This window comes from Typopeltis vanoorti, chromosome 21 (assembly GCF_054136105.1).
Source record: "Typopeltis vanoorti isolate ZY-2024b chromosome 21, IOZ_Tvanoo_1.0, whole genome shotgun sequence".
Lineage (NCBI taxonomy): Eukaryota > Metazoa > Arthropoda > Arachnida > Uropygi > Thelyphonidae > Typopeltis > Typopeltis vanoorti.
Window position 1 is genome coordinate 11,190,387 of NC_143569.1, and position 72,089 is coordinate 11,262,475.

Below are 72,089 nucleotides of genomic sequence, written 5' to 3' on the forward strand. Positions count from 1 at the left end.
GTATCTTTAAACATGACAAACTATATGACATGTAAAAAAATCGAAAAAAAAATACACACCTCGGAAGAACGTCATTACCATTAACATAATTTTTATGTAAAATCAAAGTTTCTTTTTGCTTACAGGACTGTTTTTTACATCGGTTCCTGTTGTCAGATCCTGTATTATATAGAACTAAAAATATTTTTTTCTCAAGAGTAATATAACCTGATGCTGACATAATAAACTGCATGTTTAACAAAATGATAATTTTTCCGCAATATTTTAATATCCCATTCCGTTTATCTAGGAAAAACTATGAAATCTCGACTAGAACGTGGTTTTTTTTTTAGTTTTTTTTTTTAAATGAGAGTACTTGATTGCAATAAATTTTCCATATTTCATCTAAGTAAATTTCAGATTTCAACTTTTTGGAAATTTAGATCTGGGGAGTTTAACCTTGATTGAAATTTTCATTGACAAAAGTGAATCTCTTGCGAGAAGGTACTCTTTCAGCGCAGTAATTCATGTCGATGGTAGGTGTTATGAGTATTATATTTTTTAGTTTGGCAAAAAACTGATAAAAGTGTTCACTAATATTTCGTTTAACTTAAATTGCATTTAAACTTATTTTTAAAGAAATGTTAAAATGACTTAAAGGAAGATCGCAATGCACTTTTTTTTTTTACTGGGCTTGCATAAACCGTCAACATTATTAAAAAATTGAATGAAGTGAATCCTGTAGTAATCTCACAGGACAAAGGAACATTTGAAGAAAGACTGACCGAAAAACGATAGCAACCTAATCCACATCGTTGAAGGGAATGATTATCGCTTCTATCTATATAAGCTATTTCAAACCTCTCAGATGGGTTCTGTAATAGGGTTCTAATTTTGTCTGGTTTTAAAACACGTTATTAGAAGTTGATGGGTTGCATGATGCTGGCTTTTCATATGTCAAACACTTTGTATCCAATATACGGAGAGCCAAAAAGCCTATGCATTACTTTTTTGCAAGTGACGCTGCCCAGTTGTACTTTTTAGACCTGTAACCTCGATAAACGCCGATTAACTGTAATTATCTCTCCTCGAATCCCTGCTTTGTGGGATGAAAAACTCGGCTACTCCCATATGAGAACGGTAACTTACCTTCAGCTGAAAAGCCCTTATAAACTTCCTTGAGTCCTAGACAGGATTCGAACCCCCAGGTCTTTCTAGCCGAAGGCAAACGCCTTGACGACCTCACAACTGCATTATGGAGGAGTAACAGCAGAGAGAGAGAGAGAGAGAGAGAGACCTAGATGACGTTCTAGATATGAAACGAGAACTTCCTGTACTCACTCTTATCACACAAGCATCAAGAAAGTGAGGGAGGAAGAACGTCCCACTTTGGAAGTAATAAAATCACGTCAGTATAATTATTCATGCTGCCAAAAAGCATAATTATATACCTTGGGGTGGGCGGGAAGATAGGTGACATAAAATAAAATTCCCAACAGTGTTTTAAGTCGTTAACGCTATGTCTGGATTTTAATTATCAGTAATTATTACGGAACAAGAATTAATTAATTTAATGAAAAAAACTTTTGGAAAAGACTAGTGTTGATATGACAAAGCAAAAAAGCACTCTGAAACAAGGTGGTTTGAACTTTGAATGCATAGGTACCTATACAGTATATTTAAATATTAATATAAAATGTCTCTTTTTCTGTACTTTCGCATAAAGGTATCGTCCGTCCATTTATCATTGTGTTAGGCTGTAAGCTTTCCCTCTTTTTTTTCCCCCATACCAAGAAGAGAGAGAAAAAAAATGTTAAATCACCACTGATTCTCTGTGTCTGCCTCGATCTTAAAAGAGCTCTTCGAAGAATGGCATGCCGTGAAGTCACACTAGAAACGTTCATAAGTAACGGAAATAGATCACACAATCCCCCAAGAGTCACCTCATCTTGACGTACGAAACCGTTGCCGTAACATGGTTGCCTCCCAGACTGTCGTGATGTCTAGACTAGAGCAGTGATATTTTAAGAGCAAAAACGATGCACTTAGCTTCATATAATACTTGCTTAACCTTTAAAAATTACAACATTCGTACGCAAATAAAAAAAAAAATGAACGGAAACGCATTAAAATTAAAAGCGACAGTGAATATTCTGATGAAGCAACCTTTTAGCGAAGTGATGAATATGCATCTCGTTTTATCATGCGCACGTGCCAACGAATCTTCGGAATGTCCTATTGTCGCCCGATGAGCAATGGTAGCGGGGGTTTCTTGACACTTTATGTTCATGGCACAATGTTCACGGAGAAATATTAAGAAATGCAACCTTTAAAAATGAAGGAATGTGGGTACAGCAAAACAGTACTCATAAGCCGATATTTCTAAGGACCAAATATAGATTTAGGCAAATATGTAAGGGCTATATTCCATCGTTGTCCTCATTCGATTAATGTTTCTGTTCATGTCCTTTTTTGCCTTTTAATATTAGTAATTTAACATTTCGGAAATAAAGATTTTCTTTCTATGAAATAAAAAAATAGAAGATTTTCAGTACACCTAATTTAATGATACTTTTATATCCATAAGAATATGTCACTTTCATCTACAGTTATGAAGGATTAATTTCATAGTTTTTTCGCCAAAAAAATAATAATAAATAAGAATAAAATAATAATAATAATAAATAAATAAATAAATTTCTAAAAATTCTCGGTACAATACAAGTTTCTCACAAGGAAAAAAATGGGAAAAATAATTTTTCGTAGTGTTTTATTCGTTTTTTATATTTATAACTGTCTTGTTAACTCTTTGATATCCAAATGAATATCATATATGGATAATTATTTATGTTCCAATTGATCAATATTCAAATTTAAATTTATCAGATCGGCTCAATAGCATGCGCAAGCGCTCTTTATCGCTTTATGTTAATTTTATCTATTTTTGACAGTATGTGTGTTAGTTGAGGCTAAAATGTATTACGAATGTTACTCAATTAAAGGTTAAAGGTTCTCATATCAGTCAAAAATGTATATATTTATACTGCATATAAAAGCAATAAATGATTGTGAAAGTAAAATTTTATTTATATTTTTCAAATTTGAGTATACCTAAATAAAATATATAAATTCCTACATAAAAGTAAAATAACACCAAATAAAATCCAATTATATTTTTGCATGAAGAAAAAGAAGAAGGCTATGAAAAAGGCGAACTGAAGAGGAGGGCGTTGGTAGCCAATGAATCTATACGTAGATTATGCAGAAGGAATAATGTACGATTTGTAGATCTGTGGTCTGTGTTTGACTGAAGGAAGGATTTGTGCAATGCTGATGGACTGCATCTAAATGATTTTGGTGTTAGGTGTCTGGGAGAGCTTTGTTCACCAAGCATGCTGAAGCGCGCAAATTCAGGAAAACTTAAACAATTACGGTGAAGCATCTGAGTTTGTGTGAAAGCACCCATGAGGCGAGTGAGTGTGAGAATGACCAAGTGAGAAATCTAGTCTCTCAAACAAAAATGTTAAGGTAGTCAATTTAGGAAGTAAAGGTGATGCTAATGGGACGCTGCAGTTTCTAAATATTAATGCTAAAATTATCAGTAACAAGAGGGAGGAGTTTTTGGCATTGGTCAGTGCAACCTCGCCAAAAGTTATAAGTATCAGTGAGACTTGGCTAACAGCAGATGATGTTACAGGGATGGAATGCGAATGGTTTCGTATTTTTAGGGAAGATAGGATGGGGAGAGGAGTACTACTGATGATAGCAGATGAATTGCAACCAAAAGGAAGTGGAGACAGGCGGGAGGGTGGCTGTTCATTTGAAACAATCTGGCGTGAGATTAAGGCTAGTAAGACAAAATATACAGTTGTTGTTGCTATAGGCCAGGGAAGTCCACAGATGATCTGCATCCCCAAATTAGTACAATGAATACAGGTCGAGTGATTTATTATGGGGGACTTCAACTATACAGGTATACATGGAAAGAAGAAAGATCACATGGCAGGAAGGAAATGTAATTTATATACCTGCTAAAAGAGATAATTACTTAAGACAGCATGTGAAGATGGGGACTAGGGGTAGGGGAGTACTGGACCTGGTCATAGGATCAGAAGAGCTATCCATAACCAAGGTGACCACATTGTCTCCAATTGGTGAAAGTGACCATGCGGTTTTGACTTGGAAGATTGAAAAACATGAATAATATTCTATCAAGAAGGGCTGGATGTGGAACTACAAGGCACGTGATTATGACAAACTATGGAGGACACTTAAATCTGTGCCACGGCATAAAACACTGCAGGATAAGGATGTTATTAGTGCATGGGATATAGTTAAGGGTCATCTAGAGGAAGCAGTATTAAATTGTATACCTAGGGTAAGGAGGGTTAATCAAGTAGCAGTTAGATGGATGAGAAATAGCATTCATTTGTACATAAGTGATATAGGAAATAACCTGAAAGGAAATATTCAGTTGTTTGCTGATGATGCGAAATTAGGTAGAGCAATAGGTATTTAATCAAGGCGATGTAGAGAGCTTTCAAGACGATTTAAATAGCCTGTCAGTATAAGCAAAATATAATGGATGTCAGTTTAATATCGAGAAATTTAAAGTTATGCATTTTGAGATAAATGGATTACAAGCCGTGTATCACATTGATGGCGCTGTACTCCAGGAAATAGATAAAGTTAGAGATTTAGTGGTGGTGGTAGACAGAGAGTTAAAATATACAGGACATATTGCTAAGGTGGCCTATAAGATTACTTGGCTATTGAAGAACACATTAACAAGTAGAGATAAGAAAGTTGGTATTCCTCTTTATAAGGCCTTGATACACACACACACACATCTAGATTACAGTGCTCAAGTCTGGTCCCTGGGTTTCTTGGGGGATGAGGGAGCGGTGGAGAGAATTTAGAGGCGAGTGACCAAGATGGTGAGTGACCTGTGGAATGTTCCCTATGAGAATAGATTGAAGGTGTGTGAATTGCAGAAGTTGGCTGAGAGGAGAAAAAGAGGTGATATGACAGAAACGCTTAAGTTGCTTAAAGAGTATTATAGGTTGCTAAGGATAGACGCAAGGTAAATGCTTCAGCACTTGACTAGAGTGAGGGACCCATCCCTGTTCTGGTCCCTCAGTTGAATAAAATTGAATAAAGGTGTGGTTAGTAGAGGTGTGATGACTAGATTTTTTTCGCTTCGAGAGTTGTGAATGAGTGGAATAGGTTTGCCAGAATGAGTGTGGGTGCTTTGTCTGTTAATGGGTTCAAAGAGAGGTTGATAGATTGTGTGGATGTGGATAGATTAGGTCTCGGGCGATGAGTCTTCGAACTCCATGGGGTGCCCGTATAATAATAATAATAATAATAATAATAATAATAATAATAATAATAATAATAATTTTTTTTTTAATTTTGAGAAAGAGTGATTATTCATACAAATTTCTGCATCTGCTTATAAGGATTACTTGTAGATGAGTGAGGCAAGTTAATCCCACCTACTTCGAAGCTTGGGTTAGCTTTTATGAAGAGAGTGGGATTTAGCCTTCACTATTTGTGTTGCTGCTACTGTTTATGTATGGGATGTAGGCAATGGATGCTAGTGATTCATAATGTGTATATTAGTGTTAATGGTTTCTTAACTTTGTTGGTATATTTTCCAGAGTTCGTTTTTTAATGTTCTGTAGTTATCTACGTGTTTTAACTTTCTTGGTAGGTTGTTGAGTTGCGTGGGTATCTGATGTGATCTCACAAAAGAACCGTATGAGTTGTTGAAGGGTGTGGGGATATAGAGAGTTGTTGTAGGTCGTGTTATACGATATGTGTCTCTGTTGTTTCGGTAGGTGATGTTGAAATAATTCCTTGTTAATGTCATGTAGTGTTTCAGGTTTTTAATGCGCAGAATTTTGTGTATCGCCATGTGCTTGTCAGATATTGGTTGTTGCATGTAAGGTGTCCAGATCACTGTTGACACGATTTTCCTGTGTAGTGTTTCTAATTTTGTTAGGTGGCTGTTTGATGTATTTGCATAGACTGTTATTCCGTATCTGAGTAGGGATTCGCAGATACCGTGATATAGGAGTTTTTTTTTTTATGTTGGGTGGAATAATATCTTTAACTTGGAAGAGTTTTGCTGCGATGATCCGGAGTTTAGTGTGTAGGTATTCTATATGTTTTGTCCATTTAAGGTGGAATCTATATAGAGACCGAGGTATTTTGCGTGTGTTACAGGTTTGATTTCGGAACATTGGCAGGTATTTTTGCTGTTGATGCAGCAGTATGTGTGACAATGTATCGATAGTGATGTAGGGCGTATGATTCTTGGGTTGTGTATTATCAACATCTGTGTTTTGGTGCCGTTGATTAGAATTGTGTTTTGGTGGAAGTATGTTGTGATTTCGTTTAGGTCTTGTTGTGCTTTGCAAAGAGCTGTGTTAATGTCTGTGTGGATTGCTAGTAGTGCAGTGTCATCTGCGTATTGAAATATTTGACTTCTTATGGATATGTTATGAACATCGTTAATGTATATGTTGAATAGAGTGGGTGATAATATGGCACCTTGAGGTACACCGTGTTTTACTTGTATACTCCGACTGTGACATGTACCTATTTTTGTTACTTGTATTCTGTTTGAGAGGTAGTTCTTGAACCATGTATGCAGTGTTCTTCTTATACCTATTGAGTATAGTTTGGTGAGTAGTATGTCATGTTCAAGTGTGTCAAATGCTTTGGTTAGGTCCAGCAGTATGAGGACGGCGTACTTGTTTTTGTCGAGAGCTTTGTTTATTGTGTCGGCGATGTCTTCTAATAAAGTAATGGTGCTTTTTGTTTTCTGAAATCCGTATTGGATTTGTGAGATGATGTTGTACTTCTGTAAATAGTTCTGTAGTCTGGTGTGTGTTATTTTTTCTAGAATTTTTGAGATGACTGGTAGTGTAGCTATTGGTCTGTAGTTCTGAGTATCGTTTCTTTTGCCGTGTTTGTATATTGGCGTAATTACTGCAGTTTTTAGTTGTTGTGGAATAATGCCTGTGTCGAATATTATGTTCACGAGTTTCAAAAGTATTGGATTTATTTGTTCAAAATGTGTTATAAGGTCTGTGAGTCTTATTTTGTCTATTCCTGGAGTGGTCTTTGGTTTTAGTTGTAGGATTGCTTCTTTCGGTTCTTGTTTTGTTATGGGTGATAAATACATCGTTTGTTGTTGACTTTGTGTCGATAGTTTTTTGTTGATTGTTAGTAGTTTGTCTTTTGAGTTGTGTGATGTTGTTTGTGAAAGCATGGTTGAATGAGTCTGCAAGTTCCTCTTGGTTTGTGTCATGACCGAAGCTTTTTGCAATAAAATCTTGTGCTGAAGTTTTCTTTTTTCGGGTTATTAATTCGTTGAGTGTTGCCCATGTTTGCTTAATGTTGTTGTTAAATTCCATGAATTTTTGGAAGTAGTATCGTCTTTTTGCCCTACGAATTTTTGTTGTTAGTTTATTTCTTGTGTTTTTGTATAAGGTTTGTAAATGTGTGTTACTGGGTGACTTTTTAAGTTTTTTCCATAGATTTTCTTTTTCAGTAATAGTATTTAGTATGTCGTCATTTATCCATGGGTTGCTGTCTGTTTGTCGCCTCGTTGGTGTAGGTTTTGTTGCTTTTTTGTATATTTCTGTGAACATTAGTTGAAAATTCTCGTATAATGTTACAGGATCGTTTATTTTAAGTAGGAAATTCCAGTCTGTATTTTTTACTTGGTTATCGACAATGCTCTTTAGTATGATCAAGTTTTGTCGACTTTTGTGGTGGTGGGAGGGGGGGGAGGTAAAAATTGCCGATCACTTTTACCCCCCCCCCCGATCACTACTTTGTCTCAACGAAGTTGAGACAAAGTAGTGATCGGCAATTTTTACGTTAATTACTGATGATGTATATGTATAGATGGGAGCCCGTATGTTAATATGATCAATGCATGATTGTGTTAGTGAGTTATTGAGTATTTCTTCTCTTGTTGGTGTGTTAATGGTAGGGTTTATGTTGTACTGACTTAGTATATCAAGATATGTGTTAGTGGTTGAAGAAGCGTGGTCTAGAGTATTTATGTTAATGTCTCCTATTAGGATGAGCCTGTGTGTTGTGCGCGGTTCGATGCCGCTTAGCCATGTTTCTAACTCGTGAAGAAAACTGAGTGGATTATTATCTGGGGGTCTGTATATTGTGTTTATTGTGTATTTGATACTATCGTGGCTATTTGTGAGTTCTAAAATTAGTGTTTCCTCATGTTCGAAGTGAGTTTGTTTTTCTATCACATTGTATTTTTCTTTGATAAATGCCACAATTCCACCCCCTCTTTTGTCTGGTCTACATAAGTTGTAGGTTTGATAATTATTTATGTTGTATGCGTAAATTTCTGTGTCATTTATTGCAACTTCGGTCAGTATTAGCGCATCTATGTTTATCATGGTATAATTGAGCTGTGTTATCAATGTTAGCCAGTGTTTTTTTATACTTCTTATGTTTGTGTGTATGATAGTGAAGTTGGTGTTGGTGGAAATGTTGTCTGACCATTTCTTCAAAGAGTCAAAGACCTTGAAGTTTATGCTGTCTGACTGGATATGTTCGCCTATGTTTGAGATCTCCATTATATAGTTTTTAAATGAGTTCTAATCTTATTCTTAAGGATGTAAAGAGTTAGTGTTTTATATTGGTAGGCTGTGTAAGTCGGATTCACTTGTAATTATGTATACTCGAGTGTTTTCACTCTTTCTCAAAAATATCTGGGAATTCTTTGTCCACAGGAACTTGTAGTTTTTCTCTGTTTTTGTCTTCCTTGCTTGGTATAGAAGATTTTTGAAGTATGGAGTCCAGTGTTCCGTTATACAGATTGGTGTTGGGAGTTTCTTATCAGTTAGGATCGCTGTTGTCGGCCTTGTTTTCTTGCTTGCTGTAAGAATGGAGTCTCTCAGATTTCTGTTGGTGAAACGAGCGATGATTGGTGGCGGTCTCTCTTTATTTTTTTGTGGGCCTCGGTTGATATAGGTGATATCTGTGGTTGCGATTTGAATTCCAATTTTGCTGCCAATGAGTTGCATTATGTTGCTTAAGTCTTCTGTATTTTCTTTCGTTATTCCCTCAATTTGAAGTTCTTTTTTTCTTTCTTTTTGTAGCATGTGTTCCATTTGACTCTTGAGTGTGTTTACTTCTTTCCGCAATTCTTGATTTTCGCGTTGGAGTGTTTCTTGCGTTTCTATCGCTACCGTTAATTTCGTCTTTATTTCTCGCACGGTTCCTAACATTTGTTCAGAGGTCTCGTTATTAAACTGTATGTAATTTTCATACTCATCGAATTTTTTGTTAATTTTATCCATGTGTGCATTTAATAAGTCTTTCACCATGAGTTTAAATGAATCAAAGTTATCTATAATTTTAGGATCCGGAAGCGGCTTACTTTGATGTGCGTCGTTACTTTTCCTTGGTGTCTGGTCTTTGTTCTTCGTTTTCTCATGGCACTGTTGATATCGCCATTCGGTCCGTTTCACAGTTCCTTTTGCTTTCCACGTGCTTTCTGAGATCCCTGAACAGTGGAAGTGTTGTTTTTTGTTACATCCGGAACAATGCGGCCCGTCCCCTTCATCGCTTAATGGCTTATTGCATTTGTTACAACTCATTTTGTTTTACTACACTGTCTCCGTCACCTTTAGCCTTTCTTCCCGTTAGCGACTGGTAGTAGAGCAGTAGATAGTAAGTAGGTAGTAAGAGCAGTAGAATTTTGTAGCGCAGGGTTTGATTTTTTCCACACTACCGAGTGTGGAAAATAATAATAATAATAATAATAATTTTTAATTTTTTTTTTTATTTTTTTTATTGTTCTTTCAAATATTTACATATGTACAATGATCATCTATTCAGTATATTATTTTACAACGTTCAGCACTTTGTGCTACATATAATGAGATTTATATATAACAATCATAATAATAATTTACAATTATATTGTTCAGAGTTACATAAGTTGTATAATATTACATGTTGTGGTTTACTATTTTTTTTTTTCAAATTTGAAAAGGTGTGATTATACAACAGTATTTACACATATGCAATCTGAATATTATGTGTCCTTATTTTCACAAACATACGGTGTAAACTCATGATTTACTTTTAAAATATTTTTTTTTTTACATTGCATACATTTGTTACAGTTATTATATACATTACATACATTTGTTACAATTATTATATACATTACATTCATTTGTTTACATATGATACATTACTTACATTTGTTTACATGTGATATTTACATTACGTACATTGGTTTACATATAATACATACATTGGTTTTCTTGTGATACGTACATTACATGCATTTGGTTACATATGATATATCTTGGATGAGAACTAATTTTTTTTTTTCCTTTCATCCTCGAAGCTTAAATGTAAGCTTATCTGAGGATGACACCAGTTGGTTATTATGTATTTTTTTTTTTGCTGTGTTAGGATGCTACGGAATCTATGATTGAGAAATTCGCGCGCGCGCGCACGCACGCACACACACACACACACACACACACACACACACACACACACACACACACACACACACACACACACACACACACACACACACACACACACACACACACACACACACACACACACACACACACACACACACACACACAGACACACACACACACACACACACACACACACACACACACACACACACACACACACACACACACACACACACACACACACACACACACACACACACACACACACACACACACACAATAAATTGGAATGTACTGATGCGTCGCTGAACTGGAAGCCTGAGCGAATATATTGTGTTTCATTAAGTTTGTATGGTATTTTGGGTGCGGGTTTCTTGTTCGTAGTATGTCCTTAGAGCTCTTTTCAGGCTATTGTAGTTTGTAAGGTTTCTGTATTCAAAAGGTAATTTGTTTATCATGTCTGGGATGTAGAAGTTTCGCGTGGCCTTTCCGTAGTGATTATTGTATTTATATGTGATATAATTAGTAGTCTGAGGTCTTGCTATACGGTATGTATTTCTAACTGTCCTGTAGTTGGCATCGAAATAATGTTTTAGCAAGGCTGCATAGTGACATAAATGTTTTGCTGTCAGTATTTTGTGTTCTGCCATTGCAATGTTTATAAGGTCGTGATTTTCTCTTTGTTCCCAAAAGATCAGTTTTGTCATTTTGTACTGTAGCGACATTAATCTATTTAATTTGTAGGGTGCACAGAAAGCATACGTTGTTATAGCGTATCTTAGTATATTTTGGCATAGTGCTTTGTATATTAGTGTTTTTAGGCGTATGGGAACTATGTCTTTTAATCAGTAGAGTTTGCCATTTATTGTTCGGAGTTTGTTGTGTAGATGTTTTATATGGCTATTCCAGTTCATATCTGCATTGAGGTAAATTCCAAGGTATCGTATTGTTTCAACCTGAGTGATTGTAGTGGTTTTGCTGTTTTGTGTGTTTTTTGTGTTGGAAAGTGGATGTTGGATGGTTATATATTTGTTATCAACTGGTCGAGTCAGTGGATTTCTGAATATCATTAATTTTGTCTTCTCTGAGTTTAAGTGTATGGAGTTTTTCGTGAGCCAGTCTATGATCAGATTTATATCATGTTGCATATTTGTTTGGGCTATGCTGGCGTTATTATGGATGGATATTATTGCTGTATCGTCTGCGTACTAGAATATCTTACCTTTGAGTGGTAACTGATTAATATCGTGCGTGTAAATGTTGAATACAGTTGGGGAGAGTACAGCTCCCTGTGGCGCTCCACAGGTTACTGGTAGCTCTCTACTTCGGTTTGATCCGATACGTGTGATATGCTTTCTATTTTGGAGGTAGTTTGTAAACCACCTGTGAAGAGGCCCGTCTATTCCAACATGCCTCAGCTTTTCTAACAAGGTTTGATGTGTAAGTGTATCGAATGCTTTGGTTAGATCTATAAAGACTACCATGGTTATTTTGTTTTTGTCTAAGGCGGTATTAATTACGTCTGTAAAGTCTTCCAAGAGAGATGTTGTTCCCTTATTTTTCTGAAAACCATATTGTGTTTTGGGGATAATATTAATGATCTCAGTGTATGCTGTGAGTTTCTTCAGTATGATCCGCTCCATAATTTGATTGATAATTGGTAATGTTGCTATGGGTCTGTAATTGCTGATTAAATTTCTTTTTCCTTGTTTGCATATGGGTGTAATTATGGCGGTCTTTAGCATACTTGGTATCTGTCCTGTTTTAAATATTTTATTTATTAGTTTTAGTAAGATAGGACTTAAACTGGTTGCATGTTGTTTTGTATCTTTAGGTCTGATACCATCTATTCCTGGGCCTTTGTTTGGTTTGATTTAATGTATTGCTGAGAGAAGTTCTGCTTCTTTTATGGTTGGGAACCATAATGTCTGTTTTGATCGCGGTCCAAGTGGAGGGTCTCGTTTTGTGATTGGGGGAATATTTCTGTGAAGTTCTTTCTGTGAATACTCATCGAATTTTTTGTTAATTTTATCCATGTGTGCATTTAATAAGTCTTTCACCATGAGTTTAAATGAATCAAAGTTATCTATAATTTTAGGATCCGGAAGCGGCTTACCTTGATGTGCGTCGTTACTTTTCCTTTGTGTCTGGTCTTTGTTCTTCGTTTTCTCATGGCACTGTTGACATCGCCATTCGGTCCGTTTCACAGCTCCTTTTGCTTTCCACGTACTTTCTGAGATCCCTGAACAGTGGAAGTGTTGTTTTTTGTTATAATAATAATAATAATATATATATATATATAATATATAATAATATATGTTATAATAATAATATATATATTTGTTATAATAATAATAATAATAATAAAATCGATGCATAATCTGAAATCGCCCCTGCCTCAATTTATTTTCGATAATCAGATTCTATTGGACTTTAAAAATATGAAGGTTTAGCTTTCATAAAAAGTCAAGGGTTCGATAGTCATATTAATTATATCGGTGATTTATGTTATTTTTACATTCATTTTTATAGTGAATAGAAAGATTAAATTAGGAACATGTTAACTTAAAACAAAAGAAACTATAAAAATACGAGCAATACAATTCGTTCTTACATGATGATTTTATTATGGACATAAGAAAAGCGAAGCACTAAAAAATTTGGTGGGAGACTGAATGCAGATGTCGAAATCGGCTGTTCTTCAAAAATCAAACTTTTAACTACTTATTAGATCTAAAAACAAGAGCAGTAGAATTTTGTAGCGCAGGGTTTGATTTTTTCCACACTACCGAGTGTGGAAAAAATATAGGAGACTAAAATAATGATATAGGAGACTAAAATAATGATATAGGAGACTAAAAACTTTACGAGATTCTAAGAAGACACACATGGCAATATCGAACCCAGCCAAAACATTTATTGTTTGAAAGATGCCACATTTTAGCAGCAGCATCTTGAAGAATTATTATTATTATTATTATTATTATTATTATTATTATTATTTCAGGATGAGTTTCCATTTTTATTTTCTGATCTGGTATCTGGTCCATTTCTGTTAAGTGAACTTTGAGTAAATGCATATTAACAAATCATTTGATTAAGGCAAATGAAGGTAGTAATTGAAATTCCCTGCTTGAAAATATTTCTGAACTAGTTGAAATATTATTGTTATTAGCTCTCAGATGAAAAACAGGATAAATGCATAAATATTTAAAGTTTTAGCAAAAAGTAGTCAAACATTACAAGAAATTAGTAAAAATTTATTTCGGCTAAATTGCACTGAAAGGAGCATAATTTCATCGTCATCCAAAATAGCAAGTAATATCATTAGAAGAAAACATTTATAACTAATTTATGTATTTATAACTAATTTATAACTAATTAATTACTTTATTTCTGTATCCAACATGAATTATGTAGAAATTAATTACTACGTAATTCATGTTGTGCAGTTCGATCGTAGTATATCTCCGATAGTATAAAATATTTTGGAATTGCAAATGGAATTAAATTTAAAAACAATGGATTTTTGGATAATCTGTATTTGCATTGAATGGTTTTATTGGAGTCTACCTCACTTAATACCTAAATATGATTAGCACATTTACTCCTGTGTGAATTACGCACGTGGTCGTTTCACAGCTTAGAATAAATCAATAAAAATTGTTTAACGTGTAGCTAAAATCACAAGGGATTCGGAATAGCAAGTTAAAGATTCGCGCCAATGCTGTTCCTCACTCAACAATTTCAGTGAAGCAAGCGCATGTGTTGATTATCAGAAAAGGTGCATGTTTTCTTCGCGAGATGTTTACCTATCTCTAGAACATCCAGCGTTCACCCACTTCGATAACAAGTAATGCAACTACGATTCTCGTCTTCGTAAAATGTTTCCCCTCTCATTTTTATTTACGGTCCCTGTTGTGTTCATTATTTAATATTGCTCGGTAGCTACGAAGCTACTTCCTCACGCTTCTTAGTAGGGATGTTCCTTTGCTAAATAAAAAAACACCCTCCGAGACTCTGGCAGCTAAATGAGAAGGAAACACTGCAAGTGGATATTGAAAACATCTCTGTGATGTCCTGTGTGCATACTTTGAAACAAAATACACATGGGAAATTCACAGGATAGAGAAGCAAACAAGTGAAATAAACAGGAAAAAAGTCCACAGACAGCGCTATGTCGTTCACAAATTTTCTAAAAAGGATGAAATTTAATAAATCAGTCTGAATAAGGATACATCGTCATCTAGATCTGTTATCGATATTACAGTGCATTTACGGCCCATATACCAAATCGTATTCCGCCATTTTTCACATGTCCAAATTCAGAACTGAAATGAACTGATGGATGAATAGCCAAAGAAACTGCTCCAGTTCAATCTTCGATTAAATGTGGGCCAAATACAGAAAAAGACGTTTCGGTTTTGAAGACTCTTGGAGAATGATTTAGAACTAGAGCATAGTGAAGTTCCATTCCTGTCCATAATAACTTTGGAACAATAAATAAATGTTATAGTTTCAAAATTACAATGAAAAAGCTGCATATATTAAAAACAAAAACAAATGACAAAGATAGGTTTCTGGATCTGCTATCAACGAATGGAATTTTAAAGTGATCCATGAATTATGTAGTGCTATTTAGCAAAATTTTCACCCACTCAATTAAGCAGAGTTCAATTATTTCATTAATTACTGATTATAGACTGCATCAATCGTTATATTTAGTTTCTTGTTGTTTTCTTCTGATATGTGTATCACACTAATTCCGGATATAAAGAAATATAAGAAATAATGTTTACTTCGAAAATTTACTTCTCTGTGGCACAGGCAGGAGGACTCAAGGTGAGAATGACCTAGAACAGAAAACCATCTCATGAAAATTTTTAGACATTTTACCGAGAAGGAACCTATGGGTATCAAAGAGCTAAACAGCCATGATTTTGTGAAGTTACAGATATAAGAGCAGAATTCTAAATCTTGTAGCAGGGAGAGTGTCACACACACACACACACACACACACACACACACACACACACACACACACACACACACACACACACACACACACACACACACACACACACACACACACACACACACACACAGAGAGAGAGAGAGAGAGTAGTCAAACCGTATGCATGCATCAATACGATTGTTGAACTGCATCCACTGAACGCACAGGAATATTTTTTTGAATTAATAATTTTTCCGTTATGTCATAACAGAACAGATCTGAGATTTGTAAACGGTAAGTGTCCTAGTGAAATGTGAGGATGGTATAAGAAAATAAAGCGCAGTTTCTTGATATTGAGGTATATACGTGATATGCTCATGCCATGACATAATGCATATACTGAGCAATTTCGAGACTGGTTTCTCTTGATTAATTCCCACATAGTGAATGACTTAAACCTAGTAAACAGAACTTGGTGATACCACTTCAGAGAGCGGTGTGAGCAAGTTGTATATAGATGAACAGTGTCTTAGAGTATAATGGTCATGATTTCCGGCGAGAGCTCTCTTTAGGCTAATATCGTCAAATTTACCCTCTGTATTACTGATTACTGTGAATGATCTGGAAGGAGACATCAATTATTGCAGTTGATGCAAAAATAGAAGTCAAGTGAATGGTGTGAATAATGTGGTTATGAGGATCGAGAAGTGGGTAGCTCAATCTGAAGATTTGGATTCTGGAATTCAGAAGTTTAACGCTGTATATGAGACTTGGGATTTTTCAGTGAAAATTAGACAGCTGATTGAAGTTAACGGTGACACACAAAAGTGGTAAGGCTGTCAGAGAATTGGTGCGATGATGAAAAGAATATTGACAAGTAGAAGCGAAGAAATAGTTCGTTTTTTATAGGCTTGGTCAGGTTACCTGGCTAACATATACGAATTTGGTCACGTGGATTTCGAGATGTAGATACTACATAAAAAGTGGATAACAATGATAAATATCGAAGGTTTGAAATGTTAATCATGAGAACAAATTGAGGGAATATAATCTCGGGACTGGTAAGCAGCTGAAGCTTCTGGATTATTAGTATATTATTATGATTGAGATATAGAGGTTGTGGAGAGATATCCGAGATATTTAAAATATTATATTTTAAGAGAGCACATACCTTTGAACTTTCTTAAGCATGTGGTGAGAAATTGATTTTTTTTTCTTGCATGGAAAGTAGAGGATTGGTGCAACATATTGCGTAATGTTGAGCGTGCAATTAGTGTATGAACTATAGATATAGATATTGTGATAGCTAAATTACATAAGTTATACACATCGCACGCTGAGTCTTGTAAAATTATGAAAATTATTATTTTTTTTACATATAATATATTTAGCAGCAATCACACGTTTAACCTGATTAAGAACAATGACCAATGAAACAGGTATGAAATGCGAAATTGGCAAAACAAATATAAATAGAAACAAATTAAAATGTATTAATATAAAATAAATTAAACAGAACAAAATTAAGAATAAAATTAAATATTAATAAAGAAAAATAAGAAGGGAAAAAAAGAGGAAAAAAGGAACTAAACTATATAATCGAAGAATTTAGTCTCTGAAGAAAAAGGTTGATTTTCATGGTCAATACTTCCTTTCACTTTCTTACATAGAAAACTAAATTTCAAAATTCCAGAAATTGGTCAAATAATTTTTATTTCATGTCCTGTACAGAGAGAATATCGCATCTACACCACAGAAGAAACACTGTTTAGTTTCCACTTCTTCGCGATCTATAAATACATTATACATCTATAGTTTTTCATTACCAAAGAATATTTAAAGTTGAACACACTTTCAATTACATTAATAAAAAAAGTTCCTTATAAACTAGAAAAACTACACTTAATTAATCAAAATTAAATAAATCACATTCTACATTCCTTTTCGAAAAAATAATGTAAAGTTTAGCACACTTCAGTTCAGTTCATTTTCACTTCGGCTCACTTTCAGTTAACTTATTTCGATTAAGTGACTCTTCCACATGAAGACTTTGAGCTTTAAGTAGACATTGAAATAATCAGTGGAATACCGCTCCTCCTGTTTTAGAATGAAATGTTGGTATGTCTTCACGTGTAGTCCATGCTGCTATATTAAGCAAACAGGTACTTCTAGGCAACTGGTGTATTTGTATATTGTCGATGGACAAGTACAGATCGGTTCGTTCTGGTAAAATTTTGCAAAGGTAAATAAAATTTACCTTTAAGTACTTTAGAATATTAGAGTTTTAATACTTTCAAACTTAATCACTCTCAAGAAGAATGTTTTTTTTTTTAAAAAAAAAGTATGCCTTTAGTACTCGTATAATCCCGATACTGACAGTATTATATCACTATTAAGCAACTATTAAATAAATGTGGTGATGAAATTCAGAGAAACCTTCAATGGTATCAATTAACTCTCTCCAAATAAATAAATAAAATAAAATGATAATAAAGGATTTTAAAAAAAAATAAGTCAAAATATGCTCGATAAATAAAAACAATAAATACTCGTAGAACTTTAACCTATATATGGTTAAAATATATGTCATGAAACTTATACGATCTCATTAAAAATTGTTCGCACCTGCTCATATTAAGCAACAGTCTCACAAAAAGCAATCGTCATTTGCATAGCGTTTTAAGGTAACCAAACATTATCTTCGTGTCGGCCTTCCCATTCTGCTAAGGAGTGCTAAATTTCAAAGATTACCATCACAGAAATTAACAGCAAAATGGGTAAAAAGACAGGATATATCCACTTCCAACAGACGTGAGGCAAAAGAATATACTACTAGAGAGAAATCAGAGAGCTTCGAAGAAAACTTTGAATTTGAATTTGAATTTGAATCGTTGTTATCCTTGTTTCACCGCCATTACTTCATGTGGTTCAGCACATCTCGGAATGATTGTCACAAATGGAGGTTGTTGTTGTTTTTTCCCCAGAAATCATGGATTCCTTTCCGTGCAGATCGGATCATTTGGCTGGAGAATACTCGTATTTGAATTACTCTTATGGTCTTCGCTGCCTCGGAGTAATACAATGAGCAGAGAATAATAAGAAAATACAAGACCTTATATTATTCACAAAAGCGAACTGTTTTTGTAGGATCAGTAGTGATTGAACTATGTATATGATTGAAAAGAAAAAAGATACTACCATCAGATGAACTCAACTTTATCCTTTAAATATGTGTGTGTGTGTGTGTGTGTGTGTGTGTGTGTGTGTGTGTGTGTGTGTGTGTGTGTGTGTGTGTGTGTGTGTGTGTGTGTGTGTGTGTGTGTGTGTGTGTGTGTGTGTGTACTACAGATCAAATTAAAACAGTTATTTTCATAATTTCTCAGTTTAAAACGCATTTGCAATAAATTTGCTAAAATTTAACAAAATTATGAATTATATATGTGGTTTAATTCTTTATCCAAGTGTAAGCAGAGTTTGCGCCTGAAATAATTTCAGGACTGGAGAAATTCGTGGCAAAGGTGGTATGACTTCACATCTGCACATCTTGCAGACATGTATAATATATAAGGAGACACTAAGTCCATGTACACTTTTTGAAACATTTCAAGAAAAATGTTCTTTTTACAAGAGGAATCCGACTGTCTAGCAGTAATTAGGTATACTCCATATTACATTTTATGTGACATGTTTAGTGTTAGTATTTTGAATACATGACGAGGAATCAATCAAATCTTCTGGCTATCAGCGTGTAGATCTCTCAGCCACGTTGAGGAATCATATCAAAACTTGGTATCAAGAACAGCGTTCATTGCGAACGCCAAATTACATAAGGACATTATTACTATGTATATTCCAAATTATACCACGGCACATTTTACAAATTAGCACAAATGCATGCGATGATGAATTTAACATATTATTAAGATATTATTTATCGTAATGGAGCAGATTTTCTAATTTTCCGGCAAGACAGTGCAAGAAAGGACAGGTTTTCCATTGATTCGAAACCTCTTTCATACGTTGATTACTAAGTTCAACCAAGTTCTTCTATTTCAACGTCATCAAGAAATTGACTTTTAAAACATGTAATCGCATCACCTCGTACTTTGTACGAGTACACAGCGCATTTTGTACTCGTACAAAGTGCGCTGTTCATTGAGAACGTTCAGCACTGAATAAACGGGAAATCGGGTTAAGGTTATAAGTTACGCATTCGAGACGTAAACAATTAGTAGCAGAAATAATGGCACGGTTTACTGTCTTGCCTCAAATTTTCGAAAACAATGCGCTTTCTGTACAGTCATGAGCATGTTTTAATAAAAAAAACACTAAAATTGAAGGTGAAAACTAATGACAATAGCAAGGAAATGCCACTTAAAGGCGGTGCTTGAAAGGAGTTAATCTCATTACAGTTCAAAAAGAATATGAAATGAAGTACAGTTTAAAGTATAACACCACTCCCTTTCACTTGCAAAACCACTCATAAAACCGAGTCTTAGAAAAATTGTACGATTTCCTCTGTCTGAAGATAAGAAAAGTTTAAAATATATATATATATATATATATATATATATATATTAAAGTGAAAAGATTGCAGGCAGACCGATAATGGACAAGTTCTTTGTCATGAATAAATTAATACGCTTGTAGCGTTTCAGTAGAAACTAGACCACCCTAAGAGATGGTCAGATCGCAGGTATATATTATTGAGCTATGACTGACGGAGAATGCAAATTAGTATCCAGTAGAAAACGCAGATGAGATGGACTTAATGAAAAATGCAGAAAAATTTCTTCTTTCTCTGTATTCAGATAGTTCTTGGGTAATTGTACTGTTTTACTCTCTACTCAACAGATTTAAAGTCTGAAACCACTGCACATGAGACATTTCTGACAACTATAATTAACACGCATAGAAAAGGGAAAGTAAAACGTCCACTGTTTCTTATTTACATAACGTTAGTGTCAAAAAGAAGGTATTTTTTAAGACTGTTTCGGTTATATTAAAAAAATGTCGGAAAACTCGGGCAAGAACTATTAAAGTTTGGAAATATATAATATTTGTGATATTGGGATAGACGACTCTGTACCTCTGCGACACTTTGTGACAAAGTGAGGAATGATCCAAAAAGTACCTTAAAAAAAGAAAACGTGTGCCATCGTTTGAGAATGAGCACTTACCTAAGTGTCCTAAAATCCTTCTAAAAGCAATTTCCCATGCGTAAATCAATGGTTTCCAGGATTATTTAATTCACGGCACAACAAGCTAGCCAAACATGACTTCGCTACCAGCCAATATTTGTGTATCTCATCATTTCCATGTTCTCTATCTCTCTCTCGCGACAATTTCTTTATTAAAACATTGAGAGCTATCAAGGAAGGTGCAGTTGCAAGACACTCCTATAACTGCTTAAACAGGTGTCCATTAGCTCATATAATAATGCGTTAAAAGCTTTGCAGATAAATCAAAGATCGAGAAAGTGGCTATCGGCTCGTCTTCGCTAGACAAATTGTGACATAGGTGACAAGTCCAGTTATGTCTTAATCCATCTTCAGAAGCGAAGAGAAACTCTCATAATAGCAGTGGCTTGATTACATTACTCAGAGCCATTTGGCATTACTTTATCTGCTTCGCCACCGGTGTAGCAAAAGTATCGATTCTGAATTTGAAAAAAAAAAAAAAAAAAAAAAAAAACAAGAAAGAAAGAGATTTCATTAAGTCTTTACAGTTTATCCTTTAAAATCTCCATATAAATTTCTGTTTCTTAATTTTACTAATTACAGCTAATAATATCAAGAAGAATAATTTGATAAAATCATGAGATAAATCAAGAAGTGAATTCTCTTTGCATTTCTGAGTTGCTTTTATTTATTTATTTTGGAACTATTTTTATCTAGCTATTTTTATCAAAAGTCTGCAAAATTCAATTTTCTCTAAGAATCTGGATAATTCTTTATATTTTTTTAAAAAAATACACATCTTCTAGATCCTGCTCCACCTCCAAAAATTCTCTGGCATTGTTACGCCTTAAAGAGTATTTTAAGAAGATTAATAAATAAAGGAAAGAGCGCATTGGTTTTTAGGTTGTTAAATGAGCCAAGACAAAATTTATATAAAATGTCACCTACTGAAAATTGGTTATAAATCTCAATTTTCTAAAATTGCCATTTCTAACCAATTTTAGAAATGCGATGCTTTTCTGTTTCTTGCAACTCGAACATACTTTACACATTTCAATGGAATTCCAGAATGTGTGAAGCTAGGCAAACACAGTTTTTGAGTCGTTAATTCATTGTTGTTGTTGTGTGGAGATCGTTAAAACAGTATAGCACTTCTCTATCACTAAAAAAAAGCGAGCCGTATATTAATGTAAACCGTTCCACTTATCCAATGGCTATGGATATACAGCTAAAACAGCTGCACTGCATGCCAACAAAAATCGTTCTCGTGTTATCTAGCTTTTCAGCTGCTGCTAAAGACAGGGAGATGTAGAGCAGATAGATGTGAAGGAAGAAGAGAAACTCTTACAGTCAACGATCGATAGAAGCTTAGAAGTTGTATGTCTAAGTTTCTTTACTCGATGATGTGAAGTTTTTATTCGTATACTTTGTTTATATACCAGTTTCATATGTTACAAACATAATTTACGTCAATTTCTGGGAGATTATACATTGCAGAATGCATTTTTTCATTTATTTTTATTAAATCTCTTTGTTCAGTACACTAGTTTTAAAAAATGAGAAAATAACTTGTTTTGATTAAATTCTTATTTAAACCCCTTTTTATAATTGTTCAAGAGTAATATCTTTGCTTCATACAATCTCTATATTCCAAGCTTCTTTAATATAATTTTAAAAAATGTAAATCTTACTGTGATATAAAGCTCAACAATAAATTATAAAAACTCCCTCAGTAAATATATGATGTCAAAATAAAATTATCTTTAATCACGGTGATCACTTAGCCAATAGTCCCTTTCCAGCATGAATTTAATCTCCTTTTCGAACTTTCGAAATATGCATAGAAATCGTTTTCTACTGAAGAAGAGAAAAGTACCATCATTAAAATGACATTTTCGATAAATTTAATTTGAATATAAGCGTGAATATTCAGGTAGGATTTTTCAGATGAAAAAGAGATTGAGTTTCTTTACGATGATGTGAAGTTTTCTTCATATCTGTTGAACGAATTTTTGGAACAACCTGTGTACAATTTCCTTTATTATCCACTCTGTCAAAATGACTCTTACGGTCATAGTAAATTGTGATCATGCTATATATCATCACATATCATTGTGATGAAACCCTCTAGACGAGTAGGAAGAACAGTATTTTAATTAGAAAGCCTTGCATTTGAAGCGCGTCTAGGTGATAATATATTTATAATGAACTTCTAAAAATCTTTGAAAAATCTTTAAAGATCTTTCAAAACAACAAGTGGGTTAGCCATCTTATACTGTGGCGGCATGCCTCTCCTTTCCGCAAAAACGACAATCTGAGCTAAAACCCAAAATTAAGAAAACACACATACTTGCAAAATGGTTTAATTACCTCTCATAACTCTTATCAATCAGTCCCAATGCAAATGCAGCACTTAAGACTATGGTATTATTTAGTTTTTATATCTTTTTAACAATAAAACACGTATCGTTTTCGTCCAATTTGTTGTTGGACGTCCGGATTATATGAAGAATAAAAAAAATACATTAAACACTAGTTGAATCGTGATCATGCAATTTTTCATGGATAAGGGAAATAGCCGAATTCATAAGTTTTGGTGGTTTAGCAGTTCTTTAGAAAGTTCAGGTATTGAGACCATATTTTTTTAGATAATGAGTTCAATTTAAAAAAATAAATAAACAAATATCATTGTTGGTGACTTTAATTTTGTAGATAATTATCATTGTCTTACTACTTATGTATCAAATTCAATTTATATACATTATTATTTTCAAACAAAAAACATGAAAAGTTAGCGGTATGCAGAATTCATCTTTTTGGGAAGATGTTTACAAATTTCCTTCTTGTCAAATCAGCTCCCAGTGGTCTGCGCGGTTAGCCTAGTGGTTTTGCGCTTCGCAACCATATGACTGGGGAAGGGGTGTCCCGGATTCGATTCCAGTCGAAGACGTCAGGAATTTGAGGATCGTCCTCAGCCATAGCCAAATTAGCCGGTCTTGGGCGCGGGCAGTGGGGTTTTTTCCGCCAGTTTATCTGGCGATTTTCATCCCGCAAGCAGGCAAACCGGCCACGTGAACACACACGGATCTACAGCCATAAATACTTAATCCCCCGTGAGGGGGCTCAACTCACCCCAATAGGGACGGGGGAGAAAAAGGGAGGGAACTCCATTCGAATAAATAAATAAATAAATAGCTCCCAGTGGATCTATTTTCACAGAGGTTAATAAATAAAATATAAAACTGAATAAAAGCTTTCTTTCTTAAAAATATCTTCAAAGTTATTTTTATAGATATGCATGCCTTCAAGATTTTCCGTTTAGGAGGATTTCCGAAAGCTTCTTTATAGGACATTGTATGATTAAAATTTTGCACTTCATTTAATGCAATCAAATAATTTATTCTACATGAGCAACTCCAAATGAAATGTTTATTGCAAAGTAAAATTCAGTGAAGTCTAAAAATATGGAAATGCGCATGTTATTTTGTAGCATGTGCATTTCTAAATATAAGTTAAGATAAATAACTATACTATGGAAGCATCCTATAAATTAAAATTTTAGCGAAAAAAAAGGATGTAATTGGCGCAAAAATAATATTTAAACTATTCAAATTTGCTTTCTCCTGGCATTTGAACACAGTATTAGATTCCGCGCACTTACTGCTGAAATTGGAAAAAATATTTTCCCAGATAAAACGAGAGAATAGAAGAAACTTTGATTTATTCCAGCAATTCTTCAGGTTTGCAATCGGAATATAGATACATTAAGTGAGCAAATTTAAGTGCATCGCATCTTCTTCCTGTCTGGCTCTCTTAGACAGGAGTCATCCTGAAGGGTACTGAAACTGGGGATTTTAGGACCTCTTGGAAGGTTTGATTTCTTTTCACACAGTTCATCAACTGCGCAAAAGCGTATAGTGTATTCTCAGGATCGCCCAGTGACTTAGAATATACAGTACTTTGCTTGATTTGTGCAATAAAGTTTTGCTATTTGATAGGAAAGAGAGAGAGAGAGAGAGAGAGAATAATAAAATATAAATAAATAAATAAAACAAAAGTTTCAAGAGAGTAAGACAACAGATAATGGCCTTTGAAATGTGGTGCTATAGGAGAGCTCTGAAAATCTGATAGACAAAACATGTGACAAATACAGATCTCCTACAGAGAATGAGAACACAGGCCTTATCATAATGAAGGCAACCAGTACATTGACAAAAATCAGAAACGCCACAAACCTAACATAACTATTTTGCCAGAAAATTTAAAGAAGCTTCTAAAATGCTACACGCTCCCACTCAATGCAAAAAGAACTAAGGCATGATCTTGCATCAATTTTAGCCTTCATTCATCAGAAATCTACATTTACAACACCTTAGCTATGACATGCCTCACGTTGTAATGCGTGACAACACCTGTTTTACGGGTTCGTTGTTTATTTTAAATAGCTATTTACTCTTATAAGCACGCCCGACGGTGTACAGGTCTATTTTAGATTAATGGAGTTTTTTTAAGGTTCTTGTCATGTGGGAATTATACCGTAATTCTGAAGAAAATTTTTAGATTTGGCTACAAATCTAAAGAATTGGCTACAAATTTTCAACTTTATGAGGGCATAAATAACAAATGCAAGGTGCATATTTAATATATAATTGGATTACAACCTAAAATATGTATTATGCCACAGTTATCTGCCCGTTTAATCCAGAAAATTAAAAACACAGAAACAAACGATTTAATTTCTCACATTAGTAATGATAGCATGGTGGAATAATAATTACGATTTCGACTCAAACAGCAATCGAATCCATCCGTGACGTTTTTTACAAGGACTCTTCAAGTAAAATTAAGCTAACCGGCGTCATACGGGTGTAGCAAAGACTTTCTCTCGGAAATTCCCGCAAACAAGCACACTAGCTGGAGAACATAATTTACAGACAACACACACAGTGCACATATACACTGACCTCCGAGACAGTTGATTCCGCCATAATACCAATTAACACATTCCAAACCAACTACCCAAAATATTGCCAGCGCACTATGGGAACTTATTATATACGGAACATATATATATATATATATATATCTGAGTAGAAGATCCTATAGCTTTTAGATATATTTCTACGTACTTAAAATTAATTATCAATTGTCAAAAACTTACAAGACCTCTGTTTCGATATTGTGTGACATTATCAGGATTATATATATATATATATATATGGCGATCAGCTTTTACTCGGTTGTTATACATTTGAAAAAAATAGATTTAATGACTCCAAGACCGAGATAACATATAAAGATTTTAATGATAAATACTACTAGTTTCGGCATATAGCAGCCTTCTTCAGGTATTTATAAAGGAAAGGAATACTAATAAACATTGAATTATTTAAACAAACTGGAAATTACAGGTACAAATTGCCTCACATAATCGATACATAAAAACGTTGTATTTTTTCAAGTTGTTCCAACTGGCGTGCCATTGTTTGTTGCAATTTTGCGTGCAGGTTCACGTGAACGCCAATATTGAATAACTGCAGCATGGCTATCTGGGATGTTATAACTTAAATTGTTGTTTAAGTGGACCGGGTTCAGTAGGATTTCCCTTGATTCTACGATTTTCCTTTCAAACTCATCTTCACAGCGAAAGATATTTTCTGATCTATTCCAGCATACAGAGTGGCTTTGTTGGTCATCATTAGGATTATTTGAAAAAAGAACATGACTGGATAACGCAGTTGCATGAGATCTTTTGTAAGGGATGTCTCTCTTATGCTCTTCTATGCGTTGTTCAATAGATTTGTTAGTTTGACCAAAGTATGGGATATTGCAATCACACCACAATTTATATACTCCAGGGTACTTAAGGTTGTGATGAGTAGGTTTTGGATGGCTGATTAGAGAACGGATTTTTGGAAGTGTGGTGAAGAAGGTCCTGATATTATATTTTTTAAGGACTTTAGCTATTTTCTTAGAGACTGTGCTAATGTATGGAATAGAGATGCTACCTTTAAAATTAATAGTCTCTGTTGTGCACTGCTTAGGAGGGTTCAGAAGAAATTTCTTAATTGTTTTTTCAGAGTATCCATTTTGTTTAAAAATAAGAGTGAGGTGATTCATTTCTTTTTGTAGTTCATCTTGTTCATTTAAGAGAGAACGTGCTCTGTGTCCTAAGGTAGATATAATTCCAAGTTTTTGTGGTGGAAAATGATGAGAAAGATTATGCAGATATCTATTGGTATGCGTAGGTTTTCTGTACATAGAGAGTTTTAATCTTTCAGAGCATCGTGTAAGCATAACATCCAAGAAAGGTAAAGAGTTATTATTTTCTATATCAGCAGTAAATTTTATATTAGGATGTTGGATGTTTAGATGACGAAGAAAATCTGTGAGAGATGTGTGCCCGTGATTCCAAATAATGAATATATCATCAACATATCTTTTCCAAACTTTTGGTTTAAATGAGAAGGAAGATATGGCTTTCTTTTCAAAGTCTTCAAGGAAGATGTTAGCTAGCACTGGGGACAAAGGGTTGCCCATTGCCAGGCCTTGTTTTTGTTGGTAAATGGAGTCCTTATATCTGAAGTAACCAGAATGAATGTAATGCTTTAATAAAGTGAACATTTTTTTGGATAATTTGTCCTGTAATAATCTAAGTACCTCGTCCGTAGGAACGTTAGTAAATAAGGATATAATGTCAAAACTAGCTAGAATATCATTATCATCGATGGGAATATCTTTAATATGAGAAACAAAATCTGTGGTGTTTTTGATGAAAGATGAAGATTTATTGGAGAAACACTTGAGATACTTTGCTAAATATTTTGAAAGTTTATATGTAGGTGAATCAATTCCTTCCACAATTGGGCGAAGAGGGATGTTTTCTTTATGAATTTTTGGAACTCCATAGATACGTGGGATAAGAGGATGTAGAGAGCGTAATGAGAGGCGAATATTATGAGGAAGTTCACTCGCAGTCTTTAACAAGTTGTTTGTACGGTTTTGTAATTCTCTTGTAGGATCTTCCTGAAGAATTGAATATATTGAACTATCTTCAAGTAATTGAAGCATTTTGTTGTGGTAATCTTCAGAGTTGAGGATGACCGTAGAGTTGCCTATATCTGCAGGTAAAATAATAATGTTATTGGTCTGTTTTAGATTTTTTAGGGCTTTTCTTTCAGCCACTGAAATATTTTCTGTTGGAGGTTTGGCATTATTTATAATAAAAATCGATTCAATACGAAGAAGTTTCGCCAAATGATTAGGAATGAGTGAACTTGCTTTTTCTATTTTTGTAAGAAGAGATTCTTTAGGGATAAATTTTGGTGAGGGAATAAAATTGAGACCTTTGCTAAGAATATTCGTTTCTGCATCCTTTAACATATGAGAAGATTTGTTCACTACAACCTTTTCAGGATTAATACGGGTATCACTATGACCAGATCTGTTTTGTGTCCTTATTAGATTATTAAATTTCTTGATAAGAGTATATTTATTCTTGTTTTGTATTCGTGTGGCTTGTGCTTCACTGTTAATGATAAAATCATGTAAGTTAACATGATTTTATCATTAACTGTTTAGCTTTTTTGTTCAGCACTAAAAGATCTTTAACTCAAAAACTTGAAGAAATTATGGATAATGTTAACTTACATGATTTTATCATTAACAGTGAAGCACAAGCCACACGAATACAAAACAAGAATATTGCTGTATGCTGGAATAGATCAGAAAATATCTTTCGCTGTGAAGATGAGTTTGAAAGGAAAATCGTAGAATCAAGGGAAATCCTACTGAACCCGGTCCACTTAAACAACAATTTAAGTTATAACATCCCAGATAGCCATGCTGCAGTTATTCAATATTGACGTTCACGTGAACCTGCACGCAAAATTGCAACAAACAATGGCACGCCAGTTGGAACAACTTGAAAAAATACAACGTTTTTATGTATCGATTATGTGAGGCAATTTGTACCTGTAATTTCCAGTTTGTTTAAATAATTCAATGCTTATTAGTATTCCTTTCCTTTATAAATACCTGAAGAAGGCTGCTATATGCAGAAACTAGTAGTATTTATCATTAAAATCTTTATATGTTATCTCGGTCTTGGAGTCATTAAATCTATTTTTTTCAAATATATATATATATAATCCTCAGTTTATATGCATTACACAAATACACCTTGGTCGGATGGATTTTAATATAGTTTGGTATTTGGGATCATTGCTGCAAGTCAAGTCATGTATGCTTTGGTTTAAATCGGACTATTTTAATCCATCTTAATGATAAAATTGTAACGGTTAGAATGCCACTTTAATATAAATATTTGTAGAAGTTGAGGTATTAAGTCACAATTAATGTTAAGTTACTAAGTTAAATTAAGGTGGTGTCCTCGCAACAGGCGAGGCCCTCATTTTTTATTTCTGAAGTGAAATAAAAGACATATTTAGACTCTAGAGTAGAGTTCCTGGTTTATCTTACTCGTCTCACCCATTCTCTCAATGGAATGTTCTAATTTTCCGAAATAAAAGATAAGCAATACTATTTTCGACACATTAAAACTATCAAGGCGACTTTACTACTGAACAGAATTCAAGGTTTACAGTTAGTATCTAGTTTCAGCTACGGACTAGAAAGGAGGAAATTTGAAGTAAAACTGAACTTGTGCAAGTTATTTCCTCTTTTTGAAACAAAAACAAGACAGGAATATTGGCAGATCCTGAGGGAAAATGCAGTAAGGAAGTTAGTAAGGAAGTTACCCTCCCCCATCACACACACACACACACGCACACAAACCGCCAAGAAATCACAGCGAAAAATGTGAATTTTTAATTAAATCAAAAACGAATAATAGCAAAAATTAAACATTTTAAAGAAACATTATTCTTGAAAAACTAAAGTAAATTACATTTAAAAAATTAATATATATGATTGTCCTTCCCCTCCCTCCTCCCAATAATCTTAATCATTTTCCCTAATAAGTTTGAATCTGCCCTTTCTGAAACATATCTCACTACGCCTAGTTAGTTTTGTGCTGCAATTATTTTAATATTATCATCATATCATCTTGGAAACGCAGATCAAACTAGACGATGAAGATAAATGCATTTTTCTACTTCATTTAACGAAGCAGAAAAATTCATAATTTCTCCCCCAACTCTCCATGTTCCTTCTACTGTTGTAGTTAGAATAACACTTCTTACTACCATAGCCTGTAAGAAAATGAAAATCTAGCTACAGCGTAGAGATAATTAATCTTACGCAAATTATTACTTTTATTACAAATTATTCAAACTCCGCCATGGGATCCTTAGGGGTTTCATGCCAGTCCCAAGCCTGGATAAAGGAGGAGGGTCGGTCAGATGAGTGTCGATGCTCTAACCGTAAAGAAAAAACACGATTGTTATCTGATGCCTATACAATCAACAGATACAACATGCCGGCTCGGGCGTCGCCCGGATAAACAAGGTCCGCGATACAAATCGAGCGATCGGGGCTGGATCGAAAAGTGGGATACCGAAAGGAGACAGAAACAGAAACCGAAACTAACAGGTTATCGGTAGGAACGTGGAATGTGCGGACACTCTGAATGTCAGGAAAATTAGAACTACTTCGTGAGGAAATGAAGAGATATCGGTGGGATATACTAGGATTGGCAGAGATGAGATGGACATCATCTGGAGAGATCAATGGATGCGAAGTAATATGGTCAGGACATGATACCATGCACGAAGCAGGAGTTGGCTTCTTTCTTAGCAAAAGACCTCGAGAGGCACTATTAGGCTACAAACCAGTTAATGAACGAATCATAGTAGCAAGATTTCAGGCAAAGCCATTCAACATATCAATAGTCCAGATATATGCACCCACATCTGACAGCACAAATGAGGATATTGACTTATTCTACAAAGATCTGACAGAGACAATAGAAACAATACCAAAGCAAGATGTGCTAATTATTGAAGGAGATTGGAATGCCAAAGTTGGAATAGATAATGATGGTTGGGAAAGAGTCATGGGAAAATATGGTTTCGGAGAAAGAAATGAACGAGGTGAAAAATTGTTAGAATTCGCTGTGGACCACGAGATGATGATCTGTAACACAAGATTCCAACAAAAGGAGTGTAGAAAATGGACGTGGCGATCAAATGATGGGAAAACCAAAAACATGATTGATATGATTATGATTAAAAGAAGATGGATAACATCAGTACAGCAATGTCGAACTTTTCAAGGAGCGAATATGGACTCGGACCATAGTTTAGTGATTGCAAACATCAAGATAAAATTAAAAAAAGAAATATAAACCCCAACATCAGAATATAAGAGATACGGCACGAATAAGTGAAGCAGAAACAGGAAGAAGGTACAGAACAGTGTTAGAAGAGAAACTTAAAAATGTGGAGAAAGAAAAAAACTCGAATTTAAGAGTGAAAAGAGTAATGAAGGCGATAGAAGATGCAGTTGAAGAAACAGTACCAGAAGAAGAGAAGAGCAAGAAGAAATGGATTACACAAGAAACACTGAAGTTAGTACAGGAGAAAAGAATATTGAAGATAAGAAGGGCTACATCAGAACAAATAGAAGAGCAATATAGAAGAAAGTGTAATGAGGTGAAAAAAGCAGTCAGAATGGATAAGATGAAATGGTTAGAAGCCCAATGCAACAATATTGAACAGTACTATGGAGAGCATAAAACAAGGGAGGTATACAAAATGATCAGAACCATTAATAGAAAGTGGCAACAAAAGCAGACCACAATTAAAGATGAAAAAGTCAAAGTATTGATGAATAAAGAAAAAATTGTACAGCGGTGGACAAGATACTGTAGTGAGTAATATAAAGAAAAAAACTAGATTCAGATAGCGTTGGGAAACTGACTGAAGAATTGAAGCTGATATCACCACCAGGTAATGAGCATGATATAGACATTTTAAGAGGAGAGGTAGAAAAAGCAATAGGACGGCTAAAACACAACAAGAGTCCTGGTAACGATAACATTACTGGAGAAATGATTAAATATGGTGGTGAAAGTATGGTTACAGAAATGCACTATGTAATATGGTATGGAAAGAAGGGAAAATGCCAGAGGAGTGGGTGAAATCAATATTAGTAACATTATAGAAGAAAGGAAATAAGCTAGAATGTAAAAATTATAGAACTTGATAAGCCTTGATAAGTCACCTTGGTAAAGTGATGATGATCATACTAACGGAAAGATTGAGAACACAATTGGAAGCATTCCTTGCAGACGAGCAAGCAGGATTTAGGAAGGATAGAACTCACTCCAAAAGATCTCACTCCAAAATTCAGCAGATTTTGACAATGAGGTTAATATCAGAGAAAGCTAGGAGAAAAAAACAAAAACATATATACTTGCTTTGTTGATTTTCAGAAAGCATTTAACAGTATCAGTATTGACCAGAAAGTTACATTGGCAGTTCTGGAATCCTATGGAATTGATGAAAAAAACTAATAGCTATATTAAACGATGTTTATCAGAATGCAGTTGCAGCAGTTAGAATAGGTGATGATTTGGGGAAATTGTTTAAATCAAGCAGAGGTACCAGACAGGGAGACCCAATATCACCAAGCATTTTTATCGCACATTTAGAAAGAGCAGTGGACAAATTGAAGGAAGATACCAAAGTAATATCCGTACACGGAATAAGAATTAACAATCTGAGATTTGCAGATGACATTGTTATTATTGAAGAAGAGAAAGAGAACTACAAAAAACACTGAAACTGTTAAATGAGGAAGGGAAGAGATTTTGACTTGTTATGAAATTGTAAAAAACAAAGACAATGGTATTTGGTGAGAAGAACATGAAACAAAAGATACAAGTGGATGGAACTGATATAGAAAATGTAGAACAATTCACATATTTGGGAAGTAAACTGACATATGACTTGGATTGTAAAAAAGAAATAAAGATCAGGATTGCAAAGAGAAGAACAAATCTGAAGGCCATTGATAACATCTGGAAAAGTAAAGTGATCAGTCTGCAAACAAACCTAAGAGTACTGGAAACACGCATCTTCAGCGGTGTACTGTATGGAGCTGAAACGTGGGTAATAAATAAGGAATCAAGAAAAAGAATTTTGGCATTTGAAAGAACTTGTTACAGGAAGATTCTAAGAATAGGATGGGTACAGAAAATCACCAATGAAGAGCTCTATCAGAAGATACAATCAAAACAGAATCTAATGCAGAAGATTATAAAACGGAAGCTGCAATTATTTGGACACATCTGTAGAATGAGTGAGGACCGGAAGATCTCACTCCAAAATACCAAACATAAACACATTTATGTTTGGTATTTTGGATGGTTTAAACAGAAGAGGTAGACCATACAGAGAATGGATAGACGATATAAAAGACTAGTGTAGAATGGGTATACGAAAACTGCGACACTGTGCACTGGACAAAGAAAGGTGGAAGAAGATAGTGAAACAGGCATCAGACATCAACGGGCAGTGAGCCAATGGTTCGTGATGATGATGATGATGATGATGAAATTATTACTAATTACACTCGATAATTTTTAGAAATGACTTTATCAGCATGGGCAACAGCAGGTCAGCATTTAATAGTCATATTTTAATGAAATTATAGAAGCAGCTTGGATAAATGTATGAGTACTTTGATCTCCGTTAGGACCAGTGCTGAATTTGATTTTATTATTATTTTCTTCTTTTTTTTCTTTCGTAAAATGGCACTAGCGTACTAATTTGTAGCTGCTAATTTTTTCATCAGTTATATATTTACATTTTTTTTTTTTTTTTTTTGCAAAAAGAAACACGTCAAAAGCATCTGAAATATCTATTGACCATATTCAGCTAGCATTTCTGTGGTACTTTTGCTATTTCGGGATTACTTTCACTGATGTATTCACTTGGCTACTGAATAATATTAAATTGACATATTAGCTTTACATGAAAGCGATTACAATGATTAGTAGCCAGCGTTCCAGGATTCGTGCGTTTTCAAGAGGAAAAATCTTGCTACCTTCATATGAGGCCGGCTAATTCACCTTCAGATAAAAAGTTCTTATGAAAGTTCTTGTGAGATCCTTTGCAGTATACTGTATTATACTGCAGTGCAGTATAGTACGGTAACCGAGTACTATACTGCAGTAACCGAGAAAGTTCGGACAAGTGATGGAGGAAAGATTTTTCAAATGGAGAAGGGGCAAGAGCAAGGGATTATCCTGAAAGTTGAGCAAGGAAGTGAGAAATTGAACTTTTTTTTCATCTCAAATGATAAGTGCCTGAAAAGATGGTGAAAGTGCAGATATTTATGAGTAAGGGAGATTAATGTATGGTATGATAGAGTTTGTAGTGTCTAAGGTGGACCTCCCATCACGAGTCTCATAAATTTACATAGAAGCTCTGAATAATAATGATATAATAATAATGTTTCATTCATTAATATAAATTAAATGGTATCGACACGGTGCAGAGTATATTATGCAAAAACCAATTTTTTCAATAGCCTTCTCGCCCATTGCTTTGGTCTTGAATTGTTATAAATAAAAAGGAAATCTTAATATTAAGATATACAGTATATACAACACAACCCTATTTGTTTTTATTTATGAAACATGAAATCGGTGTCGTAACTGCGATTTTTCGGATTCCCTGCAGAATATTTTTCAAGTCATCCTTGAAAGCATAGATAATCTCTTTCGAATTTCGTAATTTCGAAAGAGATTATCTACTCCCATCAGCGCCTTCAGTCACCGTGCCGCGAAAGCTGTCACACTGCTGGCTTTCTCGACATTATAGTTATGTAACTGCATGAAATCCGTTTGTCAAGCCTTTATCAGTAGTTGCTACGATTTAATAGGCCTCATTCGTAAAATTCGGGGGCAACCATACATTATTTCAGTACTTAAACCGTTATTTATTGCTTGCAGTCTGCGACCAGAATGTATCGCACTTGTATCTATTTCTCTCAGTTGATCCCTGCTTACACGACGATATCCCGCCTGTAAGTGGTTTTCTTCTATAAATGGTTTTAGCACTTCTCATGAAGGGGTTTGCTCAGTGCCGGATTAACCCTGTGGAGACCCCTAGGCGGTTGAAATCTCGCCCCCCCCTCGCAAATGATTTCCTAATACGATTTTAATTTTACCAACCAATAATTTTAATAAACCAATTTTATTACACAAAACAAACATTAACAACTATTAATGTTATTAAACAAATAAACATATTGTGTTATTAATGGGTACATTACATCAATGCAGTATTTTCTTTATAGAGTCTTTAATGTAAATTTTAGTTTCTTTGAGTTGATTCATTTTTTTTTCCATCTTTTGGAAACAATTTAGGAACTCTTGATTGTATTTTCTTTCAGGATCAAGTCAATATTATTTTGATCCGTTTTCGCGGGGCCCCTAAACGCCGTGGGGCCATAGACCGGTGCCTACTCTGCCTATTTGGTAATCCGGCACTGGGTTTGCTGAACCAGAAAGCCATTGTTATATCATTCAACTCTTGTGCCGATATCTACCTGTCAAATTATAGCATGATACATGGTATATGATATATCAATCATTTATGAATTGACGAATACACTAATTATTATAATGATTAGAGTTGAAATGAGATAATTGTTACATGGTTAAAGAAATTTCAAAATTAAGTTTTTAATTATAGCGCACTGTGTGCTTTTCGCTAAACATGTAAGCGGCTATGTGTTAGTCGTTTTGTCCATCATTCAGTTATTTTGCACAACCCCCCCCCCTCTTGAGCGGATTTCGCTAAAATTCGGTATTTTTGAAATCCTTATATAAATTTTATCGAGCCGTCTCAAGTTTTGTTTCACATTAACCATTTGAAACCGCGAAACATGTGGAAAATATATTTTTCAATAACTCTCGCTGAGTGAATGAAATTTAGTAAAATTGATATTTGTAAGTGCACAAGAATATAGCCATGTGATACAGAGTTTGGTTTCCATCGAATAATTTCCATCTGAAAAATGAAAATGATTCGATTTTAATAGGCAAAACATTTCGAGCTGATAATAATTCCGTACTGACCGAAAAAAAATTTAATGAAATCTCATATTTCAAGAGTAGATCATTTGTATTAAAACTGCAGATTACACCTCTTTTTCGGTTTAAAAAAAAAATCAGTTTTTATCATTACAAAAATATCACCATTCGATAAAGAATAACAGAATATTCTCATAAGCATCATGACAATTCTCGAGAAAATGACAGAAATATCGACCGATTCAAATCTGAACTATTTCAAACTGTATTATAAAGAATATTAAAAGCCTGATGTATCTGTTCATATGCAAGTATGCAGGAATTTTCGTTCTTAACTAAGTTGGAGGATTTCATTTTTTTCCTATAATTCCGTTTTTATTGGCAGAACTATTCGAAATGATAACACCCTCTCCATACATGAATGGAATTTAATGAAATTTGGCAATTAGGATCACTTTGAAAATTTGTCCAAAAACTTCAACTAGATAATTTTGTTAACAAAATTAGGTAAAACAAAATTATGTGCACAGAACACATTCCAAAATCTGCTCCGTATTCAATTATTGTGGTAACGAATGGTGTCACTATACAAGGAATCGGTAATCAGAAAAGCATTTTTTATAAATGCCTGCGATAGTTTCGTGCTTGTTTTGTAATGTTAAGTATATATATATATATATATATATATATATATATATATATATATATATACTTAATAGTTGAGTTTAACATATATATATGTTAAAAATAAATGTATTTTAATAGAAGCACAACTACAGACTTCATACATACATATAGAACTCCATCGTACTTTTAAGATATTTATTTTTAGATTCTCAGATATGTTTATTTTAGTATTCGTTCGTCTTCTAATCAGAATCTACGTGCCTACTGCTGGACGTGCTACTTCATTAATGTTAGACTTTATTATTATTATGGAACTGGCGACTCAAAGGCGGCTTTCCAAGTGGTCATCAGTAAAACAGCAGGCAGCTTTAACTTCTCAAATTTCGTCCTTGAGAATAACTGATTTCAGATGAATGTGCTGATAAACATTGACAACAGTAATGTGGAAAATAATGTCTGAAATATATAAGTTGCAATATTTTATAAATATCATGTTTATGGGATTTTGTTGCACCTGCTGAAGCATTGAAAGTCAAAATTTCGTTTTCGCATTTATGGATATACTTTACATTCTTTGCTTACATAAAAGAAGTCGTTTTGTCTCAATGAAACTTAATTTTAATCTGAGAGAAAATTATTTTCTCTGGCATAAATAATTCGAAAAAAAATTTTTTTTTTGTTGTGCTTAAACTCAGTCTTAAATAATCAGTAATCGTAATTTGAGCTGCATCAAATTTAATACTTCTGTTATTAATTTAGAATTGTCTCCTTTGTCATTCTTCAGCTATAATCAGCAATAGATGCTGTTCTGCACGTGCTGCATGCCGCAATAAACCTTCACCTTCTGGACAACATCCAGGTATAATTCGTCTTGGCCCAAATCCTTCAGACGGTGCCACGTCGCTGGAGGCCTGCCAACTCCTTAAATAGGCCAGATATTCACGTACATTTATCGTTCGCTCCCGGAGACTGAAGATATTGTACGTAATGTAAGTTACTAGTCCTGTTGTCTAAGTCAGGTTCTTTGTCTAATTAGCGTATTCTGTAAGATGAAGTTAAGAATATTGGCTCAACTATGAAACGTTGCGCCATTATTCATCATCAGCGTAACTACCATTTCTCTCCTCCGTCCTGCAATAAGCTTTCAGATTTCATGTGTAAGACCCTTGAAAACTTAAGAGGATGTCTTTACAAGATTCCCTTTAACACTTTACTGAGTTCACTTAACTCTCTCTCTCTCTCTCTCTCTCCGTTTCGGTATGCTACTTATTCATCAATGTGTTTTCTGTTGAACAATAACTTTAAATAAGCTTTACAAGAAGCCGCATCTGTTTAAGAAGAAGAAAAACTGATCTGGGATGATTCAAACACGGTGTGACCAGCCCAGCCTAGTAAGAATTTTAAAAATACAATTACACAAAGAACTGACTTCAGAACTCGAAATAATGCCTGTCATGAGTATGCCTGTTAGAAAACTATTACAACGTATTATGAGAGAATCATAATTTTCTTTACAGAACTTTCAATTAAGCATTCAAAAGTACGCTTTTGAAACTGGTCTAATGAGAGCAAATTATATGAAAATGACTGTGATGATTATGATGATGTAATTCTGAGTATGGGAGCGTCATACTACCTTCACTTTTTAATAGTCCACATTCCTTACGTTACTTGGGCTGGTAGGTAGACTTCCATGATGCACCGTTTTTTTTTTTTTTTTTTCGATTCTGTGATAGTAATAGCACGCCACTAGTGTCACGTAATGACACTACTGAATGTAATGTAATGAAGAAATAGAAGATAAGATCGAACGTATTTCTTCGTAAGCTAAAACAAAAAAAAAATTAACACGTGGTAAATTATATATATAAAAAAATTACATAAAAAATTCACCGGATGTCATTTTTCATTTCCCCCCAAAGAAGTATACATTAGATTTTTATAGACTTTTTAGTGGAAACAATACACTGCGTATGAAGACGACGTATAAAACTAAATCAAATGAGACTGCAAGTTAGTGCATAAGAAAATAATGAGTTATCGGTTAGTGCTAATGAAAATGTACTAAATTTTGGAAATGAAATTTCACTCATTTTCATTTACGTAAACCATTGTGATTTGTTTTTTATTCGGGTACATATTATAATAATTATTATACCCTTGGATTTTTCTACACTATAATTACGGGGACATGATTATAGGAATTTTAAGCATAATCAGTAAAATGAAGAATATTTACAAAAACTTTTCAACTGAAGGTGAGTTAACTTGATCTCATACAGAGATGAAAGGAGAGGAGTTTCTCCTCTGAAACTCTGAAATTCGGCAAAATCATACAAACCAGCAAGAAGAACACGCAATACATATTATACCCTCGAGGTACAGTGACTTCAGTATTCCAACCAAAAACAAAAACAATTTCGGAGTTATAACATGACATTCTCAACTCATATCCTATTGTCGGCTATTCACATTTGTGGCTCAGTTGAGTTGAGCGCTCAAAATACAAATTGAGTTGAACTGAAAATACGGATTAACTAGAAACACGTGTTATTACCAGTCTAAATTTATTACGATAAAGAGCCAAGAGGTTATTTTTCCGGCTGCGTAAATTAAGTTAAGGGGATAATAAATCCCTCATTATTTTAAAGCCAGATACGAAACTCGGAGATCGAATTCTAAGAGCTCTCTTAGACTCTTAGATTTCGATCTCCGCGTTTCGTATCCGACTTTAAAATAATGAGGAATTTATTACCCCAGATACGAAACTCGGAGATCGAATTCTAAGAGCTCTCTTAGACTCTTAGATTTCGATCTCCGCGTTTCGTATCCGACTTTAAAATAATGAGGAATTTATTACCCCCTTAACTTAGTCTAAATTTATATAGTTATTAAAATATCATCTCAGCTGGTTGAAACTATTAAACTAAGACTATGATGTGTTTTGTTCTTGCAAAAACATACATTAATTTATTAGCAGATATAGTTCAGTGAGTCAGTTTTCCATTTTCCTGGTTGAGTGTCCTGAATATATTTTTGAGTCTTATATAAACAATACTACGAATCGTTTTTCATATATAACGACTATTCCATCGTTTGCTTTTCTGATTACATATTTTGTCATTTAAAAATGTTAATAAAGAAAATAAATTTGCGGGGTATACTTCCAGTAGATGTAAGTGTGCTTAGAGCTAATGCATCCTCCAATGCATAAGGAGATTGGGTGTGCACTGCTTACTTCGTATTTGTTCGCGATAATATTTTTTTTTGGTTCAGTTAATCAAAGCAATACTAATCCATTATAAAACCGCATGAGCTAGGTGCAATTTCTAAATAAACATGCTTTCTCAATCTCCGTTATATTCAGGATTTCAAAGTTCATTATTTTGTGCCTAAGAGTATTTTACATTAAATTAACTTAAACTATAATTAGATTCATTATAATTTAAATTACAATTAAACCACTGTTCTGTTTACTCTGCCTACACACGGCCCTTATTTGCTTTATGCCTTGCGGTCTATAGTGTGTGTGTGGGTGGGTGGGTGGGGTGCTATTATAATTTAAAATTATAATATTTAAGTTATTAAAATTATAATACCTAATTAAATTATAATATTTAAGAAATATAATACATAGGATTGGATCTTTTTATAAGCTAAGAAATGAATCCACTTTCGACTTTAAACCCTGTCGAGTCATTTAATCAGTCAAATAGTTTCATCATCTTAAACGTTCCACTTTACCCCTGCAGAAAATAATCAGATGGTGCCGAATTTCATCGGCCTCTGCTTTATCACTCAGCAGGTTAAAAGCATCGTTCGTTCTTTGCTGTGATTTAACCTAATTACCACTCTTCTATCTTTTCTTTGGCAGTGTTCCCGCCGGCACCTGCAGAATACTGTAGATAGTAGAATTTAAAAAAAAAAAAAAAGTATAGCACGACGTATTTCTCAACGAAATATCCATGTACGTGGAAATAAATCTAAACGTAATAGAAGGGAAAACATCTTCTCCTTCTCCTGCTTTCAGTTATGTCATTGCGAAATTTAACTTAGGTACATTACCATTGGCAAAGCGCCACCAGATGCTACAAACATGTGGTATTTGTATGTCATCTTCCTATTAACAGCTAATGCGAAGTTTCGGTACCGGTTTTGGCAGGAGTACGGAAGTATTTAAAAGAGTGGGTGGATTCAGAAGGGAAAGGAAGAATTTCCACATCAGTGTGTTTGTGTCTGTACATGCCCATGAAAAATTGATAAAACTGGAACATTTTGCTGTCTGCTTTGAAGGCAGTGTCTCTTATTGATTGAGGCTTTGTAATTCATTCCATACAGTGATTAGATGAAGCAGTACATGTATTGATTACTATGTATTATTCGCTATAGATTATGATTATTATGACATGCTACTTCCTCTCTGTCCCATTTCCCTACCCTAAATGCTTGTACAAAGCAGTGACAAAAGGATGTGGGTTGAAATATGTCAAGGATGGGCACAGCTTTTTCTAGGTCTCTTTTCAATCGAGAGATAGCGAATTTCAGACTGACAGCTCTTCAGAAATTTACACATCGATTTGTTTTGGCTAGAGAACAGAAACATATTATGCATTTTTTTTTGTTATTATTTCCTTTAACTTTTAAGTTATAACTTATTTGAAGAGCACAATGATCATGTTCGCTTTTTTTATTATGCCCTTTTTTCTAACAGTTACAAACGTTCAAAGCTATTTCTCATCCATCCTGCTTATCTGATTTTAATACGAGACATTAAATATCTCCCGTCTGAGGCACGGAAGGAGGTCTTCGGCAGTTGTTAGCCTGTCTATTGAATTCGATTAGGCATCCATTTAAAAATTCTGAGGATACCAAATCCCATCAATCCATATCAAATAAAAACTTTTTGTTATGTGTCAGTCACTGACACAGAGATATGATCTATTGAACTCTTGGAAATAGGAAGATCTTCATACCAATAGGAGAACAGTCTCATATTGTACATATGGTAGAAATGAAATTGTCCGAATAGATCTTCATACTAAAATAATGTTTTCATCTATAATAAACGTATTGTAACAATATACATTTACTCGTTGTCGTGACGAGGGGGAACCCTTATAGGGCTTTTTCAATTGAAGGTGAGTTAGCGATCTCATACGGAAGTAGCATGGTTTTTCCCTCCCAGAAATTCGGGTTTTTCATCCCACGTACAGACAAATCGGCCTTCAGAACACACGCAGTTTACAGACGACAAATAATGTTGTTGGTGATGATGGGCAGTAGATGGCGTTGATGGTAGTAGTATCGTAGTAGGAGAAATAAGTTGTAGTGGAGAGGGTGATGTGTATTTAGCGAAGTAAAGTAGATTGCCCTCCGCGATGAGTCCTTGGACTCCCTGGAGGTGTCATGTAAAAATAATAATAATAAAGTCGCGAGCCACGTGCTCCTACAGACAAAACATATTTCCCACCGTTTAGCGGCAATGCTAGCTTCGATGTATCACGGAACTTTGAAGTAATTTCTAGTAAAACGTAGTTGGTACCGTACTCCACTCATTCTATAAAGCATTAGCAAATTCCAACAATGAAGCGGCTGTGCCCTAATTTTGCATACCGCAGATATTCTATTAAGTGAAGGTAGGGACTCGTTATTTTGCCACTGTATCAAATTTATCAGTTTTACTTTGAAAAAATGATGTTTCAAAGTAATCATTATCAGGCCATGCTTTATGAAACGGATTATTATCATATTGAAAGGTTGGATGGTTAATTTACGTTTTTTTGAGGCAAGGACAGCAAAGGTCATACTACGCCATAACAAAGGTTACAACAGTACACAATATGTCAATAAATAGTCATAAACGGATAAATCAGTAAATAATATGCATGTAAAAAAATTAAGTGAAGCAGTGCAGTATCTACATATAAACTGAATTTATAATGAAATGTGTTTGTATAAATTAATCTTTTAAAAAGTTGAAAACATCATGCAATTTTTCCGAGTCTGATAACGTTAATCTCGGCTAGATAAGTTAAAAAAATAAAATAAAGCAGGCAAAATTTTCATTCTTCTCTCGTATGAAGTGCTGACACTGCACCAGCATGTGACAAATGGTAAAATGTGTGTTGCATTTTTCACACAGGTGCGTCACCAGTCCTCAGTAAATAAGAATGTGAAAGATGACTGTCACCTATGCGGAGACTAGCAAGAACAACTTCCTCTCTTCTGTTTCTACGTTGACTAGACTGCAAATGTTCAAATTCAAGCTTAATATCATGCGATTTGTTCGTCAGTGCTTCCTGCCATGATGACTACCACGGCAATTAGCTTTGATCTTATAAAAATGTATGTAGTCGGTAGAGAGAACTGTCAAAGAGCACACGGAAAAATTAAGAGCTGATCTAGCTGCATGTGCAGTCTCATTTCCCTTAATTCCAATGTGGCGGGTAACCCAGCACATCCAAATATCAAAATTAAGGATCTTCATTTTGTACATTTGTAACGCCTCACAAAGAATTGGATGTTGATTATACATAGGAGAGGAGATACCCTGTAAAGAACTCAAAGAGTCTGTACAAATTACACATTTTTGGTAGCGGTTCTCTTTTATATGCACAAGTGCAAGCTGAATGACATGCAACTCTGCTGTATAATTACTGCAATCCAGTGGAACCTGGTTAGCGATAGTAAAATCAAGAAACACACATGAACACAGCCAACAAAGATCTCTGATCTTGAACTTGATTGAACAGCCCACTCTGATTTCTTGCCCATCTATACTGATGGGCAAGAAATCAGAGTGGGCTGTTCTTTGTGCATAAAACAATTGAAGGTAGACAGATGATGGTGTATGAAACTTTTTAGTTGACAAAGTGAGAGGTTGCAGGATGGAGTGCAAACCTGCAATTTCAGAATGCCGTTATGTTTGGTGCAGCTTCCATAATCTCTTTAACACGCATACCACAAAAGGGCGTATGGCAGCTTGACGTGTGTGACATTGAGCCTCATAATGTAGAGAAAAATACTAGTCCACTTGGATGCTCTGGGAGAGACTTTTTAGGGCATAGTTAAAAAACAACTATTTCCGTCTAAGTAACAAAACTTGTTCATTTGTTTCAACATAAAGGCTTTGAATGGGTGGTGCGTGAAAGGCAGCAGTAGCTATCCGTATACCTGAAGATGGATGGAATACAACCATCACAGGTTACTCTGCCTTGAATTTGAATGTATAAGGACGAATCGATTAAGATGGAGCAGTACCCCAAAGTAGAGGATAGAGTTCAAAGGAGATTCGATGCTCTCTTGCACTGTTCCCTTAGTTGACGAATGTGTGCAAGTAATGTAAATTTTCTATCAAAGATGAGTCCCAAGAACTTGGCTTCTGTTGCTACTGGAATAACAGTTTATCTCATTCTTAATACAAGATCTAGGTGAAGAGTGCGTTTTCAGCAGAAGTGTAGACAGACAGTTTTTTTCGTCTGAAAAGCTGAGCTCATTACTAAGAGTCAGTGAAGAGACACACGATCGATTGCTTGCTGAAGTTGTCTTTCAGTTACCCTCATGTTACGAGAGTGACAGTACATTGTGAAGTCATCAACATATGGAGCATTGCCTACAGTGGGAGGAAGCTGTTTAGTGACTGAGTTAACTTTGATAACAAAAAGTGTCACGCTTAAGACAGAGCCTCGGGGAACACCTGTTCTTGATGATATGGACGAGTAGCATACTTTCCACTCTGAAATTTGGCTAGACAAAAAGTTTTTAATAAATACAGAAAAGTGTCCCCTGACCTAAATTATAGAGGTCTTTTAATATGTCATATCCCCAGACTATGTCATGAGCTGTAGACGTAGGTTTCTGTGGTTAAGCAGTTCTGTAGGTAGTTTTCGGTATTGAGACCACATATTAATATAAAGGGTTTATTAAAAATAAACAATTAAAAAAAACAACAAGTTTCGTTCGTCGTAAGACTTACATTATCAGGGGTAATTGTATATAAAGGTTTAACACAACAAAAGCTTATTGACAATTAATTACACATTATATGTTTTTTATAACTTCACAACTGTCAAATAATTGAGAAACCCGAATACAAATTCTAGTTGTTGACAGGTTCTGTGGCTCACGCGTGCTATATCCAAGGTTCGGGGAAGTTAAATTTTTGATGAAGGCGGACCATACTTCATGTAAAATCAAGCCTTGATTTGTATTGCACTGTGTAGGGATCCTAAGCATTAGTGCAGTTCTTTATATTTCCTTGTGAAGCAGTTGTTATCAATATATGACATGTTTGTCTGTTGCCAGAGTACTTGATGGCCAGTAGTGGCTGTGTGGAATACTAAGCCTGATTTGTGTTCCATTCTTTTTTCGACGTCTTTTACATGTTCAGACATGTGGATCTCTCCCGACCTTCCCGTCTGACTTACATAACAAATGCCACAATGTGTCATAAGCTTTTTCCATTTCAAAGAATACCGAAACCAGATGTTTTTCTTTCAGGAATGCGTCTCTTATACAAGTTTCTGAAAGGACCAAATGGTCCAAGATTGAGCGATGTCCACGAAAGCTACACTGCGTATTGAAAATAAGATTGTTGCTTTCTAAATACCAAAGAAGTCTGGCATTAACCATTTTATTTTCTCTAATATCTTAAAAATGTCAGATCAATATGTAGATAACTGTTTGCTTGTGTTGGATCCTTTCCTGGTTTTGGGATAGCGATGAGAAGTGTGACTTATGCCAAGAATCCGGAAAATCTTCCTCTGTAAGTTGAAGCCTTTGGCTCTTCACATATCTAATTCCTCTGTAAGTATACTGTAAGAAAAGGAAATCCATTGAAGATGTTTTATCATTTCATAATGGATGTCGTCAGGACCTACTGCACTTGGGTGAGACAAAAAAAAAAAGAGCTTTTTTTGGTAGAAAATTTATCCGCTGTTTCTCTTGTTGCTCTTTCAATATTAAAAATTCAGGAGGATATGAAGCTGTTGCTGAGACTCTGCCAAACGTTTCTTCAAAAATGCTTGCGATAGCCTTGGGATCAGCAACATTACATCCATTATGGTCTAAGATACACAAACAATGGGTTCTGTAACTTGACTACCTTAAATTTTCCGGATTTTTATCCCATGCAATTTTTGCATTGGTTGTTTGAGTTGTCGATGAGATAAAATAAACCCAACATTGTTTTGGACTCTGACGTCTCACATAACGTGCTTTGACCAGAGCACGTTTAAAAGCTATTAAGTTTGATGTGATGTGTCTACGAAATATACCCTATGATCCGTCTTGATTTTTTTTTTTTTTTTTTTTTTTTGGTTGCCTGGTACTCTGGATTCCACCAAGACTTTGGATAGAATGGGAATCGAGATGATGTTTTTGGAATTGAGAGTTTGTTTTTCTGTACAATAAAATCTGTTACATGCATTACTGCTTCATTGATAGGTGTTTGACTGACTATCAGCATTAAATCTGGCAAGATGGTAAAAGGCATTCCAGTCAGCCTGGACAGTTTTCCACATTGGGATACTGTAGGAGAACATGGTTACTGTGAAGATATTATGCAAAGAATAATAATGAATATGAGTCATTATTGTCAAGGACTCGCTCAGTGATGTAACTCGTCCTTTTGTGTTGAAACTATCGCACAGGGCCATTAAAGTCACCCATAAGAAGTAAGGGCTCAGGCAGTTTCAACATAAGATTACCAAATTCCATCTCATTTATCTCATAATCGGGTGGCAAATGAATTGAATGAATGAATGAACATACTGTAATAAGAAATCCCACAGATAAACGAATTACTACTGCTTCCAGAACAGTATCAATCTAGAAATGAGGGAAAGGAGTATCACTGACCGGAAGGAATGCGTCTCTTATACAAGTTTCTGAAAGATACACCATCATGGGCAAGACCATCACCAGCTCACGTACAACAGCGAAATTCCTTAAGGGAATTTCGCACAGTACGTCCTCACTAGGTTACGAATGTGTTTCCTGCAGACAGAAATAGAAAGATGTTGGAAGTTTTTTTCCACTTTGGTAGACTATAATAAATTTAGTTTAATCCTTTATCCAGGTGTAAGCAAACTTTGTTTGCTTACACCTGGATAAAGGATTAAACTCACGAGACCTCGATAAAGGTCGAAACCGGTTTGGGTAGTGACCCTTCCCATAATGCATAGCATTATACTTGTCCGCAAGGAGATGTTCTTTGCATTATGGGAGATACTAAGACAAGGAGTGATGAGAGCTTGGTCCACCTTTACCACAAGTTGCCTCAGTCCTAAAGATACTTCAGGCGCAAACTCTGTTTGCTTACACTTGAATAAAGGATTAAACTAAATTTATTATAGTCTAACCAAGTGGAAAAAACTTCTAACGTCTCTTTCTAAATCCAGAGTAATTTAATAATAAGGTGAGACATCTTTTGGCAACTCATATAGGTAAATATGACTTCTCCATTGCTTCCACCTTGGTATCACCACCTCTAGGTCTGGCTCCCACAGAGGAGACCTCAATAAAGGTCGAAATCGGTCTGAGTAGTGACCCTTCCCATAATTCATAGCATTATACATGTGCGCAAGGAGATGTGCTTTGCATTATGGGAGATACTAAGACAAGGAGTGATGAGAGCTTCACCTTTACCACGAGTTGCCTCAGTCCTGAAGATACTTCAGGCGCAAGCTTTGTTTGCTTACACTTGGATAAAGGATTAAACTAAATTTATTATAGAAATAGAAAGGTTTGTGTTTTTGATATCTTAGAAAATATCTTAGTATATAACTATATGTATTTAATTGGGATTATATACATATAGTTTACATATACATATATGTTTGTAAATTATGTTTAATAAAATTATATGATTTTTCGATGAAAAAATTCTTTTTTGCGAATATTTTGGGACCCCACTAATAACTTTTTCCCGAGGTTCGCAAAACCTCCAGCCGGCCCTGAGTAAGTTTAGATTACTCTAAACCTACGGAACAGTCCTATCTGGTCAACATTATTTCTCCGCTAATTATCATTCCACCTGGGTACTGCCACTATTATAATGCGCGCGCGCGCGCGCACACGCACACACGCACAACACACACACACACACACACACACACAGACTTTCAACGCAATACGTTGTTAAAAGTAAAAGGCGATTCATGTCGTCTGTTATTTTTAATTATTGATTACGAATAGTCGCTGTGTCATTTTATTTGAGATGGGAGCGGTCATCTCTCTCCAAAATGTTAGCGGAACGGGAAGCTTGCACACTCCAGAGGATTTCATCAAAATCCACAGTGTGGATAGATACAGATTTTGATAAAATGTGGCATTTGGGACAATTATTTTAAGTTAGTGAGTCATCCAATTTCGATTTTCATCGGGAAACATTTAGTATCAGTTATGAAAACGAAACGAAGTTCAAATCTAAATTATCCATCTAATTCTCGTACATCCAACCTTAATTAGAGATTTGCACTTTAATGCAGCCGGCTTTCCATTCCTCTGCTGTATCTCTCTAAGGATGCGTATTTTATGTAGAGATACAGTATGTGTGTGTTCCCAGGGAAGGTTTGCCTGCTTGAGAAATGAAAACCCGAGTTTCCGGGAGGAAAACACTGTCATCCTAGTTTGAGACTGGCTAATTCACGTTCAGTCGAAAAACCCGGATAAAATTTATTCACGTCCGAGACGGGATTCGAACCCAGGTCTGCCCCAAGAAAAGTGCTTCATCTAGACTGACTGACTGAGCTACCGAGGCTCTAATCGAAATTATACAAATATCATAATCTAAATTCTACGCGATTTATCTGTCTAATAATTATCGTGTGCAATAATGCATTAATTTGTTGTCTGATAACCAGAATCAAGCACTGTTTCGTGCATTCACAACATTGAATAAATAGGATGCTTATGGGTGACATTAGTACACTCTAAGCCGTCCATCTGTTCAGCTGTACGTTTCTCACTTACACCTATCGAAGACATGGCTCAGATGTGGGATTAATCTTTTTAGTGACATCGTAATTATAACACCTAGATATCGCTCTCTCTCTCTCTCTAAAAAAAACTGATAAATAAAATTTTTGAATTTATTTCAATATTATTTATTATTATTTTCATAGCATTATGTGTTTTGCAATATTCTTTTTCATAATCAGCTGAATTTAGAATAATTTCATTAAGAATATTGTTAAATATCCAGACGTCAACTTACGCTTTGTTTATGTAAGTTTCTAAGCAAAACTAATAGGAAGAGACGAAGAAAGGTTTTCAATAAACTTAGAAAATCATATACTTGAACAAGTAAAGCAATTTACATATCATATCACTCTCAATTTCTACGACACAGAAACAGTAAAATACTGACTTAAGAAAGGATGATCTAATATGAATAAATTAAACAAAATGTGGAAAAATAACAGCATTTCAAAATGCCTCAAACTAAAACTCTATAAAACCATTATTATATCTACAGCAACATAAGGAGCCGAGACGTGGAGACTCAATCAGAAGGAAATACAGAAAATCAGAGCATTCGAAATGCTTAAGAAAAATAAATAAGACTCACTGGTCAGAACACAAAACATATCAGAAAGTCAAACACGAATTAAACTATAGAGAAGATATTTTGGACACCTATAGAGATTACCAAATATATTCTTTCAGAGATTACCAAATATATCTTGAATAGAATTATTGGAAGATGATGAAGAGGCAGACCAAAAATAACTTGGCTACAGTCTTTGAAGGAAAGGTCACAATTATCGAGCTTCAGAGAAATGACAGAAATGGCCAGAGATAGTCAGATGACAAAGATTTGTTTATAGTGGACTCAAACTCGTCATCTAACGGATGAGAAAGAAGAAAAAGAACAATTACAGAATTCTATCAGAGCGTAAAAGGAAAAATGTACAAAATTATATGGTAATAAATCTACTATCGCTAAAGAAATTTTTATTAAATTTGGGATGTTCTCAAGAAAGTATCCATGAAAGGTTCGTTTTTGGTTTTCAGTCGTATCAGTTTCATTACAAAATGTATCGAACTGCACCATATCAATAATTCAGCACTGAAGCATGTAAATCCAGTGAAATTTGGTATTTAGGATCTCTATTACAATTTCCAAGATTTTAAATTTGGTGTCAATCAGATGATTTGCAGTCGCAAATCATCTGATTGACACCAAATTTATGTGTACATTAGCAAAAAAAGCGGGTCGTGTCATAAATGCTAAACATTTTGATACACTCGTCGAATTTTGACCAAAGTGCTACCACTTCATACAGGGGTTTGAATAACGTAACTCTGCCTCAGAAATTATTATAGTTCTTACGAAGACGACAGAAATATCGACATTCACTAATTTGATTCTAAACCTCATGCTAAAGTGGAAAAATAAAAATAAATTATTATAATTTCAAATCGATTTGCTAGTAGGAACAGAATTCCAAAAAGAAAAGTTTTTCAAATTGCTAGTTTCAAATGCTGGACTACATTAAGTAGGAGAATAAGTACTTAACATCCAACCCTGAAGGCGTGATAGACGTTAACAGACAATCGAGCATTAAGGACAGAATGTAAAGCACTTATTCTCCCCAGTTAATGCAGTCTAACATTTGTAACTGTTCGAAAAACGCTTCTTCTTCTTCTCCCTCTCTTTTATTTAGAATTCCCTTTCTATTAACAATCAATTTGAAATTATAATACTTTTTTGTCTTTTACTATTTTAATATAAGCATATGATTTTATGTAGCATTTCATGGTATCTTCTTTTAATATTGAAAAAGTTGCTTATATTATTACTGTTGTTATGCATAAAATGAGAAGTACTTATATAAAAGACTTTTTTGTTCTTATTTTCGTATAGACTTAGCGTCTTATGCGCTAGTACTTGCCTTTTCAAATCTAAGGATGATTCAACTGAGAGTTAAAAAGAAAGTAAATAAAATAATAAAATGATTGCTCACACAAAAGCACTTTTGTAAAATATTTTTTTTTTCAAAAAAAAAAAATCATGAAATAAAGTACTGAACAAAATCATTATCGCATAACAAAAATGAAATATGTCCTTTTTCAATTTGCAGACGAAGAAGTTTCGCTGGCGCTAATCTTGATCCAGCTCAGTCAGCGCCAATACTCTCGTTGCTTTTCAGTATTTTCGTTCAGATTACGATATCCTCCTACCGCATCCATTATTATTCAAAATGACAATAGTTGGAAAAAGTAGTTATGTAGGTGATATAATATTGAACAAAATGCTTAAAATTCACAACAAACCAAAAAATGTGACACCTCCCTGGAGGTGTCACGTAATAATAATAATAATAATAATAATAATAATAATTATTATTATTATTATTATTATTATTATTATTATTATTATTATTATTATTATTAACGCAAAACATTTGCTATGACACAACAGATAAATGCTCAAAAAACGAAAACGATGTAAACGTTTACAATTCATACTGCAAAAAAGTTTATCTCTATATAAAAAAAAAAAATTAAGATTAATTTTAAAAAAGGAAAGAAAGAAAAATATCAGTGATTTCTCATGTTCTGAAATTCAGGGGTAGGGATCAAAAATAATCCCTTGTGGCTTAGAAATGGAATCATAGCACAAAGTACAGCAGAATGATACATACTGCCGACAGTATTGCATATGTAGACAAAATTATTTATTATTATTATGACACCTCCAGGGAGTCCAAAGACTCATCGAGGGGAGAGTGTCAACAGCATCGAACGATTGAATCCCTTCCAACTACTAACCGCGGTCAAACTTGCTTAACTTTTGGGTGAGCCATTAGCAGCAGAGGCTCTATCAATCGACCAACCCTTGCTGGCATATTCATACATTTCAAAGACAAGAAAAATCCAACTAGCCAATAATAATACAAATTCTTACCTTGTTGCATTTTGTTATAATAAAATAAAATAAAATAACACACTTGGGAACACTTGCTCCATACAGAAAATATAAAAATCAAAATAAATATAATAATTTAACGAGCTCCAAATTCATAACATCTCCACAAGACAGTATTACTCTCGCACCAGTTCATAACTATAGAAAATAAAACGTTATGCTTAGTTTTGTATACAAAATATTTTCAACGTTTCAGCAAGATTATCGTCTGCTTTTAAAGATGTGTATATTAACATCACTGTACGGGAAAAACAGCCTAACAGTCGGAAAATCTCAATGAAGGCATTCATTATACAGTAACGTACGTATGCCAAATTTAACCAAAAATAAAAATGCATTCATATTTTTATCTTATAAATTTTATTGCAATATACTTAAGAAAGTTCACGATAGATATATGATATTTTAATCTAAATAATAATTTATTCTGAAATCTTGTGAATGAATGATTTTTTTAAAATTAAAATACTGTACCTTGGAATGTTAAAGCCTTGCTAGTGTGTGTGCTTGTGTATGAATGAATAATAATAAAATTTAGAATTCTTATTTTTATATAAGATGTTTTAATACTAATGCAAATGTGGAAATACGCATAAATTAACTATGCTTACGTAGATGTAGAGTACCAGCAAAATTGACCATTAGTGCTTTTTTTTTTTTTATAATTTTTAAATCTAATTGCGAAGTCTAATTACTCCTGAGGAATAAATTCTATTTTTTTTTTCACTTCCTTCTCAAACTTCAGTCTAATTTCCAGACTTTCATTTTTGAAATATAAATTAGAAGTATTTTTCTCCTTTTTTTCGGAAAAGTACTTCTTAATATACTTATTCTTTCAATTTTCTAATTTTTGCGAAAAAAAAATAACTAGAATAAGATTCTAAAAACAAAAAAGTAGTTAAATATTCATCGTTTTCAGGTATTTCGCAAAACTCTACCGGCCTGGCTGACCGTGTAGTCAGCATACCTGCTCTCCAACCAACAGCTCGCCAGTTCGAATCCCGCAGTAGGCATGGATGTTTGTGATTATCTTTAGGTGAGAGATGAATTTCTTCGCCCGGTATGATGCCACTTCCCCGCTTATTGGAGGTGTGAAGTGGCTTCCAAAAGTTCCTTATTTGGTTTCTAGAGTAGGGTTTCCACACTACGTAAAAAAAAAATATTTAAAATATGAAATTTACATATATATTTTTCTGATATATATATATATTATATATATAATAGAAAATAATATCCTTAACCCACACACGATACAAAATGCACTATAGATTTACTAATAACCTTTCGTGGGTGGAAACCACACATTAAAAAAAAAAAAGAGAAAAAAAAGCATAAATGCGTACTCAATTCGTTTTGTCTGTCCTTCCGTCAGTTTTAACTTGTAGGATTCTTGCTCTTCAGATTATATCGAAGTATTGTATTCAAAATTATTGCAATTACTCTAAAAGCATAAATGCGTACTCAATTCGTTTTGTCTGTCCTTCCGTCAGTTTTAACTTGTAGGATTCTTGCTCTTCAGATTATATCGAAGTATTGTATTCAAAATTATTGCAATTACTCTAATCGCGCTAGGTGTAAATTTAAAAAAAAAAAGTTCAGTGCTTAAGATGTTTGCAAGAAATATCCATGCGGGTCAGTGCACAACGAATAGAAATTCTACACTACCTGAATGTCAATGAAATTTGGTATATAAAATATCTATTGAAGTTTGGCGAATCATTCCACTTTTACTAGAAAAATTAGAAATAACAAAACCATATGTATTTAATTAAAAATTGGTCAAGATGATTGGTAGTAGAGGTTCGGTGTAGAGATGGAGAGTTATACAATAGGTGTCCTACCGCGATGAGTCTTCGGACTCCTTGGAGGTGTCACGAAAATAATAATAAATGATAATAATAATAATGTCATAAGCGAGCTTTATCTTTTTACACATTCTTGGGATTTTTTACAACAGTACGACAACTATAACTATATAGATGTCGTTGAATATTCTAAATTCATGGCAGAGATTATGATTCACGGAAACAACGAAAATATCGACAACCAAAAATCCAACTTTGAACAAAACTATTTACGTATGTACAATTTTCATCTGTATTGTAAGAAAATGGTTATCAGAGGACGTGAATGACAGTGGTTTATTAGACTTTTCATAAGCTCAAGAATACCCAATGAAAGATTCTTAGGATGTGTTATAATTCTGTTTTCATTGGCAAAACTACCTGAAATAATAATATAACTAGATTCCCCCCCCCTTTTATTTTGAAAACACGATTCGAAATGAAATAATAATTGACTTCTTTAATGAAAACTTATCTGGACCATCTAAATGTCGAAATTAAGATGCCCACCCACCCACCCGCACCCCTCCCTTCATTGGAGGAAGGGTGCGGATGAGCGGGCACTTCAAAAAACACAGATCATTTCAATTGTTGTGGTGATGAATCGCGTCATCATTCAAGAATATCCGTGCAAAACGCACCCTTTCACGGATGTCTGTGATCATTTCCTTACTTGCTCAGCTGACTTTGTTATTTGTTCTTGTTTAGCGGATGAAAGACTCTCTCTTATCTCAGGAAAACAGCCTATGAGATGAAAAAAATACCAATAGTTCTTGTAATTACAGAAATTTACACTTTCATAATAATGATGAAAAGATATAATAACATAAAATTAATAAATAAAGTTTTCCCTTGTTGAAAAGAAGTGCTTGTGCTTGCATAAGCAAGCACAAACACTTCTTTTTCATCTAGAATCTTGAATGCAATTTCTGTACCAATGATTAACTTCTAATGCTGTCGTTGTACTTTATTCATTGATAAAGGAATGTATACGAATAATTCTTTTTCTGAATTTCTACAGTATATTATTATTATTATTCCCCTGAAGTCAGGCTCATTGAAGGATCAGGCTCATCTTGATTACAGTACTGATTATTACAACGTATGGAGTTCACAAACTCATCGTGAAAGATCCTGTCTAACTACAACATATCTATCAATCACTGGAAATCTTAAATTCATTCATCCGCTTAACATTCATAACCCATTCTAGCAATGAATTCCACTCACACGCTACCACCTAAAAAAATCACTTCATACATGCTCCTGCCACTGCCAATCAAAATACTTCTCTGAATTACGTTTCACTATAGTTTCTTAATACGTATTCTTGGTTATCTAGGTTTCTAAATACAATATATATAGAGAATGTATATTATGTATATATAATATATTGTACACTGGTGTCCAAAAGCGAGGAAGAACTACCTTTGTAACTACATATGAAAATATTTTCATGACTACAGGCAATTGTGGACGTAAATCGATTGCCAGCGTGCTAATCATTAATATTACGCAAAAAAATACGTTATAAAAATCCAAACTCTCTGTCAATATCAGTAATTCTGTGGCGTCCTTCAAGCTTTTCAATAATTCTTCTCAGCGTGAAATCATCCTGATCTTTGATACATTACAAGACATCCAAGTTTGCAACTTTATTCCTTCAAGAAAAGAGCTTCCTTCAAACACAGTTCATTTAGCTCAGCAATTTTCCTTTTATCCTGTCGAGTGCTACCACGTGAACCCTTTGAGCAAGATTCGAAAATTTGAATGTATACTCGCTTTCTACACGAAATAATCAGTTATAGATATTGCCACAAGCTTATTCGTCTGAATTTGCAGTTGTAATCTCAGAAATAGTGTTTGTCCTTCGGTTTTGAACACTAGTGTTAATATATGATATATAATAAAACTAATGTTAAAGGAACAAAAGTAAAAATATTCAGCTGAAAAGAAAAAATAAATAAATAAATAAAAATGAAGGCTATGACTCCAGAGAGCATTGCTTTTTCGAAAAAATTAGAACTATCCTGTGTAATTAGCTTCAAATTTTAGCGATATATAGAATATGCAACTCTATATGCAGTTAGGGTTCAGCATTCATTGGTGATAATATATATAACAGCTACTGTGAGAAAATAAATTATAAATAGTAATGAATCTTATTACAATGATAAAACTATAATGTTAATTAATTAATATAGTGTTATTAGGTAAGCATATAAAGAGGGGAAAGCTCTCTCTCTCTCTCTCTCTCTCTCTGTGTGTGTGTGTGTGTGTGTGTGTGTGTGTGTGTGTGTGTGTGTGTGTGTGTGTGTGTGTGTGTGTGTGTGTGTGTGTGTGTGTGTGTGTGTGTGTGTGTCAGATATCTCAAACAAAATAACTTATTCTTTCTGTTTATTTATTTATTTATTTATGCTCTTCTTATGGCTACATGAAACTGGTAAGTGAAAAGTACAATCACAATTTCCAGAAACAAATGATGAAAATCTTAACATATAAAAGTTCGTTACCTGCTTTCTAAGTCTTTTTTTTTTTAAATAAAGCAAAAGTAACTTGTCATAATCAAGCCAGGGACAATTATCGTCCTGCTGCAACAAGTATGACAAGGCTGCACGTTCTCACAACACTTCACAACATAAATGTAGCTGTATCCGAGGTTTAATTAGAGAGCAGTTGTGTCTTGTGTAAGAAAACTTGATCCATTAGAGGAGGCCCATTTCACATTGTATCCATCTTCTAACATGAGGAGGAGTTCTGTTGATACTATGACGAGGACTATGAGAGTGACTACGAGAATAACGTCTTCGTGGTGAGACGGGACCGTGATCTTCTGTTTCCTCCTTAACCACCGCTACCACCATACCAACTACAAGTCAAGGTCCAGGCTGGAAAGCCAATTCAAGGCCTCATCCGTCACCTTGTGGATGTTCTGTAGGCCACCACCGTGAAATTGGCGCCTTGGGCAGTCGTACACAATATGAGTAATCGTCTGAGCCACGGGAGAACAATCACAATAAGGGTGATCTGACAGCCCCCATTTACGTAGAAGGTAGCCACATCTGCCCTGACTAGTTCTGATCCTGTTTATTGATGACCAAATCTTTCTAGGAAGATCAAAACCAGGCTGCGGAGCACAGGGATCTTTTACTAGGAAGCCGTTTGTTGGGAGATTGTTGGACCAGTATTCTCTCCATATGTCAGATATTGATGGCAGCGCAGCTGAAGAGAGTTCGTCCATGGACCAGAGAGGCTTTCTAGATTTGAGGCGAAGACTAGGTGGATTTATGATAGTCTGGTGTAGGGGTAGGAGTGGGTTGCTCATTGCTTTATTAAATTCCTTAATCGAGGCTTGTCTTCTCCGTATGTGTGGTGGAGCAATGTTAGATAGAACAGGCAGCCAGGAGAGAGAGAGAGGGATGCTTCTCACTGTCTCACTAATTGTGCGCATGATAGAGTTTAGCTGGGTGTTTATAATGTTAGTGTGTGTACTTCTTTCCCAGACAGGGGCACGATAGTCTGCTGCAGAGAATGCGAGGGCTAGTGCAGACGACCTTAGGACTTCTGTACCAGAACCCCAGGTTGTTCCAGCAAGCCTTGAAATGATATTATTTCTGGTTTTAATTTTATTGGAGAGGTTGATGATGTGTCTTTTATAGGTTAAGCTTCTGTCCAGGCTTACTCCAAGGTATTTTGGGTGAGGCTCGTGTTCAACCATTTTTCCACAGAATGAAAGGTTGAATTGTCGCTTCGCCTCTGCATTGTACTGTATTTTTTGTGATAGAAATACACGCAAATAAGCTATATATAATTGATAAAGAAGTGTATTTAGGCATTACCTAATAGTATATTTTCCTTAGAAATAAACGCACAGTGGTATCCCAACTGAAAAAACATGTATAACCTGCGACATTCATATCATACAGTATTAATCACTGAGAATTAAGATAATTTGTAAAATATTGTTAATAAAATAACAGAGAGCTCTGATTAATTTTGTCTAAATATTTATCCACTAAACAAAAGTAAATGATAACCACAGACAATGCCATTGATAAAAAAGTAAACATAACTTTAAAAGGCCATCCCATAGTACAAGTAGATAATAATAAAAATAAATAATCCAAGGTTCTTTACAGGTCTTTAAGGCCTTTACAAGCCAGCAACCTTCCCAGATTCGTAACCATAATTTTTTGGGATAAAGGAGTTATGACTAAATATGTATTTATGTGTGTATATTCACTGGATGCTTTTGGCTGGTTTACATGGTTACGGATGACAGATGCAAATTCCAGGAGGAAAAGCTGTGCCATTTCCATATGACACCGGAGAACTCGTCCTGAAAATTCCTAATACAGGTTCTTCTCTTCCCGGACCAGATTCAAACTCAGGTATTTCCAATCAATGGACTTTGTAAGTCTGATCACCGGTGATGGAAAATGAGAACCAGAAATGAAACGAATAACTCATATGGCCAGAATAGCATTTCTTAATATGAAAGAAATACTTACTAATAGTAAAGTCAATATAACTACATGAATGTGACCGATAACTTGTTATGGCTGTTCTATATCATTAATATATACCTCAAAAACATGGGGTACCGGAAGAACAATAGGAAAAAACTGATGCTCTGGAGATGTGATTATTAAGACGGAAAATACAGATTATCATTCATAGTAATTACTTAATTACTGAGGAGAAAAAGTCACACACAAGCACTTGAAAGAAAAAAAAACAAAAAAAAGTTTACGTAATGAGATTAGGAAAAGGGATGAAATTCTTAAGACACTCTAAGAGAAAGGACTAGTCAATGTAATAATTAAGGAAACTAAGCAAAGAAAGATGACGTTCATGATTTTTAATCATTATAAGCTAGCATTCATATGCAAAAGAGACTTTATGACTATTCTTAAAATCTGTGAAAGAACGATGGCAATATCTCTTTTAGTTTTGGACTAACACACTTTAAAATTGGCATATCAAAGATACCCTGTGTACATCAATATAATAGTTTGTTAATTACTGTAAGCAGCAGTAATGCTTATAATAACAGTGAGAATTTATTTAACTTTTTCTGTTATAATCATAGGTATTTTTAAAATTCGAATAGTATAGTTTTCTGAGTGAATAAACTGGGCGTAATCAAAAAGAGTGTGTCTACCCATATTTTCCCCTGTCTCCCACATTGTTACACCTGTTTGGCATGATTAATATTCATAAAGTAGCTCTAACCTGTCCGACTAATTTCCTTCTCTATCAGAACCACTTAGTTTCATTCGTAACCAATTGACTAACCATCAGTGCAATGGCCTGGGTAGCCGATTGGACAGTTATCGCTTTACAACATGTACAGGTTGTGGTTGGGATCCCAACGCAGCATTGATGTTGTGAGAGTCTTTAGACGTAGGACGATTTCGTTATAAGAAACATATCATGCTTATTGAGACCAGAAGCAGCATGACAATCAGTCCATGTTCAGTCACCAGAGTAGTGATCTTCGCTGGAGCCAGCAGTTAACCAGTACTCTCCAGTGGTACTAATGTAATGTGCTTTCAAAGTTTCATGGTGATTATATCATTTAAAATATAATAATATCTTTTTCTAGAATTACACTTTTCTATCACTGTTATGGCGACATAACAGTGATAATAATAATTATCACTCTTAATGACAATTAAGAAGGTTAATTCCTTCTTAATGTAATGTGAGGCTCTAAGTTATAGCTTGTCCAGTGGTTGAATTCCAAACGAATAAGTTCTCGGGCCCTATTCAAAATAGCCAGTTGTATTAACCTTTGAATGCTATCCGGGGGAAGCTCCAAACCTACCCGTCCCTTTCATCGCGTGTTCGTAATCAGTCGCCTGACCAAATTACTGTAGTGATTTGGTCAGGCGACTGTCGATATTGACTTTATATACACATTCAAAACTGTAAACAATTGTTGAATAATAACACAATAATGTAGGCATAATTACCGTAAAGGAAGAAAAGCCACAAAGCAGAAAAATGTTCCTACAAAATAATCAATTGTATTTACCTTTGAATGCGATCCACTGGTCAAGTGACCAGCAAGTCAGCAAATCTTTCCTTTCGTTCAGCGTATTAATATTATCGCATTGCAACTGATGGGAATTCGGTGTTTCTGTGGATTCGTTACAGACCTCTCTCTCTTCAGAAGCTACACATTACAAACTGTCATTACAAATTCGTTTTGTATTATCACAGTCATTTGAGCTATTATTCCTTTTAAAGAAGATACCAATGTACTTATCCATAGTTGAAATACCACACTTATTCGAATATAACTCGCAACCCTGATTTTACTTTTCGAAAAATAAATTAAAAAGTTTCGCATATACCTCGCACATGAAAACGTTAACGTTCAGCGATAGTAACTCGCTTGCAGGGGTAAACAACACGCCTTCCCCAATAGCCACATACTGCAGAGGCAAGAAAAATAAGTACCTTTATTATGTCAGTGAATAAAGTACAAGCACTCTGTGTAATATATTTCTCAACAAATAGCAATTAGAGACAACTGGAATAAAAACTCCACTAATTAATGAATCATGTTCCCTCATACCGAAACTATGCTGTATAGACTCAAGCAAAACCATATGTTGCACCAGCAAACACAGTACAACTAAAAACTATTGTTATTAAATTGTACATATTTGGTCTGATGTATTAAAATAAAGAACTTTTATTGTTAAAAGACCAGAAGATAAATGATAAAATATACAAAAAGTCAACAAGTTTTACCAGCCACTGTCTAGCATTTTCAAGGCTGAACTGGTGTGAAAACAAATGCATTAAGTTACATGTCAAACATACACTTTAGTAACTGTTAGGCCGTTACATTTAATCAAATTCCATTTGGTTAAATGTAACGGAGAGCCTTTCATAAGAAGATTTATTTCATCCTCGTTAGACCTCTTGAATAACGCCACGAACAAATCCTGAAAATTGAAAAAGGAATAAGAAATGTACCAGGAGATGTAGCAGATCTGATTCGCATTCAAAGTGCAGCATAATTATTAAATTGCAAATTACCACCATAAAACCTTCAACCTTAATAAACTCAAATCAGACAGAAACATAGTCATAATAAAAGCGGACAAAGGCAATGCAACAATGATTTTAAACTCATAAGATTATAACAACAAAATGAAAAGTCTTTTTGAAGATTCCGATACCTACACAACATTCGACAGAGACCCCACTTGGCGAACTCACAACAAAACCAATGAACTTATCAAGAATATACCAAACTGGTCCGAGGAACTCAAAAGAAATCTATAATCCAAACACCCACTAGTGCCTAAAATATATGGAGTTCCTAGAATTCATACAAAAAGATATACCACTTAGACCGATAGTGGACGGAAGGGACTCGTCTACCTGAAATCTGGCAAAACATCTTACAAACTTGGTTTTACGACATATAGGAAAAACACCTATCGTTCATTAAGAACATCACAGACTTCATAGAAAAAGTAAAAGATATACACATAGATCCTTCAAACATAGCGAGTTTAGATGTAGTCAGCCTTTTCACAAAGATTCCAAGAAATGAAACAGTAAACATCCTAGAAAATCTCTTCCCACCGGACATTGTACAGCTCTACAAACATTGCATAAAAAACACGTTCTTCCTTTACCAAGACAAACTCTGGGAACAAAAAGGACTTGCAATGGGTTCACCCCTCTCACCAGCTCTAGCAAATCTCTACATGGAAAATTTTGAAAATAAGGCTTTACAAAACTGGCACAAAAAACCAAAAATATGGCTCCGCTATGTGGGCGATATCTTTATCATTTGGCGAGGAAACAGCACCAGAACTGACTACATTTCAAGACTATCTTAATAACTTACATCCTAACAAAATTCACTCTGGAACTAGAAAGAAATAAAAAACTTCCTTTCCTAGACATCCGTATAGAAATAAATGAAAGAAAAAAAAAACAGATTATCGTTCTCCATCTATAGAAAACTAACAAACACAGGAGAATTTCTGCACGCTACTTCACATCACCACCCCGGGCAAAAAATAGGCCTTAAGAAAAACCTTAAGGGATAAAGCATACAACATCCCTAGTACAGAAGAAAAACGGAAAGAAGAAATACGATACTTAATACAGGTCCTACAACTGAATGGTTTCAATACTAAGTTAATTAAAAAAATTTTCAACACAGCAAAGATTTCAAGAACGCAGTCACCCTTCCTTATATCAAGAATGTAACAGATAAATTAGTCAAACTTCTCTACAAATACAACATAAAAGCGACTTTCCTACCACTTGAAAAAATATCAAGATATCTTCGTCCTCCGAAACCTGCACATCACCCAGTGAAAAAACCAGGGATTTATAATATTCGCTGTTCCTGTGGCATCTGCTATGTGGGCCAGATGGGGAGATCGGGAGAAATCCGCATGAGCGAACATCAAAAGGACGTACAAAATAACATAAATCGGGATTGGCATCATTTCACACAACCTCTATTGGTCATGATGTACTCTAGGATAGAACAAACATGTCCTATATAGATAAGAATTGTTTCACAAGAAAATTCAAAGAGGCACCAGATATGATTAAAATTCCTACGCATTGCAACAAAAACCAAGGTTTGATATTAAATCAAGTTTGGTCATCGTTTATTAAAAATTTACCAATTTCAGACCTTGGACAGAGTGAGCGTGAACCACAGAACGCGACAACAAATAGCATTGTCTCCAACTAACACGCATTAACGGTTGTATTGATCTGTTATTCGGTTTTTTAACGAACTGTTTTGATGTTCACAATACCAACAAATGAACTAATTTTCGTAATTTCTAGTAGTTTGTGCTTTAAACTTTTAGTTCTCTTGTTAGTCTGACGACTAACAAAACTTGTCTGGTGTTGTTTTTAGTACTTGTTTAGTTTTAAAAACAGTTTTCTTTAATAAATATATGGTCACAAAACAGGAATAATTATATTGATCTTCTTAACTACATAAACCTCTTCAGAAAAATAGTCAATCATATTCTTAGTTTGTCTGTCTGGGGATATTCATTTCCATTTTCTTTGGACTTTTGGTGATTAGGTACATTATTCTTATCAAATAAAGGGAGAAAATCTCTTAGTTCTGAAGTCTTTTTGAATCAGAGTGCATTCTATTCTCATTTAGCAGGGTACCGTTAAAATAACTCATACTCATTTCATATTTTTTCTTTTCACATCATGATTTTGTTTAATTCCTTCTTTGTTGGACAACGTTTCCTAAAACTGAACTTTAGAAGAGTGATGTTCTTTGAAAGCCATTAAAACTGTAGATGTGTACACGTGACTGTTTCCCTTAAAATGAAAAACAGAATAATTTTAAATTGCAAACAAATAGTGCATTAAAGCAAACAAAACCTGTTCATGATATATGCTAGTACAGTTCTGTCTATTGTGTAAAAAACAGCATTCGAATTTTGGCTACACTCACAGCAAATTCAATTGATATGTAACGCAGGAAGTTGTCTTTTTATATACAAGCAATTTTTTAAGGTACGGGAATTATACTTACCCCAAGCTACTCAGCAAGAACATACACAAAAATTTCATAAACGACAGGGTCCAATGAGGAAGAGAATTGCGGAAAGAATGAGTAGCATAGATAATCAGTTAACTAGAATAAGTTTGGGGGAAGATTAGATTTGTATAAGAGGGAGAGCCTACACAATGCGTTTGGCATCAGGAGTCTTGAAAAATTATTAATTGATATGAGACCTAACACAGAGAGTCAGGGAAACGGAATTCTGGTCAGAGGAATCGTGAGAATCTGTGTGTAATAGCGACAATGTCAGGTAACTGTGTTAATGATGGGAATGGTTATTATGATCGTAATGATTATGAAGGGAGAACGATTTTGTTTTGTCCTGTTCGGACCCAGCAAGCATGTGTAAAGATGTCTGCATAAGTATGAAACTAGATTAAGAACAAAGATCTGCAAGTTGTTCATCTGTGTCGTGTAGACCACAGAGAAGAGCATACAAAAAGTGCATGCAGGTAACTTATTATGCTTGTACACGAATATAGGAGTATATAAAAAAAGGAATAGAGTTTGTTGCCTTGGTTAATATACTGAGACCTCATATTGTAGGCAATATTTGAGAACTGACAATCAGAAGCAAACATACTAACTGGTATCAAGTGCAAAGGGTCCAGCATTTTTAGGAAGGATAGACAAGATAGGAGGGGAGGGTATGCTCCAAATGATGTGAGATGTTTTGAATCTAGTTGTAGTTGAGACCTATGACTTCAATACTAATAACAGTGTTTCATGTGGCAGTGAGTATGAAGCTATCTAGTGTGAGGTGGAGTTTAACAAGATTAATACATAATGGGGTATTGTTACAAACCAAATAGTAAGAAAAATATGCCATGTTCATAAGGATGATGTCAGTTATGATAATTATAAATAGAAGGCAGCAAATGTACGAAAAGATTAGTCTCAGCATGAACTGCAAGTTAAAGACAACCTAAAAGAATTCTATCTTTAAGCTGCAAGTAAAAGAAACTATGCATTTGAAAGAATAACTCTACTAAATATAGATGTTATGCGGGTGACTGATGCAGAAGCGATTGTTCAACTAATGAGTAGCCATTTTGCTCAAAGCTATCAACCTGGTATATGCAACATTGAACTCACTGCTACCCCTTCAGTGTATGAGGAAACTCATGTATATTATTATATTATTATTATGTGACACCTCCCTGGAGGTGTCACAGAAATATGCGATTGGATTATAAACTATTGGCATGTATAAGAGGATGGCTGCTGATTGATGTACGTGGGGTGTGAATCTGCAATATTCAAGATAACCAGTGGTGTCCCTCAAGAATTAATTCTTGGTCCATTGTTATTTTAATCCGTACATCAGCTATTTGCTGATGATGCAAAGATAGGTATGGTAATGAAGAGTACTGTTGATATGCAAGACTTGCAGAATGATTGAAATAGGCCGGAATGGTGGGCATATGAAAATGGATGTCATTTCAATGTTGATAAACGTAAGGCACTTGGTGTGATTAGATTATGTTAGGAGAAATTGATCAGGCTAGGGATCTTGAAGTTTTAGTAAACAGAAAGTAAACGTTCAAGGGTCATATAGCAAAAATTGCAAATACAGTTAAGAGAATAATTGCAACGTCAAAACAAATCTTGACATGTAAAAGATAAGGAAGTCATTTCGCCTCTTTACAAGGTCTTAATACGACCTCACTTGGACTATTGCGCGCAGGTATGGTCTACTGGTTTCCGGGGTGATTCTGATGCAGTCGAGAGAGTGTGCAAAGGAGAGTGTCATAAATGATATCATGATTTTGGAATGCAGATTATGAAAGCATATTGAGAATTTGTAGACTGCAGACACAAGAAAACAGGAGAAAGAGGGGTGATACGATCGAGACTTACAATCTTCTGAAAGGGTCATACAGGATTTCAGTTGATGGAATTTTTCAATTTATGGAGGGTAGGGGAAGGACAAGAGAGCATCCTTGGAAATTGAGAATTAATGCTGTCAAGGAGGAAGTGAGGGCTAGATTTTTATCTCTCATAAAGTGGTGCGTGATTCGAATGGATTGCCGTTGGATATTGCTTGTGCAATATGCGTGAATGAATTCCAGAACAAGTACGACAACTGGTGCGAATAGTACGGCCTCCATCGATGCTGACTGCCTAGAGATCTTTCTTAATAATAATAATAATAATAATTATTACCTTTCATAGATGTATGAAAATATATGGCTCATCCAAACAAAGCAGTGATTCTGTTTATCTCAAGTCTGAAAATTTTAGACTTCAGATAACATAAAATACATCTCTTTTTAATCACCTGTACCAATGATGATGATGATTTGTACTTTTAATGGCGCAAGGATAGCACAGGTCATGCTGCACCATATGGAAAGTTATAGCAGTACACTTGGTAAGACAATCACAAACACCCATGCCCACAGCGCGATTCGAACCCGCGACCTGTTGGTTGGCGAGCGAGTACTCTATCCACTCGGCCAATGCCAGACCAGTGCCATCTCCTCAAGCAACAAAACAAAACAAAACTTCTTGCTTAAAATATTTTGTTCTAATTGATTTTATACTACTATAAAGAGAAACTATGTGATTTTTATTACTCCCAAGGAGGTGAATAAATTTTCTTACAGCCTTCCAGCATGCACTTCATGGCTATTTCAGTATCATAACATAAATCAGGTTTCTACACATACTAACCACTGAATTATAAACTTTTATGCAGATATACGTAAACGTCATTTACACAGCCTATATGCAAAAATACTTGTTCACGTCCGTCACCACCTGTTCTAGTTACCTAAGAATTCTGCTGTTCAATAATAATCAATAGTGTTGTAGGTGCCTGTCTGGCTGGAGCCACGAAAACAACAGAACTGACTGGTTTCTCAAAAGGTGCGATATCCTGAGTTAAAAAAAAAAAAAAAAATCGGTGAAGGCATACACAGATAATTGAAGAGGATCGATATTGACAGTCGATTGCCTATACGGAAACCACTAATTTCTGCGAAAACAGGAAAGTTCGTCTACAGTGATATCAAGAACACCGTGACTGGATACCGGAAGACTGGGAAAAAAAAGTTATGTAAACCGACGAGTCACGTGCACCTTGTTCTGTATCGACGGTAGGAAGACAGTTCGGAATAACCCCATGAAGCAAACCCAGCTTGCTTTGTAAACACAACTCAAGATTCCGGAGGTGGTGTCATGGTGTGGGACATGTTCTCTTGGTATGGAACGAGTCCTCTGATATTGCTGGAATGTCGGGTGTCCTCCAAGTAATATGTGAACATTGTTGCCGATGAAATCCATCCTGCAATGTTGACTTTTATCCAGCAGCGACGGTTATGTAATGGACGGTTATTTATGAACGCAAGACGAAGTGGTTCAGTGAGCATGATAGCGACTTCCACAATCTTTCCTAGCCAACCCGGATATGAACCCCTTTGAGCATGTATGGAACATGTTAGAAAAACAGATCTGGAGTAAAGTTCTCTTCCTTCAAATTTGAAACATTTAAAGAACTCATAGCATATTCCGGTAATTGGACCACATTTTTTTAATAAGCTATATAAAACACAATGAATTAATAAAAAACCCGACAAGTTTCGTAAGTCGTTTGACTTACATCTTCAGGGGTAAAAGGTAACTTGCAAAGGTAAATTGTAAAAGGTAAATTGTAGGGATCTACAATCACTAAAGTGGAAATGAGTAATTTACCCTTCGACAGAATGAATAAATTTGAGCCTGTCGCCTAAAAGTAAATAACATAAGTAAAAAATAAAATAAGATGGAACTGCAACTGCTGATTAGGTAAGCAGTTTCGATTTCATGCAGAGGTTGAACGATTTCTCCATAATTTTGGAAATTAGGGGACAATCGCAGCATATCTCTAATGAAATGGTACATATATTTTCCTAAGTGTGCCCCAAAGAATTATTATTATTATTATTATTATTATTATTATTATTACGAGCAACTCCAAGGAGTCTTTAGACTCATCAAGGGAGGCCCTAATATCATGTCAAGAACAACTATTCAACACTCACACGGTAACTATCATACTTCGCCTTGAACTCATTCACAGTTAATGCACCCACAACAGACTCTGGCAGCATATTCCACTCATTCGCCACTCTCCAAGAAAAAATCCAGCTTAAACACCGTTGCTAACCACACTATGGCCCCAAGTCCTCCCACCAGCAGTCCTGTTCTGAAAAATATCTTCTGAATTAATCTCTTAGAAACCCTTCAGTAATTTGAATGTCTTAATCATATCACCCCTTTTCCGCCTATCAACCAATTTCTGCAACCCACAAATCTTCAACCTGTTCTTATAAGATTCATTCCACAGACCTGCTATCATCTTGGTCACTCGTTTCTCGATCCACTCCACCTCTTCCCCATCAAGAAGAAACTCTGGTGCCCAGATCTGGGCAAAGTAGTCAAGATGGGGTCTTATCAAAGCTCAATACAGAGGAACAATAACTTGCTTGTCTCTGCTCGTCAAAGTATTCTTCAGTAACCAAGTGACTTGATGAGCTGATTTAGGCACTTTTGCGATGTGCCGCCTACACTTCGACTCTCTATCCACCAACACTCCCAAATCCCTGGCCTCGTCCATCTCCTGGAGTACAGTTCCACCAATGTGGTATACTGCTGCTAATCTTTTCACTACAAAATGAATAACCTTACATTTTGCCTAATCACATTAAATTGACATCCATTCTCCTTACCCCAGTCCTCCAAACTATCCAAATAATCCTGCAAAATTTTGACCTCCTGTGCATTCACTATTGCTCTACCCAACTTTGCATCATCAGCATTCAAGTGAACACTTCCTCTTAGATCCTTCCCTATAATGTCGTTAATGAACAAATTAAACAGTAGTGGTCCAAGAACAGAACCCTGCGGCACACCACTAGTCACAGGTCGTCTTTTGGACTCTACTCCTGAGTAAACTACTCTCTGATATCTGTCCATCAACCACCCTCCTATCCATCTCACCAACCCTATATCCATTCCCATATGTTGCAGTTTACGGATTAAACTTCCATGTGGTATCCTGTCAAAGGCCTTAGCCAGGTCCAGCAGTATCACTGTAAATCCATTACCCTTATCCAGTTCAGTCGTCACTGTGTCATAATACCTGAGCAAGTTACTGAGGCATGATCTACATTTCACAAGACCATGCTGTCCCCCATACAGTATCTCCAATTTTCATCAATCCATTCCTGTATTTTACCCTTGACTACTTTCTTCAAGACCTTGAAAACGACTCCTGATATGCTGATCGGTCGATAATTTTCAACAGCAGTCCTTGAACTTCCTTTATGCAGTGGAACTATTTTCCACTCTTTCCACCCCCTCGGGACTAACCCAGACCCGAGATTCAAATTAAACAAAATGGTCAATGGCACTGACAATTCTTTAGCCGCTTCACGTACCACACGAGCTGGTATACCATCCAATCCCACAGATGTATTCGCATTGAGATTTTGTAATAGACTATTCACCTTCACTTCATTCACCACAATTCCCGTATAAGCTGTTGGTTCCCTTATTCCTGCAATATCACCACCTGGATGATATACTCTGGCAAAGTGCTCACTCAGTAATTCCACTATATCAACTGATTCGGTTACCTCCCTACCATCGGCATTCTTTAAAATTATTCTACCGTATACATTTTTTCTTTTACTTGCAACATATCGAAAAAACCGTTTGGGATTCTCTTTAGCCTGCATGGCTAATTTTCTTTCATAATCTGCTTTTGCTTTTCTTACCACACTCGTTACAATTCTGGCCTGCGCTTTATACCGTTGTGTTTATACCGTTGTATGTGCCTGCAGGTCACCTATAATAAACAAGATATGAACTAAATTAAACTGCCGAAGATTCTGAAACAGAGAGAGAGAGAGAGAGAGAGAGAGAGAGAGAGAGAGAGAGAGAGAGAGAGAGAGAGAGCAAATTGGTAATAATGTTCTGAAAAAGAGAAATAGTGTAAAATTCGTGTTAACTCTGCTGCAAAGATTTTGAAAACAATTGGGAAAAAAAGTATCCCGATTCACTCAGAACGTTTTTTTTTTTTTTAAAAAAGGAAAAGAATAACCAATATGCTTAATTATGTACGCATATCACTTCGATTTCTTCATTTTTTCTTTCTTTAAAAATACAAGTTAGAAGGAAATATTGTTTTAAAAAAATTAATACAAATGATTGAAACGAAAGGTGGAAGCAACCATTTACATATTTATAGCTATATGTGCAGGGGCGCTCCAGTAGTGTCCTGTGCCTGTGTGCAAAACTTTAGTTGGCGCCCCTATACCCTGCCGGCGCCTGTGTTCAAAACTTTAGCTGGCGCCCCTACTTCCCCCCCTCCTTTAATAAAAAATCACTTTAAAAAACGTTTTATTTTTAAGTATTTCCTCCTCTTTGGCGCCATTACTATCTTGGCGCCTGTGTGCACCGCACACATCGGACATATGGCCGGCGCGCCCCTGTATATGTGCTGCGATATGCAGTCACTTCTTGGAATGAAGCAAGTAAATTGGCAGAGATTTTTGTGTTATGACTATTTTGCATTTCATAAAATAGAAACATAATACTTTAAACAGACAAGTGTGCTACTGTCACACATTTCTTGAATGCTTCCTGCAATGATACAAATAACTATATTTACACTTTAAGGGTATTTGAAAAAGCAGGATATATGACATTTAATTAAAATCGAAAATTCGATATCAACGCCGAAAATAGACACTTATGAAGTTTGCGTTCACACAAAAATTTGAATTCAAAAGAAAGTAAAATTTTTATGTGAAAGTCATAAGTGGCAAGAACGAATCATATAATAGCAACAGAGAGTATGTAATAGTAATTAAGGATTACGTAATGACTATAGTTATCTGTCATTCTCTCACCCCAACACCTTCAAAATCATCAATAGCAATGCGCTCTGCTTTAGAGCTATTGATGGTACTAAAAGAACTTCATCCGCACCCTTTGGAAATTAAAAATTCCTTAGATGATATTTCATTATTATTTTTTTTTAAGGTATTACAACGTAACGTAACGTTTTATTTGGTTAATTATTTACTTATTCAAATCAAAAAGTATGCTGTAATGACATCTTTGAAAATTCTATTACACTAATTTGGTTGTTTTACTTTACTGAAATAATTCAAAAAGGGAATAGTAAACGTATAAAAATTCACCATGATAGTAACAGTAATAATTATGGTAGTAAGAATTTAGTTATAAGGTGAATTTAATTGTCTGGTACTATGATGACAAAATCTACTTATGACTTACTTCCTATTAAAGGAGGTAAGTCATAATACAAACTGGAAATTATATGGAAGTAAATCATAATATTGGCTAATCCTAAATTTTAATCTAGTAAACCACTTCTAGCAACATCAATCCAACTAAATTTTATGTTTTTCTTTTTCTTTTACCTGCTTATACTGGTAGAGCCTCCGTAGCTCAGTCGACGAAGCTCTTTGGTCGGAAAGACCTGGGTTCGATTCCGTGAAGTGAGGAACCTTTATCTGGTCTCTATCAACGAAAGATGAGTTAGCTGGGCTCATAAGGGGTAAGGGGGTTTTTTTTCACCTGGAAACTCGACTTTTTCGTCCCCCAGAACAGGCAAACTGGCCTCTTGAATGCACGCATCTAGTTGGGAACACACCCCCAGGAGGAATAGGGCTAACCACTTTATCCTCGAGTTACGGTTGCGGTTGCGAAAACTAAGAATAGTTGTCGTGGTGGGCACTTAAGTGCCTGTTAGGACTACTGATGATGATGATGCTTATACTGGTTTTCTAACTTTTCCTTTCCTGTTCTGTTTAAATGAATACACAGTATCAAGTTTCTAACATCGTTATTTTAATATCATTCTGCTAGTGATACCATCTGTTCGCACCAATAATTTTTCTCGGAACTCTTGGAGTCCTTACTATTTTATGTACTGTATTATTTGTAACTTAGCTCACAAATCCATAAATAAAATCTGTTGAACCATAATTTGTATATTCGTAGTTTAGTTTGTCAGCTAATTTCTTTCTAATTTCTTCACTTGCTTCCTATCCTATGAGCTTTCCTTATGCTGTTACATATTTCCATGTTTCATGTGAAATTTTTCTGGAACAATTATTCAGTTTAGTTAACTAATCTTTTACTGGATGACTTTTATTGGATTTCGTTAGGAATATAATATCATATGCATTAAGTAGAGAGCTGAGTTTAATATCTCTAATTTCGATATCATGTTTAATGCCCTTTTGCCTTGATAATATAATTCATATGTGGATGGTAAATACTACTGGAATGAGTATTCACACTCTGAGAGCAGATCTCACTCCGAACTAATATTCCTGTACCTTCTTCAGTTCTTACATATACAAGTTTATAGACCATGTATTGCTCTGTATTATGTTTCCTTTACCAGGCATAATGTAGCCTTGTTTTAACAGCGCTGCTCTGTGCTCCTTATATGCCATTTTCTGATATACAAAACTTAAAAACAAATCCCGGTTATATCCCCATAAAATCTGGAATATTTGTCTCAAAGCGAGCATCTGGCATCTTATTTTTCCCCAGGTTTGTCTTCCACAATTTTTAGCACTTCTCAAGTATTCTTACATAAATCTTACCTGGAACACTCAGTAATGAAATTCGTCTATAATTCATACATCCATTTTTCTCCCCATTTTTAGATGGATACAATGATTCATACTCCATCGATCCAGAACTATATTTTTCGGCACAGAACTTCTGATTTTTACTGTGCAAGCAAATATTCCATATTTAAGCATTTCTGATCAACCATCATCATCTATTCCAGTTTCTAATTCTCATTTCAGGTTTCTGACGGTTTTTCTCACTCAAGTATTGATATGTGCACCTCATGACCTTCCTCTTAAATACTTTCTACTACTGTTCCGTTGCTGCTTCTGTCACTCTCATTTAATAATGTATTTAAGCGATTTTTCCAGACATCTAGGCAGAGGTGAATTAAGCCATCTGGGGGACCCTGTGGATAAAATTTACGGGTCCCCAAAAGTTCTACATTTGGAAAAGTTGACGACATTTCTCTTGCTGCCTGGTATGTGGCTGTATTGAATTTGTTTTTATCTTGTTTTATATTCGATATTATGTTTCTTTTATTGAAACTGTTAGTAGAAACTGTTCCAATTCATCATCAAAATGTGTAAGATCTATATCGTTCTTATAGATCAGTTTTAATTTTTCCACATAGTCGGGCCTCCTGGCTGCTGACAGTTCCGACGCCCTCTTGATTTGCCTCTATGTCTCGAATATCTTTATCTCCAGTTTTAATATCGCCTTAATAATTACTCATTGCCTTCAACATATTTGTCATCTACAATGTTATTAAATTTATGACTTTTTAGCTACTTTGCACATTGCTTAGCTTTCATTCCTTTTTGTATTCTCTTAGAGCATCCGATGACATACTTCCAAGTTTCAATATGCT